Genomic DNA, 72,089 nt, shown 5'->3' with positions numbered 1-72,089 from the left:
GTTGAGTTTAATGAATGAGTTTCTTTCAATTGCATTAAACTTATGTCGCTTATTTTTGTCATGGCTCTTGTTAGTTTGGTGAAATTAGAATTAGGTTTTAATTAATTGGAATAATGAGTTTTACTTATTCTTTCAAATTAGTTTTTGAATTAGTTTCAAATTGTGAATTTCATATGTTGCCTTTTTTTTATTAAGATGGTGCTATTTTCTCTGAGATTAGTTAGAATCTGCTTTTTTGTTGTTTGTGCAGTAATATTTTATGTTGGTTTTCTATCTCTGAATATAATGAATTGTTTAAATTTTATGTTGGACTTACTTTTCTTAGGATAAAGTTTTAGGACAGAAGTGAGAGAAGGTCGCATAGTGGTGCCCTCTCGAAACCCTTGTTTGGTGAAAAATTATGGAGTTATAAGGGGTTACGCACTAGAACGGATAAGATTTGATGTTTTATTGAATGTGTGTATGTTATAATTTATGCATACAGTTGCTTCCTCTATGAAAATTGTTATATTTATTTGATGGATGTCTTTGAATTAAGGAGAAGTTATGCCGAATTATCATTTAAATTGTTTAAAACATGTTTGATTTGTCAGAAAATGATAATTGTATTTGGTAGGAGATTCTAATTATAGGGTACATTCTGTCGAATTTTCTAAAAGAATTAATAAGTTGTGTTGTTGGTTGAATTATAGGACATGTGTTGCAATATGATTCCAAGTCATCGTCTATGGATGTATGACAGGGACAACGGTGGACAGGAGGGGAGGATTAAAACCTGAATTCTTTGAGGGGTTGATGTGTTTGTTGTGCATGTCTTCAGCTTGGAATCATTTATGTCTGAAAGGGTATCTAGGTATCTGTGTCATAAGTGTCGACTGACTAAGTAGTTAGGACCTGCGGACATAACGCTTTACCTCTACCGTACTGGGTTTAAGGATGGGTATTGGATGTGAAAAGAACACGGAGATGTGGAAGAGTAAAGAATTAACCGGTCTGCCTCGAATTTAAATAGGTCCGGTGGTTGATCAACGAGGGTTCGGGTGATGAGATAACTAAACATGGAAGAATTGAATTGGGATGGTAACCAAGAGAGATACAACAAGATGGTGTTTGATGCAATAGGTGTTACCGAATTGGAAGAGGCTAAACAAGAGCTAACCCAGAGGTAAAGAGATTTTATCATCTGTTAGAATTTACTGCAAAACCTATGTTCGAGGGGTGTGTTCATTCGAAGTTGTCTGCATGTGTTAGAATGATGAGTATTAAGTCGAAGTCAAATCATACCCAAGAGTCTTTTGATAAGTGGGCCACCCTTTGCAACGAACTGGTATCTGTCGAGACCACTAACATCCTCCAAAATCATAACGAAGTAAAGAAGTTAGTTTCAAAATTGTATCTAAATTCAGTTAAAATGGATTGTTGTTTGAATGGTTTCATGCTATATTATAAGAGGGAAGTAGACCTAACTGAATACAGATTTTGTAGATCATCGAGGCTCCAAGTCAAGAGAAAATAGATTCGTAAACATAGGTTAAAGAGAGTTCCCATGAAACGGATGCACTACTTGTCCTTAATTCCTAGGCTGAAACGATTGTGTATATCGATGAGTTTAGCCTCTTACATGACCTGGCATAGTAATAAGAGAGATGATGGAAGCATTTTGATCAGATCTATCCTACATTTGCAAGCGAGTCTGGAAACGTTAGACTAGTTTGTGCTCTGATAGCTTCGCATCGAATTTCAATTTTGGTAACGCGTACTCTTGTTGGCATGTAGTGGTGACACCTTATAACTTGAGTCTCAAAATATGTATAAAGGACTCATACATGTTCCTAACTTGCATCATACCTAGTCCCAGCAATCCAAAGGCCAAATAGATTCTTCTTGTAGCCCTTAGTGGATGAATTAAAGAAGGTTTAGATCCATAGTGTATAAACTTATGATATTGCGACAAAGACAAACTTCCAACTGCATGTTGCGTTGATGTGGACCATTAACGACTTTTCTATACACAGGATGTTGTTAGCTTAGTCCACTCAGGGCAGAATAACATGTCCCATTTGTATAGAGGATACAAAGGCATTTTAGTTGACAAAGGGCAGTAAGAATTCGTAGTTTGATTGCCATCAAAGATTCCTTGACATGGATCATTCTTTTCGATGACTTGTTCAAAATAAATAAAACTAAACAAGAAGAAGCACCCCCGAGGTTGGATGGTAGGCAAGTTTGGCATCGTGTCAGTAGAATTCAAATGATCGTTGATAATGGGGCAGGTTTGAGACATCTGTGATATGGCAGGGAGCATAATTGGACTAAATAGAGTATATTTTGGGAGTTGTCTTATTGAAAAGACAACTTGGTTGGATATTGTTTTAATGTGATGCACATTGAAAAAATGTGTTTGATAATATCATTCATACAGTAATGGACGATGAGCAAATAAAGGATAATGATAAGGCTTGGTTAGACTTGGTGGATATTTGCAAGTGGTCAGATCTAAACTTAAAGAGACTTGAGAATGGGCAGTGGGTTAAACCAAAGGCAGCATTCGCTCTAACGAAGGACCAGAGATAAAATGTTTGTAAGTGGATTAGAGGATTGAGGTTTCTTGAAGGTTATACCTCTAACTTGAGCAGGTGTGCAAACGCCTCACAGGGTAGGCTTGCTGGGTTAAAGAGTCATGATTGTCACGTCTTCATGGAGTCTTTGCTTCCTATCGTATTTAGAGAACTTCTGACCAATATTTGAAAATCCCTCATAGAAATAAATGAGTTCTTTAAGGAGTTATGTAATACGAAACTTAACATTAATGATCTCACAGTCATGGACAAGAACATTCTCATCATACTTTGTAAGCTAGAGAGGATATTCCCTCCATCCTTTTTTGATGTTATGGAACACTTAGCAATCCACCTTTCATACGAAGCAATACTATGTGGGCCAGTCAATTTAGGTGGATGTACCTATTTGAGAGGATGATTGGTTCATTCAAGCGCCCTGTGAAGAACATATCTCAGATTAAAGACATCTGCGAAGCATTCCTAACTAAGAAAACATTTGCATTTTGCTCATTCTTTTCTCAACCTCATGTTGAGTGACGTAGAACAAGGGTTGGAAGGAATGATGAGAGGGAAAAATCCTTGTCAAGTGGAACAACATATCTAATCTTTGCTCCGGAAGGAGTTGCAATTGGTGCGGGCAGTGTCTACTAGTTAGAATAGAAGAAAATCGATGCCACACATCTGTATGTGTTGCTTAATTGTGATCAGATTTCACTCTATCTCATGTGAGTTTTTTGAGTCTTCGTAAATATTACAATCAGTAACATACTAACTTCTTAATCTAATTAAAACTTCTTTATACTATTATATCTTATAGGTTATTCCAAGAGGCAAATCCTAATGCCTCATTGAACAACTTTTTACATTAGTTCAGAGAATACGTCAGCGTGCATCTAACTGACACAACAGATTGGGAACTGGTTGCACTTAGTTGGGGCCCAATGAATAAGGACACTAGCTATCCAATATACAATGTTAATGGATATCGGTTCCATTCTTTATAGTGGTCGATTGAAAAGAAAACAGATAACACCGAAGTTTGGGTTCGTGGAGATTCAGGCGGTGGTCATTCTAATTGGTTTGATGTATTACACAACATAATTCAATTAGAGTATTTTTGTCGCACTACGTACATGGTGTGCGTGTTTAAATTCGAATGGTATGATCCATGTTCGCGACAAAGAATACGAAAGCACAAGGATTACGATATCACTGAAGTTAATGTACCTAGGAAATATAGACACTACGATCCTTTTATTCTACCTCAAAATGCACGACAGGTGTACTATTTGCCTTATCCAGGTTCATGCAAGTTTAGTTGGATGGTTGTGGTTAAGACTAAGCCAAGAGGTCGCATCGAGTTTGATGGGACAGAGTGTCAGGAACCTTACCAAATTGATGACCCAACTCCTTCGAAAATGGTGGTTGATACCGGTGATCTAATCATCCTTAGGTCAACTGTTATGGATGATGACATCATTGACCTTGGAATAGATGACAACACACTACTACTAGAGGACGATGATCTTCAAGAAGAAGATGGGGGGCGATGGCGACGAAGAGCAGGAAGACGAGTTTGATGATCAGGAAACTATCTCAGAAGAGGAGGATAGTGAACCAGAAGAAGAAGATGAAGAATCTGAATAGGGTTAATGTAAATATAGTTCTATCATATGTATTTCTTTACCAAAATTTAAGATTGTAATATAATTAGCATTATTTCAGATATTTCAATCACCATCATTCTGTATTCTTAATTTGTATATTTGATATTTCACATCAGGTTTAAAATATTGTTTTAATTATTAATTATCAGAGTATATTATAGATGAGCGGAAAAAGATTATTTAAAAAAAATCTACCGTCGGAATATATCAATATAACAGCCCAGTTAATTTTTCAAAAACAATAAAAAATTTATTTTCGTCGGATTAATCCATCGGTAAGATGACGCAAAGTTGCATGCTATGGCGCCAACGTTACCATTAGAAATTTTTCGACAATAAGTTGCAACAGATTTTGTTTTCTTGATAATCATATTTCATTGTTAAATTTGATGCAAATTACCGTTGAATGCATAAATCTGTACGTAATTTATTACCGGTGAAGTTTATTCCATCAGATAAATATCGACACAAAATCTGATGATAAATATTATACTGTCAAATTTTATTCGTTTTTTCGACGGTACTTTTCTTATACTGATTGTTATTGTTATTTTGTAATTGATTTAATTTTAGATATTGTTATTTAGGGTTTGAAACTATTTATTGGGGTTAAAAAAAAAAGAAAGAAGGCGGGCACACCCTCCAACCGTCACCCATTTTACCACTCTTATGTATACCCATTCGCTCTCAACTTTCTTTGGAGGAATTCAAGAAAATTCCATCAAAGACTTAAGTTTAGAGTTTAAAATTTATTATATAAAATTTAGAATGTTAGCTAAATATTATTAAAAAATAATAAATTTCATGAATCAAGGAGGATTGCTAGTTAAATTGTTAGCACCGTAAAATAAATCCCCACACTAGTCGTTGTAGTTGTAGAGGCAGCAAGTTAATCTGTGAATGGACTGAAGTGTCGGTTTGCTTTGATGACTGGTTTTACACTTTCACTTTTAAGGTATGTATTAGAGAAAGGGGAGTCGAAACAAGGGATTGGATTCTTGGAGTGTATGATTTGCGTAATTGGGTAACGAGAAAATGATCCAACTTGCGAGTGATGAAAATCATGCACTCATCAACGCATGCAAATCAGCATATATATGCATGCTATTGCTGTGTGTTGCTGCAGGCACACTGTTTTACAAAGACAGAGATCATCAGAATTCAGAAGAGACCCGGGACCATTTCATCAACCATATATCATTACTACTCATCGGACTTTGTTTTCCATCTCTCCTTCTTTTTTGTATCAATTCCCACCTTTTCTTTTTCACAACTACCCAACTCTTTCTAGAGCAAATTACACCCTTTTTTATTCTTAGTTTTTTCTTCTTTTTTTTTTTATAAATATCGTATAAAGGATATAGTGAATCATAGTTTGTTTGCAATGTCTTTCAACATTATTACTTACCCACAAAGTGTGCATGTTGATTTGCATAATTCTTGTCTTCTCTTCGCACGAGTTTTATAGACAGCTCAAATAATAGAATCTATTAATGTAATGTGTTTAAGAGAGTACTAATATTATTATTTTGATCAAGTTTGAGTCATGAAAAAAAAAACAAATGTTATGAGTCTGAAGATAAGATAAGGTGGTGACAGGAGATAATATAATAATGCATTCGAAAAACTAAAAAAGATAATAATGCTATTTATTTATTAATTTCATTTAGATGTTTACATTCAACTACCAAACGCATAATTTTTCTTTGCAACTTCTTTCTTATAACGATATGATAAAAATCATATCCCTCACAGCCTAGACTGATTAATTACACTAACTTGTCTCCTTATCAGTCTTCACATCTCACATTATTTTGTGCCGCGGTGGGTCCACTAATACTGGTCGGAGCACAAATAATGATCAATAAATATCCAAAATTAAATCACGCCAACACATCATCATTCATCGAGTTGGCTACTTGGCTTGGATTATTATAAAGATAAAACCATTAATTTATTTATTTTACCAAGATTTCATAAAAAAATAAATAAAATAGAACCACTTGAATCTAAGTTCCTTTTGTTTTCTAATTCCTCTTTTTTCTTTTTCCATCTATGCTTGCTTAATCATTTTGGTTATTACATCATTATATCCTATTAAGTATCGGTAAAGCCTAGTAACGAAAATTATTTTTGGAATGAACCTTAACCTCGTTTCTTGTTTCTATATCAAAAGAGAGAAATTGTTATTAGTACAAGTTACTATTTCTACAATATAATAATTATTGTAAAGAATTGTTGGTGTGAAATTGTTGACCCAATAGAGAGTTCAAGATTCTTTAAGTCGAAAGGACTGCAAGCCAATTTAAAAAAGTGAGAAGAGTTCTTTCTATTTTGTGAGTGAACGAAGACAAAGCCAAAAAAATTAAAAGAACAAACTTGCCTAAGAGGCAGGCAAGGTTTTAAAAATTGGTTCCCACGGTCTCTTGATGGATGCAAGGATGTAATTGATGAAGTCGAGGACGGTGACTAGATCCCACAAATGAAAAGAGAAATCTCAACGTAAAAAGTATGGATTAGTCGAAGAAAGCAGAGTCGGATATCTATCGAGCATAAGAGCAAATAAAATCTACTTAGCCAAATTCTTTAATCTGCATCATCTTTGGAACTGAGAAAGTAGAATCGAGAAAATGGATAGGAACTAGAAGAAAACGTGCTTAAATTTCATATACTTGAGCACAAAGCAAATATGAGAATGTACTGGGAAGGATAATTGTTTCTTAGAACGTGTGTTAAAAAGTTTGGCATCCAAAGAAGGCCTTTTTCTAGAACGTTAGTAAAATTACTTGGTTACTAAGTAAAACTGCTTTGAATTAGGATTTTCGTCTATAAATAGAGAATTAGAAGATGCAAAGAGGATTCTCATATACTCACGTATACATTCTGAAGAATTCTCCAGTTACACTGGTATAAGAAAGAATGCATAGAATGCATGTGTTTTCTGAGTATTTGGGAGCTATTTATTTTCCAGTTTCAACACTTTAATTTCTAGCTTTCACTTTTTTAGATCTTGTTTCTGCAAATTTATTTTGAATTTGTTGTTATTGTAATAGGGTGAGAAGAACTCGGATACATATTATCATTGCACAGAGAATACATACTGAATTTGCAACACTCTTTTATTTAAGTATTTTTATATCATGAGACCCATCACAAGTGTTATGTTAAGCTTTTTATTTCTTCTTTGCATGCTCTATATACATTTACACTATGTATCAGAGTAGTAGCTCCTTGCAATAGATATTGTTTGTAAAGTTCTCATATTATTATTAATAAAGAATTTGGTCACTTTTTTTTGAAGTTTCTATCGCATCAACAATGCAAAGTCTCTGAGCTATATCTTAAGACTTAAGAAGAGTATCTACCTTCTCAATTGAGATCTTTTGATTTCGAAATTGAAACAAACCAAACAAAATAAGTACTATTTACCATATCTATGCAGTATTATTTACTTGTACATATATGAATTATTAACGACTTAAACGTGTAGGATATTCGATATTATATTTATATACGTATGTAATAGTATTTAGGGATGTAAGTTACCAAACCGAACCGAAATTTACTGCAAAACCGAATTAAAATTTATAACAACCGAATAGAAAACTAAAAAAATTGGTTTTTGGTTAGTTCGACAAAAATAAAATCGAACCGAACAAAAAAAGTGGCTTAATAATGCAATATTTTATGTTTAGTTGTTGAAATTAGTTAAAATTGTGTTGAATTTGAATGCAATATAATATTATTTTAGTTTATTGATAGTTTTGAACTTTATTTTATTGAGATTAATTTTCTATTAGTTAAGATTTAAAAATTGAAAAAATTGACCGAATCAAATCATTTTTAATTCGATTTGGTTCGATTCAATTTGATTGTTACACAGACAACAAATCGATTCCTTGGTATTCTATAAAAATCGAATAAATCAATTCGGTAAAAAACCAACCCGATAACATTCCTGATAATATTTAGGATTACTTTTCTCGTCCAATTTATTCTTCGTCTATTGTTTTTATTTCCGTAATTTTCTTCCCGACATGACATTGTCACGCATATGGCATGTACACATTAATATAATTCTGTTGTTATATGTGAAATGTGAAGGCGTAAGATGACGAAGGTAAAGAAAGTTGGTAAATGGTGAAAAGTAAAGGGGGAAAACCGGGTGTCCGGCGAAGAGTTTCTACCTGGTCTTAAAACAAGACGAGGTAATAAGGTAGTTCAGAGTTGCTGCATGGTAAGTTCGTTAACAAATCCAGCACATGAAGCAACCTGATCCATCTTGAAAAGCGTTCCGTTTTCAATGAGAAGAAGCTAAGGGATAGGGTAGGCTATTCTCGGCTGTAGCTGCGGAACATCACAGATGATAGACTGCCCCCAATCACACCCACCTGATGGAAGCCACGTGTTCCACTCATTTTCATCGGACGGCCACCACCAAGTGTAAAGAAGCTATTCCTCCATTATTGAAAAGTCATTTGCATGGTGAGATTTCTGACATCTGGCACATGTGTGGGGCTTCAATCTCCTTAAAAAGCAAGTTAATAGGGCACAAACGCAATCTCATGCTTCCACTTACCCCATTTTAACCTAAAAATATTTGCTACAGGAACCATGATTCATGCACCAGAGAAAGTCATTTTCTCCCCTACTCTTTTGAATTATAATACTGTGAGTCATAGTAGCACTTTTAATATGAATGTTATATATATATATATTATTTCATTAACTTAAAATTTGTATTAAGAGCAAATGATGAAATTAATTTTTAAAAGATTATTCATTATTTAAATTAGTTATTGAAAAATTCTTTTAATTAAATTTATTTTTTAAAAATTTTAAATTAGTCGTGTTAGATTTTTAATTATTTTTTTATTGATGGTATCAAAATTTGCTAATATAACACGTGTGACACTACAACATACATTTAGGAGTTTTAATGGACTATTAACGTATAAATTTATGAAAATAAATTAAATCAAAATATAATTAAATAGGGAATTTGATGTATTAGAATCTCTTAATTTGAGATTGATTTGATCTAATTTTATAAACTAATTATGTTAATAGTCAATTAAAAGTTATAAATATATGTTATGGTGTTATTTAATGTTACATTAATAAATTTTGGCACTATCAATAAAAAAATAACAAAAAGACTAACATAATTAATTTAGAATTTTTAAAGAACAAATTTAATTAAAAAAATTAGAGACTAATTTAAAAAACTAATAATTTTTTAGAGACTAAATTAATCATTTAATGTTTGTAAACTTTGTATTAATATACTTGCCCAATAAGAATTATTAGCACGTGTACATAAAAGGTTCACTTACCATTGTTATAATCACTATCACTAAAGAGTAATTTTACACAAAATGATTGATTGGTTTGGTACGAGTACGACAATAAGAGAATTGGGGAAGAAGATCATTATAAATGAGATATAAAGAGAAAGAGAGTGATGAGAAGTCACACCACCCTATTAGGCTGTTCCCGATATCACTATTTTATTGGTTTATCACTGTCGTTCTTCCTTCACCGTTTCAGATAGAATTACCCCTATTCTTCCAATACTATTCAATTTTCTCTTTCTTTCTCTGTCCTCTAAATACTTCTCCAGCCTTTTAGCTTAACTCCATTAATGGACAACACCATTGACCAGTTGAAATCATCTTCCTCTTCGGAAGAGGATCAGATGGACTTGATGAACATGATGATGATGCAACTTCCTAACGAATTCTCTTCACCTAATTACGCTGATGAGACCAGCGTCCAAGGATTCCACCCATCACCACAGCTTCTTGGTGCACGCAGTAGCAGTACTATGCAACTATCAGATTCAATTGATAACAGAAATTCTATCATGCCCTGGTCTTCACCATCCACCACAATCTCTTTCTCTAACAACAACACTACCTCAATGCTTCAAACAGAATTGCCATCTTTGTTGGGAAATTCAGGTGCAACGGAGAATAAGCGGAACTCGATGGCGGCGATGAGGGAGATGATATTCAGAATAGCGGCCATGCAGCCAATACACATAGACCCTGAGTCAGTAAAGCCACCAAAGCGGAGGAACGTGAAGATCTCGAAGGATCCACAGAGTGTGGCGGCGCGGCACAGGAGAGAAAGGATAAGTGAGAGAATAAGGATACTGCAGAGACTGGTCCCCGGAGGAACCAAGATGGACACTGCTTCAATGCTTGATGAGGCCATTCACTATGTCAAATTTCTCAAGGCTCAGATTCACTCATTGGAACGTGCTTCTTCTTCTGCAAGCAATAATAATAATAATAATGCAACTGCCAATGCCCCTGGCGCCTCTTATCTTTCTCTACCTAAACCTTATCAAGGTCGAAATGCTCACCATTATGGAGATGCATGAGATAAGAGACTAATGTACTATTTTACCATAATCATTATTAATTAAATATACTTTGAAGGGATAGCCACTACTATTGAGTAAAATATTATTTTATGTAGGATATGTCCAGGTCCAACTTTCATATAATAGGGCTATCATTCATTATTTAATCCTTGTTCATTCTAATTTCGGACTTATTAATTAGTATGGAGTATGGACTATAATCTTCTTGTATGAATTTTGGTATCAACAAAAATTTTCTCTAGTCTTAAAGATTTTTTAAATTAAATGATCATAAATCAAGGAATATAAGAAAGGTGGAAACTCATACTTCACGTGAAGTTGATATCTAAGAGCCGTTAGATGATTTGACTGATTTGACTAAATTTTTATCTAGCGGATATCAACTTCACGTGAAGTCGACTTCACCTGAGTTTTCACCAACATTCCCCTTTACTGAGTAGTGTAATAACTGGATCTTATTGCCAATAAGTTATAACTCAAATAATATAGTTTTTCCATACTCAACCAAGAGATGTGAGTTCGAATCTTTCTATATATCTTCGGTAAAAAAAACTGACTGAATCTTATTATATTGATGATTAAATTTAACTGAACAGATAATCAGGTTGAAAATGATGCTCCTTATATTCGGGACATTTGTACGGCCTTGGGAGAAGGCAGAGACTCTCTGGTCTGGTTTTCCGAGACCCAGCAGATGAAGACGACCCACACACGGTGGATGTATCATATAGTTGTAAAAGAGACTTACGAGCTGTAAGGCTTATAAGATGAGCTATTAGTTTATACAAAAATAAAAGAAGGAAAAACTATATTAGGTTGCATAAACAAGTAACGTTTCTATCGTGTATACAAACGTCTCCATTATTTCAAGCAGGGACCAAATCTATTTTGTCAAAATCTACATTATAGTTGTCACTAACTATATTTTATTCGGAATGATATAGTGTTTAATTGAATTATTAGTTCCCGAGGAAGAAGGTGTGAATGTGATTGAGGGTAGCAACTAGCAACTAGCAACAATAAGAGAAGAGTAATGCATGAGAGTTGCACGTGATGATCTGACAGATTGCGGTGGTTGCGTTTACGATCGGGCACGGTGATGACGTTACCTTTCATCAACACCCTCACACGTGATTTTCATATGCTTCTCAACCACATACCCAACGTCCTTCTACACGTCGGAAATTCAACATCAATGTATGTATCTGTTATACCGAGATTTGAGTTCTTCTTTCTCATAATTCCAAACTAGTTATTCCATAGAGTTGGATTTTATTTCTGTAAGTTCTTAAGAATTCTTTAACCGTATATAGTAACACAGTTTGACAGAATGTTCGAGAAGCCGCTAGTAATTATAATTTTTCTTCTCTTAAAATGACAATTAAGCTAATGCATTGTTCACTTCTTTTATCTTCATTATCCATGGTTTATTCTATTTTTTTGCTGTGTGTTCTGTTTCATTTTCCACTATCTATCTATATATCTAGGCAGCAGTATAACCCGTTATATTTATCAGTTTCCTCCTTGACTTATTATTTTTTTTTATGTAGTAGTTTAGTTTAGCCCATGTTTCTATGCATTTGATTGACGACCTTTTCACAGAATATAGATAAATAAAAAGTAAAAATCGCATTTATTTTTACGTGAATTTGTTAATTAAAAATCGTTAAATAATTTAAATTTTTTATTAAATTATTATTTAAAATTTTTTAATTATTAATTTTACATAAAAATAATTGGATATGAATATTCACTTAAATAAAATATATTACATCACACCAAAATAGTAATAAGTTAATAACAGATATGTCAGCAAATGCATGTTGGAGTAGGAAGGACCAAGTTTCAAGAAATAAGCCCAGGGCAATAGTTAGTAGGTGTGCTGTATTTATTAGGAGCATATGACCGCTTTTTAATTTGATTATAGAAGGAAAGAAAGTGTTAGACTCGTATATAAAGAGGAGAAGTGCTTCACCTGGTTGTAGATCAGAGGAACTAAAATTCGAATCTTGCAAGTTGTGTTCCTAAAAATAGACAGTCCAAGTTGCGTTTTGCTCAACAAATTTAACCAAAACAAACAAAACGAAGAATTCGAATTGTGTGTTTCAGCTGCAAATCTGACCATACGATTTATGAAGCAAAATTTCATTTCCAAATAACTCGCACATGGTCCGAATTATTCTACCTTTGGCTCAGAAAAATCTGTCCCACACTTTTATCTTGTACCCCATAACTTCACATCTGAAAATAGCACACTCAAACTTTTCATATCCATAAAATTGACCGCATATGACCACAACCATTCTCGCCTCAAAAGAGTGACGAGTTGTTTTCTCACTCGATAAATTCCATGTGCACTTACCACAACCAAATTTCCATGCCCCTGTGCAAAGATCCTTATATAAATAATTAATAATCGATACAAGGAAGTTGCATATGATTATTGTTAATTGAGTGCGACCCTAAATCAATACTTTATGCACTTCGTTCAACTTTCCGTTGGATACTACTTATTAGTATTATACTTACCCTTGTAACCACCTCTTAAATTTTTTTAGCCAGTAAGAAAGATGAAAGAAAAAGAAAGAGTCGAAGAAAAAAAAAATGATAAAAGTAACTACATATTAATTGAGAGAAAGAAGTTAATTTCTAAGTCACCAAAAAAAGAAGTTAATTTCTAAATAGTTTACTTATAACAAGTAGTAAATTATCATATGCTAGATTTTTCAGATGCCACACAATATTTCCTGCGGTACAGTAGAAATGTTAGTTGCTTCTAGTCTCATAGGGCGGAATTTATGTGAAACTATATATTGTCCCAAACGTCAGTCTAGACATGTTTCCAACAAAGCTTTGACTTATTCAAATTTCTGAATTTTCTCTATCTGCCTCTTCTTTTTCATTCATGATTAATGCAATTTCAGGGTATGCGTGCATCAAATTAAACGTCCAAAATATGAATAAATCAAAATTGAAAGCAATCAGAATACCCATGTGTGGCCAGAGGTAACATCCCTCAGCCTGTATGTATGGATTGGTTCACTTGATGGAAGGCCAATTAAAGTTGTTTGTAATTTTTAGGTTAATTAGGGTATAAATTATTCATTTTTTTCTTAATCAGGCATGTTCTTTACTTTTTAATTATCCAAATTAATTAACGTGAAATAAACATATCAACCCTGCATCCGTTTGACTTCTTAGCTTGGACTAGGGGTGGCAAAATGAGTCGAGCCTGTCGGATCGATCCGCTAAACTACCTGTTCAAAAAGGCGGATCGGGTTAAGATTTGAAACCCGCCAAATTAAAAAAATCTGTCAAACCCGCACCGCCAAATTGGTGGGGCAGGGCGGGCCGGTCCGCCGGACCGAAGATTTTTATTATTTTTTTTTTTATTAAATAAAAGAGTAATTATTATTATAAAATTAATAATTATAAAATTTTTAAACATTTTTTTATTTTTTGTTTTTATTCTTCTTTTAGTTATTAACTTTATTTTTTTATTTTACAATTTCGTATATATGTTTAAATTATGTGACTTATTTTTTAAAATAAAGATGATTTTATTGACAAATATTATTTTAAACAATTTTAATTAAAAATAGTAAAAATATTATATTATAATTTGATTATTTTTTATTTGTATTTAATTTTTTAATTATTATTTTTTGATTAATTTTAATGAATTTTATTTTTTAAAAAAAAAATCAAATGGATTAATCCGCCAACCCGTTATAAAGCAGAAACGGACTAACATTTTGAACCCATTTTAATTGGTGGAGGCGGGTCAGTCCGCCCCGTTTATGAAACGGAACGGATTGAGCGGATCGGCCCGCTTTACCACCTCTAGCTTGGACGCGGTCTTATTGGAGCCTTCGTTATTTTTGCTACACATTTTGTTATTGTTTTTGCTTTATATTTGAATGAACATTAACAAATTCATCTTTTTTTTAACATTCAAAGTGTTAATTTCCTAACATTTCCCAAATTATTAATTTCCCATATATACCTAAGTAGTTTGCTTCTGCACTCAAAATCTTTGTAGTGGACTAATAACGGTGGTGAAAAGATGCATGTCAATCCTAATAATGATGGATGAAGAGGATATACTATGGCAAAAGCACAACTAAATTAAATGATACACGACCAAACAAGCACAATTTCTGAAACACTACTTATGTTGGTTGGTTGGTGGTAGGATTAGATAAGATAATGCACCCTGCCCTGGGTGCGACATAACTCATCGACACAGAAATAAAAAATTACAGAAAGAGACTATTAATAACTAGTGTTATTGGATTAACTAGTGTTTTTATTAGACTATATATTAATTTATTCTTTTATTTATTATAGATGTTTTGCTTGAATTTTGGTTTTTTGACCTCGATAGGAAATGTTAATCAAACTTATATTAAGATTTTAATTTAAGAAATAGATATGATTTTTGTCAAAAAATTCGATCTAAAGATTTATCGATCACACATGTTAAAATAAATAATTTGCAACGAATTAAAAAAAACAATGATAATTTTATTATTATTGGACACAATCTTACAAACAAAATTCTTAAAGTGTTTTAATGAAATGATAATCAAACATAAACTTAAAATTAATTTGAAACTATAAGTAAAGAAAATGCATGAATGCTAGAAAATAAATGAATAAATAAAGACCGAAGTTTAAATAATTGAAAAAAAAATGGAACTAGAAATGAAGTGAATGAATAAAAGAAATTAATCCCAAGAGAGATTGTATGATGTTTATCCCAAAAATTAACATATTATGTTGTTAATAGGTGGCATACTAAGAGGCTGTCACGGATGTGGGTTTAGAGTTGCGGTGTTTATTGATCGGGTGAAATCGGATTTGATATGACTCAAATCTAGTTCGAAATATATATCGGGCCTATTTGTTAAACTCGAACTCGGTCCTAAACCCGATGAAACCTATACACTTTCGAGTTACGATTATACTCGGTAAAAATCGGGCCGTTAACATTACCTTTTTATAAGATAGCATGTGAAAATATCCAAATTTTCAAAACTCTAATCATTATTTGACATGGTAAAATTCACTTAGAAAAATATAACAAGAACCAACCATTCTCTAAAATTAAAGCATAACCACAATCAATACTAATATTGTCTAATAATACAAAATATTTAAATCAATACAAATAACACAATATTATGCATTAGTCTAGTTAGTCTTATGCATTTTAAACATAAAACATTAACTTATAGTCTTATAATAACTAATAACATAAAATATTAAGATTTAAAATACTTAAATTCCACATAAGAATAGTCATCATCCATCACTAATAATACAAAATATTAATTATGTATGATGACTGAGCCACCGAGTCGAGTTCGAGTGACTCGAGCTATGACCCAAACCTGACCCAAAATAATGACCGAGTCTATTTTTGAGACCCTTATCCAACTCTAGATCCAGTAAAGTCATACCAAATTAGCACCTAAAATATTCGAGTCTGGCCGAGTCTTCGAACTAGGTCAGGCCATGCACACCCTTAATTTAGAGGTCTTTTGGAATATCGTTTATAGTTTTTTGATAGACCAAAGAATTGTTTTTTTCGTTAACCGTTAAATATAAATTAAAAACTAATATTTTACAAAAATAAAATAATAAATTATATAAATTATACCCTCTCAATTATGTGAATTTGAATTACATTACAAAAATAATACATAATTATGTATCATTTCTATAATGTAACCCAAACTCATATCATTAAGAAGGTATAATTTGTATAATATAATTTATTATTTTATTTTTTTAAAATATTAGTTTTTAATTTATATTTAACGGTTAACGAAAAATATAGCTCATTGGCATATCAAGAAACTATAAACGGCGTTCCAAAGGACCTCTAAACTCACATCTGTGACAGTCTCTTAGTATGCCATCTATTAATAGCCTAATAGGTTGATTTTTGGGGTAAACATCATAGAATTTTCCTAATTCTAATACTCATCTACACTTGCACTTCATTTTCTTCTTTTGCATTATTGTAATTAAAAACTTTTCTAGAATTTGTGTGTTTTGTGAGTTTTAGAATAAAAGTCCATTCTCAAGCTTTAGCTTCCTCTATTTATAGGCAGTTTTCGTTATCATAATTTTCAATACTTAATTGTCAAGTAGGTTTTTCTATATTTTGTTTCAACTTAATTTTCAAGGTATTGGATCCACATTATGTCCAATCTTAAAGATTAAGAAATTTATTCACGTCTTGGAGTGTTTATTTTTTTGGAAGTCAATCTTCTTCACCCCTAAATTCGCAATAGTTATTTATTAGTATCACATCACCTTTTTAAACATGTTTTAAATGTGATCATTTATCTTTATTTTTTGACTGCTTATCTTTGTTCCACTTACCTTTCTAAAATTTTTTTAAGTGTTTCATCCACAAATTTCAATCTCATACTACTTTTTCGATTATCACTTTTATCGAAACACCTTTCACGGTTACTATATTATTAGTTGGTTTGCCATTTTATGCTAACCCTCAATTTACATCTTATAAGCTTATTTGAAAGGTTTCAAAAATTTTTTTCGACTCTTGTCAATATATTAGGTTAAAATATAGATTTTTTAAGTCATAATAAACTCTTTATTTTGACTATTTCTTCTCGTATACTAGGTTAAAATATAAATTTTTTAAGTCATAATGAACTCTTTATTTTGACTCTTTCTCCTCTCAACCTTCACGACTTAACATAAATAGATGTATAATATTTATAAATATAAAATTAGTTAAGAGGATAAATATTTTATATTTTAACTAAAAAATTTAAAATTTAATAAAACAAAATATTATTCAAATTGTTACTAAAATAGAGATAACAATTAGATTATCAACTTTCATTCTATGATCAAATTAATCACTTTAAGGAGGGACCAAATTGATTAGAATGACCAAATTGACTGAAACACTTTTTGTGTCACATTTGTTTACCATTATATACCACATGACAGATATCGTCTACGTAACGAGGTTGGTGTTAGAATATATTAGAATCAATTAGTATTTATTAGAGTTATTTAATATATCTAAATATTTAGGGTTAAGTATGATTTTAGATCTTAAGGTATAGGTCGAAAAATTTTTTCGTCCCGAACCTTTTTTTGCATACAAAATTGTCTCTAAGGTTTAACTTGATTTTAAAATCGTTCTTATTTTAAGGACCAAAATCATACGGAAGTGACGGCGGAAGCAAAGGCAGAGGTGGATCGTGGACAACTTCTTCTTTTTCCTTCCTCTTTCTTCTTCTTCTCTTCTCCTTTGCAAGAGTAGAAACATTCTCTTTCTCTTATTTTTTTATTTTATATATTTTTTGTTATGGATAATTTAACACAAAATTTTAATATTCAAGTAAAAAGGACATTTTTAAAACTTGATTTTAAACCTGATGGACGATTTTATATACAAAAAAAGATTGGGGACGAAAAAAAATTTTCGACCTATATCTTAGGGACCAAAATCGTACTTAACCCGAATATTTATTATAGAATATTATGTCTTTATTATATTGATTCTCTTAACACTTATAAATATCCTTCTGTATTGTATCATTCTACATAACTTGAATACACACAAACCTTTTCTCTACTACTCTCTCTTACCCTTTCTAATATGGTATCAGAGTCATGATATCCTTTTTGAAGAGGATTGGTTATTTTTTTCTAGTGAAATTACCATATTTTTCACAATTTTCTTCTGTTCCATTTTTTCTTGTCTTTTGTCGCTTCTTTGATATTTTTTCACCGACTAACATATTCTCTCCGTCTTGTGTCTTTCCGAGTCGAATGAATCCAACACCATTGTTATCCGCTACTTACCGATTTTCATGGAGAAATAATATAGTTTTCGTCACCTTTCGGCAGTTTGTCATCCTCTAGTATTTTACCATCTCTTCACAGTTTGCCATCTTTTTTTGCAGTTTTTGGGCAGTTCATCATCTTTTTGATAATTTCGTCTACGCTTTTCTTGTGGTAGTTTCGTCTGTACTTTCGTTGCGGCAATTTCATCGGTGCTTCTTTTTCGGCAGTTTCGTCTGTATTTTTTTTGCGGTAGTTTCATCTGTACTTTTGTTACGGCAATTTCATCTACGCTTCCTTGCGGCAGTTTCGTCTGCGCTTCCCTTGTGGCAGTTCCATCTGAGCTTCTCTTGTGGCAATTTCATCTGCGCTTCCTTCTGCCAGTTCTATCTGCACCCATTTTATCAATTTATCCAGTTTTTTTCTTTATTTCATTGTTTTAAATAAGTTTCAAACTCAAGTTGTCACTTGAGTTTGAGGGAAATGTTAGAATATATTAGGATTAATTAGCATTCATTAGAATTATTTAGTATATCTGAATATTTATTATAAAATATTATGTCTTTATTATATCGATTCTCTTAGCACTTATAAATATCCTTTTATATTGTATCATTCTACACAACTTAAATACACACAAACTTTTTTTCTACTGCTTTCTCTTACCCTTTCTAATATGATATCAGAGTTATGGTATCTTCCTTGAAGATGATAGGTTATTTTTCTTTTGGTGAAATCACTATATTTTTCACACTTTTCCTCTATTCCATTTTCCCTTGCCTTTTGTCACTTCTTTGATGTTTTTTCAACTCACCGACTAGCCTATCCTCTCCGTCTTGTATCTTTCCGAGTCGAATGAATCAAACATCATTGTCATCTTTTTCTTACATATTCTTACGGCGAAATCATATAGTTTTCGTCACCTTTCGCCAGTTCGTCATCCTCTGGCATTTTACCATCTCTTCACAATTTGCCACCCTTTTTGGCCGTTTTCGGACAGTTTGTCATCTTTTCGGCAGTTTCATCTACGTTTTTCTTGCGGTAGTTTCGTCTCTACTTTAGTTGCGGCAATTTCATCTGCGCTTTTTTTTTGTAGTTTCATCTGTACTTTTCTTGCGGTAGTTTTGTCTGTACTTTCGTTGCTGCAATTTCATCTGTGCTTCCTTGCAGCAGTTTCGTTTGCGTTTTCCATGTGGCAATTCCGTCTACATGTCCTTGTGGCAGTTCCGTCTGCATTTTCTTGCGGCAATTCTATTTGTGTTTCTTCTGCGTTTCCTTGTGGCAATTCGGTATGTGCTTTCTTGTGGCAATTCTATCTGCACTTTCTTATGGCCGGCAATTCTATCTAGGCTTCCTTCCTCTAGTTCTATCTACATCCGTTTTATCCCTTTTTTTCTTTATTTCGTTGTATAAGTTGTCACTTGAGTTTGAGGGGGATGTTAGAATATATTAGAATCAATTAGGATTCATTAGAATTATTTAGTATATCTGAATATTTATTATAGTCTTTATTATATCGATTCTCTTAGCACCTATAAATATCTTTTTATATTGTATCATTCTACACAACTTGAATATATACAAATATTTTCTCTATTACTTTCTCTTATCCTTTCTAATAGTTGAATTGTCAACTGACAAATAGACTAATTTGATTGATAGTTTAAAATAGAAAGACGAATTTAATCAATTTAAAATATGAAAAATAATTTCTTCGTCGTATAAAAAATTGTAGGACTATAGCGTTATTTTTTAAATTGTATATGTAGAAGAGAAAAGAACATATATACACGAAGCTTATTCAAAGTGTGGCCTACTAACTTTACAATTCAGTCACATATGGTTAACCACTGAATCCCTACTCCGGGGCTGGTCTGAGCAATTGAGGCTTAGATTTTAAAGTAAATTGCTTAAAAATCGAGTGTGACTATGGACACCTTAAAGAGAAATACAAAACTTTTAACTCCATTTTTCACTAACAAATGAATATATTACATGAATTTTGTTGTTTCATAGATTGCAAACAGCAACGGTACTAAATTACAGAGGAACATACCCAATATATCACTCAAACACTTGAAGTATGCTTTAAGAGGCATGCCAGTTGAAACAACCACTCAATGAACCCATCTGACTGATTCTAAGAAATAATTTAGCCTTGCGAGACGTTCGTACAACTTGATCAGCATCAGCCTCTATGTTTATAACTGAACTTCTCATTTCCTCAGCCTTTTTCTGTGCCAATTTAAGCTTGTTCATAATCTTGTCTATAGAGTATGCTCTCTTCTTTTCTAGCTTCATCTGAAACAGAACCAACAAGTTATAACTTATAATCACTATCTTCAACGTTTTCACTTCAATATGAGTTTTCATAGATCTTTAGCTCTGTGTACAACAAAGTAATACTTACTATTACATTTACGAACTTATCTTTTCGTCAATAATGTAATCCACACAATCTATGATCATAATTATATAATAGGGCTTTCTAATAAGCAAAACGATAAGGGATAATTCCAAAATAGGAGCCCCTACGGAAAATATAAATAAACATTTTAAAATAGTTATTTTGCTAAATATTCCTAGCAATTCCTTTACGGAATTCTCCAAAAAGAGAAGTAGCTAGGAAATAACCTCTAGTTTCCGTATTGCTGTCTCAGCTTTTGCCTTTTGCAAGTTCTCCCATGCATTGATTTTGGCTTCCTCCCTTTCAGCCCTGAACAAATCAAAGTAAGTGGCAGTTAGAAACTGTTTGTACAAAGATTTCTTTGCTACCAAATTATAGGAGTCTAGGAGTTTCCTCCGATATAATTTTTAAACTTTGAAACTTCCTTCTTTGAATTATGTATGATGAGCAAAGAAGGAAAATTTCATTTTGTGTGTGGTTTTGCATAATCAGATAGGAAGAGAGCGTTTGGGAAACTTTAGAAGTAACTTTTTTTTTTTTTTTACTTTTGACTTATGAAAAGTAGTAGTATTAATGTTGGGTGTAATTTTTAAAATCAAATTGCAACTTTCTAAAAAGCTATTTAAGAGCTTATAGAGAAGTTAAAAAAAATGACTTCTCTCATCATACTTCTACTTTTCATCACATTTCTATAAAATAAGCACTTTTAGAGTTAAAAATCTAAATACAAAATAACTTATTTATAAATTACTTTTAATAGAGTCATTTATTGTTTAAATTATTTTATCAAAAGGAGCTTAATTAAGTTGGTTATCCAAACTTGGCCTAAAAAGTTAGACTTATGACTTCACTGTTTAATGTCAAATTCTTTGCAAAACTTAGTAGTTTCATATTTTACGGTGCAAAGTTGAGTTGAATCATTTTCTTCTTTGGTAATATTTTACGAGAATAACTGAAGTAAATTGATGCAATAATAACAATAACAATGGTAGACATACTTAGAGGCAGTTTTTGGCGTTTCAGCAATATCCCAAGCTGAAGCTAGATTTCTAATTTCTTTCTTTTGCTTGCTTTCAAAATTTTCTGAGCCTCTGCCAGAAAATAAGGCCCTGTGTTTCTTGGACCACTTTGTTGCGGTGACATGTTCATCTACCTGAACATCCCTTACATCCATTTTAGAGGAAGCAACATTCCGCCATTCTGTGAAGGTCGACGAAGACAGAGTGGAGGTAGAGAAAGAAGGCTGACTCAAATTGGGAGAGGAGCATTGGCTACCCTGTGGGCTCATCTGGGTTGCCATGTCCCTCCTTGAAACAGCACCAGATACATCGGTGCCCACATCTTTGAAGCTATGAAGCTTATCCTCTGTGAATTAGTTCCAACATCAATAATGCAACATCACATGCATTGAAGCATAGTTTAATAATCATACCATTCATTTAAAAACAAAAAATCATACTAGAAAATAATCATACATCATATCTACTTGTAATAAGACCAATTATTCCTGAAATTGTTTATGAACTCACATTGGATACCATCTGTTCCATCCATACAATATTATATCAAGGGTCTAATATACAAATATCATTGAATCAATCAGAAGCGGAGCAATTACAGTTCCTTTAGGATGAGTTATATAGAAATCAAACCTTGATCAGGCGCTGATGGTTCACTCTGCATTTCAGAACATCCATGGACACTAGCGGACCGGAGCAAAGTAGGCTCTGTGGTGGGCAGAACGACAACACCATGGCCACCACCGGAGCGGTTTGTGAATGAATCAGATGAAGCTACAGCTGGCGAAAACGGAGAAGGCCCGGCCAAATTAGCGGAATGCCTTCCTCCAAAGAGAGGCACTGCCGGAGAATACATTGAATAATAAGCAACACCTGGTGGACCAAGTGGACCACTCTTTGACTTTGGTCTCCTATGGTGTGGTGAAACCAAATTCCCAGTAACACCATCTCTACCAACAGGGCTTAGAATCCATCTTTCAGCGTCTTCCCACTTTGAAGGTAGTCCTCTCCCATTATTAAACGGCAGCATAGCTCCGCCGCCAATGTTCTTCCTTGGAGTTGGAGTAACTCTTCCAGAGCTCCAACCCTTTTGGCTTTGCATTGTAAAATCCCCAGATCCAATGCACCAGGCTGATCACGCTTCAAATCTTGATCTCCTATCTTGACATTCTTTATCCATAAAAGGAAAAGTAAAATCCTAGGGATTAAAAAATCAGGGGGCGCAAAAAGGGGCTTTTGGATTGGTATATGATACCTTTGAGTGCTAGTGAGAAAGAGTTTGCAGCTGAATCCACCAGGCTTTCGTCTTCAGCGTCGCAAGCATAAGCATAAACATCGCTGTCTTGGTTTTCAAATGAAATAATAATGATGTGAATATGTGCCACTGTTATGCCGAGTTCCTAAACTTTTTCTTTCTTCTTTTTTCCTTTTTTTAATTTCGAACAAAAAAAGGAAAACAGAATGAGGTGTACCTCGTGGGCTTTGTTATCCTTTTTCTGACGAAACTCGCTTAGGTTCCAATTGTTGCGCACTGTGTGCTTGTTTGGATTTGGATCTTCACCACTCCACATCATTGGATACGCATCATTATTCCTCCTCCTTAGTTTTACTACAGAGACTTGAGTACTTGCATGAACAGGAGATTCGAATTTGTCATTAACCACAACCCTTTGTTAATGATAATTAATAATGCTAATGGCCTTGGATTCAGAAAAAGAGACGACTATAAATATTTTTAAAAGGCAAGTGGAAGTTGTTTCCGTTAATTATCTGCGCCCTGTTGCTTGGCTCAGAGGCTGCTCTGGCCTTCTTTTCATGCTAACCCCAAAGGGTTTAATAATTTAATCCAGAAATTAAAAAGAAAAGAAAAGTTAATATATACACGTGATTCGTGCGAACGCGTTGGGTAGTTGAGTGACTGTGGCGGTGGTACCGCCTACTGGCGAGTGGAGACTAGACTTGAGGACGAGTACGGACTACATGCATGCGTCCCGCCAAAATTGCTGCATAGCCCCTCTCAACACTCAAATTCCTTTTCTCTCCAAATAAAAATCATAATTAATTATTTTAAGTCTCTCTCAACAACTTCAAAGTAGATGCGTGCACATGTGCTGCCATGCTTCATTCTGACTTTGTTCAGCAGAATTTGTATTTAAATTAGCTTTCTCATTTTTATAATCATTTTCAGGGAAATTTACATGGCACGATCCTGATAAAATGCTATCTAATCATTCTCCCTCTGTTTAGCACCCAACCTGTTGAAATTTAGCATTCATACTAATATTCTCGTGGCCTTTTTTATTTGTTTAAACTTTGAAAATGTAAGTTGATGCATGTGCACAAGAATAACTATAATGAAGAGAATGTTGATTATTCTTATCTTTTTTTTTTTCTTTATAGTTCTACTATAAAATGAAAAGAATAACTAAAGTTTATTTACATTAAGGATGTGCCGTGTGCAGATGTGCTTACGAGATGAAGTTTTCAAAGGAAACAATCTGTATATGTTTTAATCATTTTGCTAGAAAATAATTTATTTTTAATTAATAATCAGTAAATAAAATGGTGAATGAACAAATGTCAAGGACTGAAAATATTTTTTTTTTAAATGAATATTGATTTGTTGTTGGTTACAAATTTTTTTTGTTTAATTTGAGGCTTTCATCCTTCACGCTATGTGAAGGATCAAAAAGTAATTAGAGGAAATTAGTAGTTAGTTAGAGTTTGTTAGATGAATTATTAGTTACTTATTACTGGTTATTGGTATAGCAAGTTATAAGTCCAAGTGTATATATAAATTCTTATAAAGATGTAGAATGTAGAAGTTAAAATAATAATTTTTAATCCCAATTCTCTCATCTATTCTCAAACTCTCAATCTCTCTTACATATATCTGAGCCACCGACATTATTTTAATGGTATCAGAGCTTCAGAGATATCAATGGCGGAACCGATACAAGTTAGGTTGATGCCGCAAATCCAACACCAACAAGCGCAACTCCAAATCCAACTGCTAACCGAGCAGTGGTGGTGTACAGCTTCTAAATTCTGATTTCAATCAAGCTAGATGAAGGAAATTATTTTACTTGGAGAGATAAAGTTGAAGCCCGTTTTACCCGAGAGAGAGGGGAAAAAAGAAAAGAAAAAGAGAACATTGATAAGCGGATATTTTATATACTTTTTATATTATTTTCATATAATTTTTATTTAGTTTTTATTAAGTTTTTATAGGTTTTAGTGTTAAATTTACATTTTTGGATTTTACTATAAATTTTTGTGTTTTTGGGCAATTTTAGGTAATTTTTTTGCTGAAATTGAAGAGTTGGAACTGAAGTCTGATTCAGAGATAGAGAAAGCATTGTAGATGTTGTCTAGATCTGACCTGTCTGCATTCGGAAGAGCTTTTCTAGAGTTACAGAAGTCCAAATGGAGCGCTTTTTATGGCTATGAAAAGCTGATTTCCAGAGCTTTCCAGCAATATATAATAGTCTATACTTTGCTTCGAATTAGAAGGCCTAAAACTGGCGTCTTCCTGCCCCTTCTAGACGTCCAACGCTCAAAGAGCAGAGCCTATCGTCCAAAGGCCCAGAGAGGACCCCCTAGCCAGCGTTCCACACCCAAGGAGACTCATAGCACGTGGATCTCATCAAAACTCAGCCCAAACACTCACCAAGTGGGTCCCATAAGTGGATTTTAGCACTAAATAGACTATTTTACCCTTACTAGTTATCTGTTTAGTATTTAAGGGATTATATTTATGTAATTCGGAGATCTATCATCACTTTTTCTCATTATACACGTTTTACATTGTCTTCTACCTCAGTATGAGTTTCTAAACCTCCTAGGTTGAGGGAAGGAGCCCTATTGAGTCATATGAATTAATAAAAGTATTATTGTTTCTTCTTCGATCCGTTTCTGATCTTATCTCTAATATGTATATTCGATCTTCATCGTGATGAACAAGATGATCTAATCAATTAGCTCTGTTCATCACACTAAAATGAACGTGCCTGACAAACACCCGCGTCTACAAACACCCGCGTCTACTTGGGTTCGTGTGAGTACCTGGAAGAAAAGCACGAGCCAATAGCTATGTTTATACATCTCTCGGTTAATCCACGATTTCGTTGAGAACTTCTCGAGACACCAGTTCAGTCAATCTCCGGGGAGATTAAGGTCTCCGTGGTATAGACTAGATTCCAAAGAAGCAGCGTTCTCTGATCCGGAAGATTCGACCTTGTCCGTGGCGTTTTGAGTAGGATCGCCAAGAGAATAGCCTACAAGAGCTTCACCCTCCATTGGATTGAATGACCAGGGGCCCTGGCGTTCATTCTGTAGCAGAGGAGATCAATGACCACGGACAATGGCTTTGATCACTTACAGCCTAGCTACCATAGAAGAAGATCATTCACAAGCAAAGAAGATAATAGTACCAGAGTTGATTCAGAAAGACAAGGCAACTCTGACTCTTAACTCAATTCCCAGCATATAATTCTTATTAATTAATCCAATTATTTTATCCCTTTCAATTTCACAATCAAACTGCATCTAAACATAAACCTTCTGATTCCGCCTGACTAAGACATGCAAGACAACCATAAGCTTGCTTCAAGCCACAATCCTTGTAGGATCGACCCTGACTCGCTCAGGTATTACTTGGACGACCTCGTACACTTGCTGGTACTGCTGCTATACGGAAAGTGTGGGGATTGCATACGCACGCACCAAGTTTTTGGCGCCGTTACCAGGGATTGTTGAGGTTGGACAAATTGAAGGATTGTCTAGCTCCCTAGATCAGGTATTTTATTTTATTTTATTTTAATCCTTTAGTTTTTCATTTTCTTCTTCTTCTCAATTTTTCGAAAATCACTAAAACTTTTTTAAAAATATTTTTCTTTTATTTGTTCAGTTTGTGTTCGTGTTGAGTCCTTTATTTTTATTTTTCCTCTTATATTTTTTCAAAAATTCTAAAAGGATTTTTCAAAAATATTTTTATTTTCTTTGCTAAATTGGTTATAGCGTTGCCTTATGTTCTTGGACTTTGATGTTCTTTTGAGTCTTTCTTTCTAAAAATTTTTCAAAAATAATTTTTCTTATTAGTTTTCTTTAATTTTCGAACATTGTGTTTTAGTTTTCTAAAAATTTTAAGTTTGGTATTCTTTCTATGTTCTTGCGTTCTTGTTAACATTCAAAGTGTTCTTGTGTTTTGTTTGTGTTTTGATTTTAAAATTTTTAAGTTTGGTATCCTATTGTGTTTTCCCTCCAAATTTTTGAAAATTGTGTGCACTAGATCTAAAAATTTTAAGTTTGGTGTCTTTAACTTATTTTTCTCTCTCTTCATTAAATTTAAAAAAAATAAAAAATATATATTTTCTAACTAATTTTTACCTTAATTTTCGAAATTAATAATAAAAAGGATTAATCTCTACATATAAGTGATTTTTCTATACAAGTCTTACAAGTCCTCTAATTGATACTACGCTCAAACGCGTTTGTTATGCACATACGTTTCACGTGCCTCTAACAGATTTTTAATTTTTGAAACGATTCCGTTTCCTTTTTCGAATTTCTTGCCTTCTTTTTCTCCTTCTTCGTTTACGTGCTTTTCTCTCTCTGTTCTCCTTCTTCGTCATTCTCAATTTTTATTATATTTTGACATCAAGCTCTGAAATCATTTTTGAAGATAATGGATAATTCAACTTCAGATTGTCAAATGAACTATTGCGTGAACCTTGCCAGTGAAATTTGATGTTAATTCTTCCTTGTTTAAATTGAATCTAATGTACTAGTTCTGATTATAATTAATATAATCTTGTTCATTTTATATCAGACGTTCGGGTGTAGATCAGGAATATTTAGGTGTATTTTTATAATAGTTTGGGTGTATTTACAGTTTATGACTTTTCATATGACGGAAGGTGAATTGTCTTATTCTTTTAGTTGAATTGTTTTAGTTTCTGTTTAGTTATGATTCATAAATCTGATTTTTGTTATTTTTTATGATGGTTTTATAGTTGTATTTGCATTCTATAGTTTATGCTTGTTTTAATATAGTGTATTTTTTGTGTATTTTGCAGCCCTTCTGTGGTGTATTTTGGGTGTATTTTGCAGCCCTTGCTGACTTTGATGTCTGATTTTAGTGTACACGTAACATAACTCATTGTTGTATCTGTAGCAAATTTGGGTGTAAAATGAAGATATTTGGGTGCAATACGAAGATATTTGGGTGTATTTTTATTCTGATGAGTTCTGCATAATCCAAAACTCTTCCTCTTCCTCCTCCTCATCTTCTGCTGCTTCTTCGTCTTCATCTTTTTATTTCATATTCTCATAATTCTTTTTGGGAGGAAAAAATCAAACAAAGAAGAAAAAATACATAATGTTGCATTCAAAAGAAGAAGGAGGAGAAACACGATGATGAAGATGAAACACACGAAGAAAAAAGAGGAGAAACACAAAGAAGGAGGAGAAGAAGAAGGAAGAAGAGGAAGAGGAGGAGAAACGCGAAGAAAAATGATAGTTGTGGTTTTCATCGAGGAAGAAGGAGAAGAGTCGTTCATAATGGTGAGTAGCGCGTTTTGGAAACATGAAGTGGTTGAATAATGTGCGTGTATTTACTCTTGAATGTGAGAGTGTAATGTGCGTGTGTTTTGTTGGGCTTGTGCCAACTTGTAAGACTTGTAAGCCAAAAAGGCTTGTATGTGTAGCATACCTGTAATACAAATTCAGATTTCAATTTTAAAATTCTATCTTATCATATCTTAGTTGTCAAGTTTTCAAAAATCAAAATTTTTTTAAATAAAAATCATATCTTTTTCAAAATTTTATCATATCTTTTTCAAAATTTAAAAATCTTATCTTATCTTTTTTCAAATTTCAAACTTTAAAATTAAATCTTTTTCAAAATCAAATTTCAAAATCTTATCTTTTTAGTTTCTTATCTTATCTTTTCTAACTTCTAATTTTAAAATTCAATCTTTTTCAAATCTTTTGAATTTCTATCTTATCTTTTTCTAATTTCAAATTTTGATTTCAAATCTTTTTCTTATCTTATCTTTTATTTTTATTTTAAATCTTTTCTTAATTAATATCTTATCTTCTCTCTCTTATCTTTTTCAAAACTTCCTAACTAACTCCTTTCTCCTTAATTTTCGAAAATACTTCTCATATTTCTCTCTCATCTTTTTCAAAACCACCTAACTAACTCTTTCCTACATAATTTTTGAAAAAATATCTCTCCTTCTTCTTTCTCTTCTTTTTCAAAACCACCTAACTAACTATCTTCTCCTCTTAATTTTCGAAAATTCTTTTCTTCTTCTCTCTCTTCTATTTTCGAAATTTAATAATTAAATTTTAAATTCCTTTTAATTAATTAATTGTAATTTTGGTTTAATAAAATAAATAAAATAAAAACAAAAATATTTTAATTTTTATTTACCTCTTTTACTTCTATATCTTCTTCTACCCCTTCTATCTTCTTTCTTCTTCATCTTCTACCTTTCTTAATCATGAACCAAAGTGGGAATGAAAAGTTCAAGAGAACTCTGGGATCTTATACAACTCCCACTGCTGACTTCTATGGAAGACGTATCAGCATACCTCAAATCAGAGCTAGTAGTTTTGAATTAAACCCTCAACTTATTACTCTGTTGTAGCAGAATTGCTAGTATTCTGGGCTTCCTCAGAAAAAACCTACAGAATTCCTTGCAGATTTCTTAAGAATTGCTGACACACTACACAGTGAGGGAGTAGACCAAGAGGTCTACAGGTTATTGCTCTTCCCTTTTGCTTTAAAAGATCAAGCAAAAAGGTGGCTGGATAACCAACCTAAAGATAGTTTAAAAACTTGGAAACAGTTAGTGGACAAGTTTTTAAATCATCACTTTCCCCTTTGAAAGATGATCCAGCTGAGACTGGACATCCAAGGATTCAAAAAGGAGATAGTGAATCTCTTTATGATGCCTAGGGGGGGTATAAGAGGATGTTAAGAAAATGTCCCACTGAAATATTTTCAGAATGGGTACAGCTAGACATCTTCTACTATGGTCTTTCAGACATGGACAAAATGTCTTTGGATCACTCTCCTGGTGGTTCCATACACATGAGAAAGACCATAGGAGAGGCTCAAGAGCTTATTGAGACAGTTGCCACTAATCAGCATCTATATTCATCTCCTAAGACCTCTATAAAAGAAGAGGTTAAGACAGTAGCTGCTGAGCCTAACCCTCAAGAGCAGGATGGACCATTGACTCAGCAACTGCACGCCCTTACCCAGCAAATGCTGGAACTACAAGAGGCTCTGAGAGAAACTCAGGCTTCTAACTGAAATATAGAAGCCCAGTTGAGTCAAACCAGGCATCAGTTATCTAAGCAGATAACAGATGAATGTTAGGCTATCCAATTGAGGAGTGGGAAAACTTTAAAACCCAACCTCAATATAATAAAAACGAAAAGCCCATAGAAGAAAACCAGGTCTTTGCACAAGATAACTCTTGGCGTTTCAACGCCGAGAGAGGTATCCCTTCTGGCGTTGAACGCCAGGAAAGGGCAGAGAATGAGCGTTCAAACGCCCAGGAAGGTTACCTTGTTGGCGTTGAACACCAAGAAAAGGGAGAGATTGGGTGTCCAAATGCCCAAGGGGATAGCAGCAGGGGCGTTGAACGCCCATGCAAGGGAGGTCAGTCATTGATTGATAATAACCCTCCTAAACAAGCTAGTAACCCCCCTTCCAACTCAAATGGTATTCGGCCTTCATCAACAAAGGTTGATGAGTACAAGGCTAAGATGCCAATTTTTTAAAAACTCTGTCAAGAGAAAAGGGATAAACAGTTTACCCGCTTTGCAGAGTATCTTAGAACACTAGAGATAAAGATCCCTTTGGCAGAATCTCTTGAATAGATACCTTCTTATGCGAAGTTCATTATGGACATTCTAAGCCATAAGAAGGATTGGAGAGAGACACAAACAGTCCTCCTCACTGAGAAATGTAGTGCAATCATTCAGAACAGCTTACCAGAGAAGTTTAAAGACCCTGGGAGGTTTATGATACCATGCACTTTAGGTGATGCTTATACAAGGACAGCTCTATGTGACCTTGGAGCAAGCATCAACCTAATATCTGCTTCTCTAATAAAGAAGCTCTGTTTGAATGAGGAAGTCAAACTAACCTACATGTGCCTTCAACTTGCTGATGGGTCTATTAAGATACCATCATGAGTGATAGAGGACATGATTGTCAAGGTTGGACCCTTTGCCTTTTCCACTGACTTTGTGGTATTGGACATAGAGGGGCACAAGAGTGCATCTTTTATCCTAGGAAGACCCTTCCTAGTTACAAGACAAACCCTCATTGATGTTGAAAAAAGGGAAGTAACCCTAAGAGTCAATGAGGAGAAGTTCGTACTGAATGATGTGAAGGCTATGCAACATCTAGACATTCCTGAGGAATGCCTGAGCATTGACTTCATTGATTCCCTGGTGGAAGAAGTCAACATGGCCAAAAGCTTTAAGGACAGGCTTGATGATATCCTTGATGATACTCAGCCTAACTCAGAGGAACTTCTGGAAACCTCTGAGGAAAATGAGAAACCTCCTAAGCTTGAGCTTAAGCCATTACCCCCTCCTTGAAATACGCATTCTGGAAGAGGAAGAGACCTATCCTGTGATCATAAGCTCTACATTAAAGCCATAGGAAGAAGAAGCACTAATTCAAGTGCTTAAAACACATAGGACCGCCCTTAGGTAAACTATAAGTGACCTTAAGGACATTAGCCCTGCCCGATGCATGCATAAAACCCTGCTAGAGGATAATGCCAAACTAGTGGTACAACCACATAGGCGATTGAATCAAACTATGAAGGATGTAGTGCAAAAGGAGGTTACTAAACTCTATGAGGCTGGGATTATTTATCCTATTACTGACAGCCCATGGGTGAGCCCTGTCCAGGTTGTTTTGAAGAAGGGAGGAATGACAGTGGTTCACAATGAAAAGAACGAGCTAATCCTAAAAAGGACAGTTACAGGGTAGCGTATGTGCATTGATTATAGAAAACTCAATGACGCCACCAGGAAAAATCACTTTCCTTTACTCTTCATATACCAAATGCTAGAAAGACTAGCAGATCACACTTTTTATTGTTTCCTGGATGATTATTCCGGGTACAATCAAATAGCAGTAGATCCACAGGATCAAGAGAAGACGGCATTCACATGTCCTTCGGGTGTATTCGCCTATAGACGAATGTTATTTGGCCTGTGCAATGCACCTGCCACTTTTCAGAGATGTATGTTATCCATCTTTTCTGACATGGTAGAGAAGTTTATTGAAGCATTCATGGATGACTTCTCTGTTTATGGAGATTCATTTGACTCCTGTCTTGATCATCTGACTCTGGTCTTGAAAAGATGCCAAGAAACAAACCTAGTTCTAAACTGGGAGAAATGCTACTTCATGGTAACTGAAGGCATTGTTCTTGGTCATCAAATCTCAAACAAAGGGATAGAAGTAGATCAAGCTAAGGTGGAAGTGATTGAATGCTTACCTCCACCTACTAGTGTTAAGGCTATCAAAAGCTTCCTAGGACATGCAGGCTTCTACAGGCGGTTCATAAAATATTTTTCTAAAATCGACAAACCCCTGTACAATCTCTTGGCCACCGATGTTCCATTCGTCTTTGACCAAGAATGCCTGCATGCCTTTGAAACTCTGAAGGCCAAGCTTGTCAGCGCTCCTATTATCTCTGCACCCAACTGGGACTTGCCATTTGAGCTAATGTATGATGCAAGTGATCATGCCATTGGGGCAGTCCTGGGTCAGAGACATGACAAGCTTCTGCATGTCATTTATTATGCTAGTCACGTATTAAATGATGCATAGAAAAATTACATTACTACAAAAATGGAGCTACTTGCAGTGGTTTATGCCATTGACAAGTTTAGATCCTACCTAGTAGGATCTAAGGTCATTATTTATACTGGCCATATTGCTCTAAAGTGTCTACTCACTAAGCAGAATTCTAAACCCAGACTTATAAGATGGGTATTACTCCTGCAAGAGTTTAATATAAAAATTAAAGACAGAAAAGAGACAGAAAATCAGGTGACTGATCACTTGTCCCGGATTGAGCCACTAGTAGGGACTTCTTCTCCCTCTACTGACATATCCAAATCCTTTCCAGATGAGCAGCTCTATGCCATCCGGATAGTACATTGGTTTGTAGACATTGCAAACTACAAGGCTATACGGTTCATTCCCAAAGAGTTTTCCAGGTAGCAAGCCCAAAAACTCATGCATGATACAAAGTACTATCTATGGGATGAGCCATATCTCTTTAAGATGCTCGGATGGAATAATCCGACGATGTGTATCTGAAGAAGAGGCACAGAGAGTTCTATGGCATTGCCATAGCTCTGACTATGGAGGACACTTTGGAGGCGAGTGGACAGCCACTAAGGTGCTCCAAAGTGGCTTTTACTGGCCTACTCTCTTTAAGGATTCTAGAGAGTTTGTTCGTAACTATGATAGTTGCCAGAGGGCTGGCAATCTTCCTTATGGTCACAAAATACCTCAACAAAGAATCTTAGAGATTGAGTTGTTTGACGTGTGGGGGATAGATTTCATAGGACTATTCCTGCCTTCATACTCAAACACCTACATCCTTGTGGTAGTAGACTACATGTCTAAATGGGTTGAAGTAATAGCAACACCCACTAATGACACTAAAGTAGTAATGAAGTTCTTCCAAAAGAATATTTTCAACAGATTTGGTGTCCCAAGACACTAATCAGTGATGGAGGAACTCATTTTTGCAACAGACAGCTGGATTCTGTCTTAAGCAGATACGAAGTTTGCCATAAAGTAGCAACACTATATCATCCTCAAACTAATGAGAAAGTTGAAGTCTCAAATAGAGAACTGAAGCGAATCCTAGAGAGGACAGTAAGTGCCTCTAGAAAGGATTGGGCTAGAAAGCTTGATAATGCTCTGTGGGCATACAGAACAGCTTTCAAAACCCCCATTGGAACTTCACCATATTAGTTAGTATATGGGAAGTCCTGTCATTTGCTAGTGGAACTAGAACATAAAGCCTATTGGGCTACTAGGTTCCTCAACCTTAATGCTAAAGTAGCAGGGGAGAAATGGCTGCTCCAACTAAATGAGTTGGATGAATTCTGCTTAGAAGCATTTGAAAATGCAAAAATCTATAAGGAAAAGGCTAAGAGGTGGCATGACATGAAGCTAACTTCCAGAGTGTTTGAACCAGGATAGAAAGTCCTACTCTTCAATTCAAGACTCAAACTATTCCCTTGAATACTTAAATCCTGGTGGATAAGACCGTTTGTGATTCCCAAGGTATCACCCTACAGACATATAGAACTTCAAGGTAAAGAAACCAGGTTCACTGTCAATGGACAGAGGGTTAAGCATTACCTTGAAAGAGATATAAAGCCAGGAGGCTCAACACTGCTACTAAGTTAAGTATAGTGAAGTCTAGCTAAAGACATTAAAGAAGCGCTTGTTGGGAGGCAACCCAACCTTACTCAACAATGATATAGAGAGAAAAGAGAGTGAATTATATTTGATATTAATATAGAAAGTGTGATTATACATTGCAATTAATAAGAAGACGATGTAAGGTATTTATACACCATTATGAAAGAGAGTAAACAAGCTACACTAATGCAACTTAACCTTTATCGTTATAGCTATACCTCTCGATATGACTCATGTTGGGTCAACTATACAATTATTTTAAGGTGGACATTCAGGTGCAGTTAACACCACATGAAGTCGATAATTATTATTCGAAAATAATTTGTTTCGAAAAAGGGAGCATTCGAAGAGTCAGTAAGCGTATGTCTTCGAAGAAAAGTCAACATCGAAAGAGAGCCCTTTGGCAAGGAAGATCGAGCGAGACTTTGTCATGACCAGTCAACAAGCTGATCAACAGGCCAAATTGAAGGTCCCAAGGTTTGAGTGTTGCTTTTGAACGTTACCTTTTATCCAGCAAAAGAAGCGGAAACGGTTACCTTTGGATTAATGAACATGGGAGTTACACTTCAATGTGATTGGTTTAAGACTTTTATAAATAGAAGAAGACTCAAAGGCACAGAGGTTGGAACTTTACTTCAGAAATTACTCACGCACACTCACATCCCAGCGAATTACTGAGTCTGCTTCGAGTCAATTTTCTGTAGGGTTCCTTCCACTTGTTTTTACTTTTCTATTACATTTTCTGCACACTTTACTTTCCTTGCAAATTAATATTTCAAGGAACATTTATTTTCCTTGTTCAATTTTATGTTTCAGTACTTTAATTTCAGTTTCAAAACTCCTTTGATCTAATCGAAAACATTTTATTGCTTTATTTAATTTCAACGCAAATCATTTCAAATTTAGTCAATTCAAAGTCTTATTTACTGTTTTTATATTTTCTTAAATTTTTGTCCGATTGAAAGGTCTTTGATACACTTTGAAAAACTGGTACTCGCAAAGAGGAGTAGGTTTCACTCCCAGACCATTAGATATCGAACCACTTTTGATTTGCTAAAAATTGACAAAACAAATTGGCACGCTCGGTGGGACAGTTTTAAAATTAAGTGTGTCAAATGATTTTTGTGTGGTCATAGTGTATTCGATTGAGAAGTGGAAGGATTTTACACATGGCGGATGAGGTTTAGAATGATAATGGTGGTTCATCCACAAATGATAGTGCACCAGTAGTTGCACAATCTTCGGACGTTACTTCACGTTCGGAAGGTGTGGTAGTAAGTGAAAATGTGGTTGTTACCAATGTCTAGACAGGAAATAGTGGCCGTAATACTCGCCCAGGTGGTAATCCAATACCAACGCAACCCCAAGTAACCGCTGGCTAGCCTCCTTATGGCCTTCCTCCAGGTTATACGCCACCAATAAGTGGCTTTGCCCCTCCGGTTTGATTTGGAGGTGCGGGTGGAGTGAATAATGTTCAAATGCCACAACAACATCCCGAGTATTCTCTAGATTTCAATGTGGGTTCTACATCGAATGCTTCAAATTCAGTGGCATCATTTCGACAATATGTATAAGAAAGTTATCATGATTTGGTTAATTTGTTGACCCAACAAATGACCATATTCGTGAATCCCATGATGGTAGATCATGAAACAAAGTTTGATTGTCTTACAAGATAAGTAGAGCAAATCACCCAAATTGTTGATTATATATGATGAAGGTGAAAGGCAAAATGCAGGAGGAAATTATGAGGGTTTTCAAAATTTGTTTCAAAATGAAAATGATGCTCTCAGGGGCAGGGAAAATCCTCAGTTTATTCCTCGTAGCCAAAATGTTGATGATGTACTAGCTCGATTACGTGCTAATCAAGTCGGTGAACGTTATCAGGTTACGAGAATTGTGGAAAATGTCCTCAATAGTGTTGGGTTTAATTTAGGATACATGAATTAACCTCATTTTGTGTCAGCTTTTCCTCCTACTGTTCAAATGTCTGAAGTGCCAAGAGGAATAAAAAATCCTAAGATAGTCACAAAGTTTGCTGGAGAAGTTGGGAAATTAACTACTGAACATGTTTCTCTATATTTGGTCGAGATTGGAAACTTGGCAAATGAAGAAAATTTGAAAATGAAGTTGTTTCCTTCTTCGTTAATAAAGAATGTATTTACTCGGTTTTCAAATCTTAGACCAAATTTGATAACAACATGGGCACAGTTAGAAAATACTTTTCATGCCCAATTTTATCGGGGAGAACTGAACATGGCAATTACTGGCTTAGTGGCTTTGAAATGTGAAGATGGTGAAACTATTGATGATTATATGATCCGTTTCGAAAATGCTAGAAGTCGATGCTACGTGTCTCTTCCTGAAAGTGAAGTAATGAAAATAGCAATTGTGGCAGTAGGATTTTATATGCGTCAGAAGTTGCTTAATGTTCATATACCTGATTTGGCACATATGGATGAAAGAGTACGTCAGGTTGAAATTCTTAAGAAAGAAAAAGAGAAGTATAAGAGTGATGAGAGAAAGTTGATAAGTAAATCTTTTCCTCGAAAAGAAAAAAGTTTCTTATGTAGCAATGGATTCTACAGGTGAAGAATCCAGTTTAGAAACAGAAATCGATTTGGTTGAACTTAAAAAAGGACCACCTTATGTTTGTTCTTTACTCAAGAAAATCTCGAGTAGTGATAAATCGAGTGATTAAAAACATAAGAGTGGAAAGAAATACAATTTTGGAATTTCAAAATCGGATCAAATATTTGATATGTTGCTTAGAGATAAACAATTAGTTTTACCTGAAGGCAGAATGTTGCTTTCAGTAAAAGATTTAAAAGAGAAATCTTATTGTAAGTTTCATCAAACAACTAGCCATTCGACTAACAATTATGTCCATTTCAGGGACCTGATACAAGAGGCGATTATGGAGGGTCGGTTGAAATTCGATAATGCAAAGAAAGAAATGAAAGTTGATTCTGATCCCCTCAATAGTGGAGCCAGTTTTGCTGAACCATATTTTGGCGTAAATATGGTTGGGATGTGATATGGCTTTGGGAGACTTCGAAACTAATGTTCGATCAGTCACCCTGGTGAAGGAGTTAGATTGCCAGAATTTTTGATGCAGCAAAAATTAAAGGATCGGGACGTATCTTTGTGTCCTTGATGTAATGCTGTTTTCAATGCTGAAACTACAACAATCTTTGAGAATGAGAAAATGAAAAAGCAATTGGCTCATAAAGAGGAGCACGCTCGACAGAAGCATCCAATTCGAAGAGTAGAAGGACAAAGTTCTGGAGGCCCTCAAAGAAATGCTGCTACATCTTTGAGTTGTTCACAGCCTGGGAGTGCAGTAGATTCAAAATTGTCAGAAATTTCACAACAGGAATGCTCATTATAGGCGCAATCCACAGTGGGGTCCTCATGGACCCCCTTGAGGTCATCACCCTTATTTCCATGGCCGAGCCAGAGGGAATCAAAGGGGAAGAAGAAGAAATGGGCGCCAGTTACCAAAGGTGTCTCAAGGTGACAAATTCAAGGGGAAACCCCTTCTGTGAATTCGAGGGTAGTATTTTCTGCTGATGGAAAGACATATTCGAAGAAAATCCCATCCCTTGCTAAACTTGAAAAGGCAAGGCTATGGTAATCGCTCAAGAAGCTGCTAAGGAGAAAGAGGCTGATTTGGATGAAGAGTATTTCGAAGAGGGTAATGACAAAATGGTGAGTATTATTTCGATAATTTTGACTGAGTACTTGGGAGAGTACGAGGGGAACCCTAATGAGGATTATGATGTGGATGATGAGGAGGCTTTCTCATTCATTTGATATAGGGATGAGCCAGGTTACTTCCAGAGAGTTTCTGGAAAGCAAAAATCTCATCTCTGTCCTTTTTATGTCACCGCTGTGATGAATGGAATTAAAGTGAACAAGGTTTTGGTCGATGGAGGAGTGGCAATTAGTTTGTTGCCGGAGAGGATGCTGATGAAAGTGGGAAAGCATCCTGATAATTTAATTCTGACTAATATCTCTGTGACTGATTATAGTGGAGTTTCTACTCCTGCGAGAGGACTAGTAACCCTTGGAGTGAAAGTTGGGTCCTCGGATCGAAACACTGTCTTCGTGGTGGTGTCATCAAAGGCTAGCTATAATGCCTTGTTGGGGTGTAATTGGATCCATGCAGTTGAGGCTGTACCATCTACTGTGCATCAAAGTATCTTTTTATGGATAGACGAAGGAAAACCTGAAGTGGTCAAGGTTGATTCGAATCTTTATGTCAAACAATTGCATGTCGGTTTCAGGGTATATAGTCCTAAGTTGAAGCCTTTGAATATTGACAGTGTACTTAATTTCTTCAATTGTGAAGGCTGCGTTTTGACTTCAGAGGATTTGAACGTAAAGCTTCGACGTCCATAAATTGAGGATTTTAAATATTTTTATTTAATAAATATAAAATAAAAGAATTAAAAATTTAAATTTTTTATATTTTTAATAAAAATATTTTTATTTTGTAAGAATAAGATAAATAAATATTTTTAATAATTATTAAAAAACCGGAGCTGAAATGGTCGAATGGGAACTATAATTTTAAAAACCTGTCTTTTGACTGATTCAATTAATTTTAAAAACCATTTGGCAAAAAATAGGTGAAAGAATATGTTGATGGTTAACTAGTAAATCGGTTGAACCAGTCGGTTTTTTTAGAATGACCGGTTTTGGAGCTCAAGCATAAAATGTCGTCGTTTAATTGAAAAAAAAAAGTTCTCTCACTCGGTGACTAATCCTAAACCCATACATGATTCAACAGTTCACAGATTCAGTTCGCCCTCATAGCATCCCTAGTAGCGGCCACCTTCTCCATCGCTGAACTCCTCTCCTCCGCCAGAGGGTGTCGTCGCCGCCGGCAATGTGACAGACAGAGCGTGTCGCAGTCGTCGTCTTCTGCTCCAGCCTCTGTTGTCTCTCTGTTTTCCAATCGCAGCTACCTCCGCTGCTCCATCCGGCGGCGTCTCTCTCTTCTCTAGCCAACCCCGTCCCCCGCTGCTCTGCCATCGCCCTCCTGAAGCCTCGATTTCTCCCTCTGCCGTGCCACCTCCAGTCTCGCCTCCTGCCGCGATTTGTCCCTCCACCGAGCTTAGCCTTGGTCGCCTCCAGCCCTTATTTCTCCCTCCAGCTTTGCTCGCCTCTGTTAGGTACACGATTATCTCTTTTTCCGATTTTGAGTTTTGAGAATACATTTTGTTGATGATTGCTCAACTGCTGTGTTGTGGAACTGTGGAAGGTTGTTCATGCTTCTTTATTGTTTTTTTTGTTTAGTTTTATTTAATTGTTCAGTTTTGTTGTGTTCTTGTTTCTTACTGTGCTGTGGAATTGCTTCTTCCCGTTCCAATTGGAGACTACACTGATTTCTTTTCATCCTGTTCAAATTGAGGTGGGCCGCAGAATCTTGTCCTAGAAAATTGATATGTCCACTTGAAATGGAAGCTTTTTACATATCAGTTAAGAGAAAAAAATTGTAATTAAAAGAATGTGTAGCGGTTTCCTATCATGGATGATTATCTTCTGTTGTTATATCTGGAACTGATATTGTTTGATCAAGGTTAGAAGTCCTGTTGCTAATGTGTAATATACATGAAGATTGAGAAACTTAAATGAAAGAACCAAGCTTCGGCTAATTTTAATTCATACAATGCTTTAATTGCTCTGCACCCTATCTCACAGTGTATGCCACTTTGACAACACATTTTGTTAATGGTTCCTCAGGTGCTGTGTTGTAGAACTGTGGAAAGTTATTCTTGCTTCTTTAGTTTTATTCAATTGCTCAGTTTTGTTATGTTTTTGGCATATTGCTATGCTGTTTTTTCAGTTTAATTGTTATTGTGCTTTGTTTTGCATTCTTGCTCACTGTTTTTGTTACCTAATAATTACTACATAGCTGTTCTTATTGATTTGTTAATAATTGATGTCTTATTACTGCCTTGATTTTCTTTAGTCGTAAACTTTGAACTTGTTTGTGAACTTTTAATGATAAATTATAGACAAATTATTATGTGAAATTGTAAAATTTTGATTTTTATTAACCTAGAAATTATTAAATTTAAATATTTTAAATTTTATATTAAATTTTTAATAATTTTATTTTATATTTAATTAAATTGGTTCAACTATGGTTCGACTTTGGTTGAACCATTGAACCAGTCACTTCACCAATTCACTGACTGGTCCTGTTCCCGCAACCTTGATAGGAACTGGGAAGGGTTGAGGCCTTGAGGGGAATTGAGTGTAATAAGCAGAAGTGAAGTGAAGAAGTAAGATTTTGGTGTTTGATTCGTCAGTCACAGAAGAAGAGAAGAGAGGGAAGGGAGAAGCGTTGATTTGATTCGAAAATAATGGAAGATGGTGAGATAGAGGAAGTTTCAGCACATGCGGTGGAGGAAGACGACCAAGGATTTTCGCATTCCTCACAAAACCGCACGCCGGAGGAATCACCCTACGAAATGCTGCAGAACAGCAAGACCTCCGTCGAAAACATCGTCACCGAAATCCTCTCTATCAAGAAACACGCCAAACCCAAGCACCTCCTTCGCGAGCTCATTACTCAGATGTTCCTTCACTTCGTTACTCTCCGCCAGGTCCCCCTTCACTCCTCTAAGTGTTTTTTTTTTCTGGTGCAAATTCAAAATTGAAATTTGAATACGCCTGTTTGTTTCAGGCGAATAGGTCTATTCTGACGGAGGAAGACCGTGTCAAATCGGAAACGGAACGCGCCAAGGCACCAGTGGACTTAACGACGCTGCAGCTTCATAACCTGATGTACGAGAAGAGTCACTATGTTAAGGCGATTAAAGCTTGCAATGATTTCAAGTCTAAGTATCCTGACATTGAGCTTGTTCCTGAGGAAGAGTTCTTCCATGACGCTCCTAAAGATATCAAGGACTCTGTTTTGTCGAATGACGCTGCTCATAATCTCATGCTTCAGAGGCTCAATTTTGAGTTATTCCAGGTGCGTATCTTACCTGTTCTGTGTGTTTGGCAATATTTAAGTAGGTGGGTTCAATAATGAAGTAATTTAAGGGAATGGCCATCTGGATATTCGTTAGAAAGAATACTAGAGAGTAGAGAGACTGATAGTTGTTGTTTGATGTCTCATAGCAAGATTTTATTCGAGTTCATTCATATTGGGTGCCTCTGCTTTTATCAAAATTATTATATTGATAAGCTAGAGGTTGCTGATTTTGTAGTGTTGATTATTGAATGATTTTAGCAAGCTTCTAGTTGTACCACGTTAAAGTTGAAAAGAATCTTTCACTTTTTCATTCTTCTATCCTGACTGGTTGAGCAATCTTCCTATCTTTGGGTTTTAATCTTGTGAATAGCAATAGAGAAGCTTATAATTCATTTCATATATGCAATTTTTTATCAGCGCAAAGAGCTCTGCAAACTTCATGAGAAACTGGAACAGAAAAAGAAAAGCCTTCTGGAGAGTATAGCAAACCGAAAGAAGTTCCTGACAAGTCTCCCCTCGCATCTTAAGTCTCTTAAGAAAGCATCGTTACCTGTACAAAACCAACTAGGAGTGCTTCATACTAAGAAACTGAAGCAGCATCATTCAGCAGAGCTGCTTCCACCTTCTCTTTATGTGATTTATTCACAGCTGTTTGCTCAAAAGGAAGCCTTTGGTGAATCCATTGATCTGGAGATTATAGGAAGCCTGAAAGATGCTCAAGCTTTTGCTCGTCAACAAGCTCACAATGACACTGGTAATTTGGAGTTGATATTGTAACTTGCAGTTTTTTTTTTTGGCATGGAATTCATTATTGATTTTATCCACACAGGACTATAATCAATTATTGTAACATTATATATAGCTTTTTTCCCTGTTTTTTTAAATCTATTTTGGTTTTGTTTTGGTGATTTAACTTGAAATCATTCCATCACTTAAACGATATCATTCTGGACAGTATTGAATGCATGTTTATTAATGGTCTTCAGTTCATGTTTCCAGTGCTTAGTTAAATGGATAACATTTGCTTTTTATGAAATGCATGGACCTCAGATAGCTTGTAGTTTCTTGATCGTATGAATATTTTGGTCCTGAAGACCTTTTCGAATTTATATTTACTGTTAATTAGATTTGCTCTGGATGGTTAACTGTCATTAGATTCTACTGCGCAGGTATTTCCTCTGCTACGGAGAGTTCCAAATTGGAAGATGATGCACCGGATGAAGAAGAAGATGATCAAAGGCGAAGAAAAAGGCCAAGGAGGGTTCAAGGCAAGGAGAGTCTTGATCAAGCAGGAATATTTCAGGCTCACCCGCTTAAAGTAATTATCCATGTGTATGACGATGAGGCATCTGATACTAAGTCTACAAGACTCATTACTCTGAAGTTTGAGTATTTGGTGAAGTTGAATATTGTATGTGTTGGAATAGAAGGATCTAATGATGGTCCTGAAAATGACATCTTATGCAATTTATTCCCCAATGATACAGGGCTCGAGCTTCCTCACCAGGTCAGGCTGCCTTCTTTACATGTTTTTTAACCCCCCCCCCCCTGCCTCTCTCTCTCTCTCTCTCTCTCTCTCTCTCTCTCTCTCTCTCACATTTATCTATCTCCATCTTTCATTTGTTTTTTACTCATGCCATTTATTTTTATATTTTGATGGTGATGTAGTCAGCCAAACTCTTTGTTGGGGATGATGCTACATTCAATAATCAAAGGACTTCACGTCCTTACAAATGGGCTCAGCACCTAGCAGGACTCGACTTCCTGTCTGAGGTGTCTCCGTTGCTTCATACTGGTCATGGAACTTCTGACAATAGTGGAGCAGCCAAGAGTGATGATGTTGTATCTGGTCTTTCATTATATCGCCAGCAGAACAGGGTACAGACAGTTCTGCAAAGAATTCGCTCAAGGAGAAAAGCTCACTTGGCTCTATTGTGAGTTGCTGGTCTAATATGTTTACAGTTCTAGAATATGAAGGACCCTTGTGAAGATAATTACAATAGTCTTGATCAACTGGAATTTTGCTTTTGTGCTTTTGCTTAGATTGTTTGCTGTGACTATCATCATAGTATTCCCCTTTTGTGAATTACAGTAGTGGGTTTCCTTTGTCTAATATCATTGCTTTTGGTTCATTTAGTGAAATTACATTCTTTTGTTGAGATCTCTGGTTATCTTCTTATCGCGGAGATTCAAATTTATAATGGTGGAATTTTTTTTACAATTGCCTTACAGGGAACAACTAGAATCTCTGACAAAGCTTGAATGGCCTTTTTTGTCCTGTAAGAGTGTTCCGTGGGCTTTGCACGCTCCTTTGTGCAATTTGAATGTTTGGTCACCTATACGAGCCATAGATGTACCTCGCGTGGCTTCAACTCCAGCTCTCATGGATAAAGATGAGCATGCTCCAGAAGCAATGGATATTGATAGAGCTGAACATTCTGTTGCCACAAAGGAAGAACTGGAGAGTATAACAGAAGATGGGGAGCTCCCAACATTGATTCCCAACATGTCTAAGTTAGATCACTCCAAGCAAATTACCTTAATTTCAAAAAGTGTCACACCTTCACTGATTAATGTTAGGTCACAAAGCTTCAAAAAATTCGAAGAAATTGAAAGTGATATTGATGAGCCAGCACAAATTGAACAGGAAGATGAAGATATAGAATCGTATCATTATGGCAGAAAGTCTGTGTCATGGATGGACTGTGGGGTCAAGGAATTTTCCCTTGTTCTCAGCAGAAAATTCAGTGCAGATGAGTCAAATGTGAATTTAGAGGCAAAGGTAAACAAAACCCTTCCTTTTATCTGCTGAATTTCATTCCCAAGACCAGTTTAGCATTTTCCAGCTTCCTCCTTTCTTTGGCAGATCAATATCAGTATGGAGTATCCTCTAAGGCCTCCACTTTTTGCACTAAGTCTACGCTGCCTATCCACTGGGGGAGACCATTATCAGAATGATGGATTGGAGTGGTACAATGAACTACGTGCTATGGAAGCAGAGGTGAGTAACTTAGGGCTCAACAAAAGTTAGTGTTACTACAATAAATTTCTATGCATAGCCATAATTTGCTTTGTATGTTTTATAGAAAAATCCTTGACCCAACAGAACAAGAGTTAGAATATAAATAGAAGAAATATGGAGGAAACCATCTGATATATCAATCCTAGTAACGCTTATCTTGATTTATTTTCTTACTCTAGGTCAATCTTCACATTCTAAAGATGCTACCAGTCGACCAGCAAAATTATGTATTGGCTCATCAAGTGCGCTGTCTTGCTATGTTGTTCGACCATTATTTGGATGATGCATCACCAACATCTGAAAGGACAAGTAGTACTACCTTGGTTGATGTTGGCTTGTGTAAGCCTGTCACCGGCAGCTTTCTGGCAAGATCATTTAGAGGAAGGGATCGCAGGAAGATGATCTCCTGGAAGGGCACGAAGTTCACTTCCAGCTGTTCCTAGTGGATGTAGATTCTTGGCTAGATTATTAGAGCGAGAGATTTAGGAACATCATCTATAAGATCAAATCCAATCCCAGTTGTGTTGTAGAAATGCTAATATTCTAGGTTTAATTACTATGTGACTCTCTATAGTTTTACCAAATTTGTAATTAAGTTTCTCTACTTTAAAAGCTTTCAATTGAGTCCTTACATTATTTTTAGTTTTGCAATTAGAACTTTTTCAGTGTAAAATACGTTAAGTTAATAGAATGTTTTTTCGCAAATTGAAAGAATCCACAATTAAGGATCTAATTAGATTTTTGGTCATATATTTTTTAAGAGAAATATTCTATTAATTTTAATGTTTTTTAGATGTGAAATACGTAATTATAAAGTTAAAAATAATGTCAAAATTCAGATAAAAGTTTTTAAAAATATAAAAACTTAATTACACATTTAATAAAATTATAGGAATTGATAGGATAATTAAGCCAATATTTTACTCATGTAATGTCATTCAGGCTACCATATTACCATGAGACATCATTGTAACTGTAAGAGAAAAAAGTTTCTGGTCCTCCCTCCATATTTCCGCTGTTCATCATTATTCTGATTGAGTGGCAAATGGCGAGCAACTACAACTTCACGGATTTCAATTCTACCACCAGGACTAATATTCGATTGTATTCTCCTGAGCTCTATTGGACAGGGGATGCTGTATTTTTTATTGGTTTTACCTTGCCATATCCAATCATAATTTGAGATTCCCTGAAAAAGGTGAGATTTCTCTGTTGAGATTTGAGAAACTTTGCATCGTCAACTGTACTGATAGTTATACTGAAAGTGATGTGATGATATTCTTCAATATGAAGACATCTGGTTATTTAATGTCGGATTAGACGGATGATAAATAAAAATGAGCCTTTCACTTTAGGGGATAAACTATAAAGTTTAGAATGGGCGCTCTTACAACTATATTGAACACCAAAACCCAGACCCTTATAATAGTCCGAAAACGAGAAAGGCATATATTGAATACAAACGCTTCAATCTCTCACCGAATCAAATTCGGATTCTACTGAACAATGGCGCGTAAAAAGAAAAGAAAATAAAAATGATGTAACCAACGATGGCATGAAATTGGACGCATGCTGAAACATATTCTGATGGTATTGTGCTCAACCTCCCTAACTGGGCATGATGTTTTAATAAGAGAAACAATAGATCATGCTTTTCAAGTGCTAATCTAAATCTACAAGAGACTCAATCTACAACACAATTTTTATATTTTATATACATAGATTTCAACTGTGAGATCATAATCCAATCTTTCACTCTACCATGGACCAGTTTGTGTTCGTCTTAAGCATCTTCTCTTGCCGTTTTGTTGCAAATTCATCATTTCCATAACCTGTGAAATTGCCAGATGTAGCAGTTAATTACGGTGATGGCGTCAATTTAACCAACATAAATCACCTGGGATGAGACTTAAAAATTCTATCTTTGACAAATAAAATGCTATGGCTACTCACATAATGATGTATTCATGTAAAAATAATAGACAAGATGTGAACACGTATATCCTAAGGCAGTTTAGTCATTTAATATTTTTTATTTATCATGTAAGTCTTCACCTCCAAAAATTGCAACGATAATGTCTCTCTTCCTTTTCCACCGTTTCATGTGATATTAAGATAGGAATAAGATAAATAATTAGATAATTATCCCTGCTACCTTTACCTAAAAGGATAATCAAATAAATTCAACTACTATCCAGGAAATAATTATAAGAGTGCACAAACATGTCATGACAGAAAGCTCAGAGAGGCATAAGCCATCCTTTCAGAAAATATATAAAATTATATTATATATTGATCAAATAACAAATGAATCAAAACACTTAAACGATGGGATGACATAATTAATAGAAGAATCAAAATCAGGTGTTAGTTTAAAGCAGTTATTTCATCATATTTTGTTTGCACCAAATCCACTTTCTTATTCAGCATACTTTGTTAATGACAATAAACAAGTACACCAGATAGCATATATGCTGATTGACATAGCTTGGCCAGTCTATCTAGAAAGTTAAATCCACAATGCATGATATCTTGACTCACTAGCCCTTATTTAGTGTTTTTTTTTTTTTTTTGTAAGCCCCTTATTATGTCATTACAATTACATGAAATGAAAAAAAAAATTCAGAAACTTGGGAAAAGGAGAGAGAATAATCCAATATAAGACAGACAAAAAACCAGAGCTTAACTTACTTGATTTTTCTGAATTTCCATGATTTCTTCCTGCAGTATCCAAATAATAATCGATCAGGTGATATTTCAACATAACAAACATAATCCCTAAATTTATGTGCATATGCATCTAAATCTAATAACTGACAAATTTTAATAGCGAAAATTACCTGCTTTTTCTGAAGTTCTTGGTTCTCCTCTTTCAACTTTTGAACTTCTGCTTCTAATTCCATGGTATAAGCCTAAAATAAGTGAAAATAAAAATGAGAATATGAACTTACAGCAGCTATCTCTAAGATTTTCGGCCATGCTGGCTCCCTTACCACATTATATGGTCCCACTCAAATCTACTTACAAGTGAAACCACATTTACTTAAGATATATACATGTGCTCTCATGGATTTCATTATAATGCAACTGTTACTTTATTCACTGAATCGACTATTCCATACTACCTTGTAAATAACCTGGAATTCTTACACCTTCTCATGACTTCTCAAAATCTTTCACCTTTCTTCATGTCTATCACATTACCATTCTTCTGCTTATCTTTCATGGTACATATATACAGCATGTTCATAGAGAATGAAAGCAGAATGTCAAATTCTTGGCAGTATTACTATTGGGTCATGCTACTAAGCTAGAAATTATCCCTGGTCAGCCACTCGTATAAAAATTACGTAGTAGTTTCATAGTTACATTATTTTTGACAAACTATATTTCTATCTTTATAATCAAATTTCATAAATAATATAGTCAAACTAGATTCACATTTATAATAGAATAAGAATAAAAGTAAAAAAGCTTTTTTTTTTTGTATTTCTGAAAGCTTTGATTTAATAATTAATTACTCTATTAAAAAATATGTATAAAACATATATAATATATGCATACATATACATGATAACTGATTTGGTGGCTCATTTCAGACGTTAATAGATAGTTTTTGTTTACAATTACTATTATACTATAAGAAAAGCAATTAACACGGTGCAAAACTTCATCACATGTATATTAAAGAAGATGATTCCATATATCACTAAACCCTAGCATATCAAATTATCTATATGTTATTGATTGAGGTTTCTGCAACTCTTATTTTGTTATGGTTACTAGCAGGTAGTCAGTTCTTGTAGCAACAGTAGGTGAAGCCCAGGAGGTTGGGGGCTAAAAAGTGAACTTGAATGAGGAAAGGCAAATAGTTGTAAATGACTATACCCAGGATAAGAATGATAATCACACGGCACCGAAGAGGTATGAAAACAATAGCTTACCTGCTTTCGAGCGCGGGACCTAGCTGCCGACTCTCTGTTCTTGATCATTCTCCTCTGCCTCCTCTCAATCACCTTTTCAACTGCTCCACCGCTCTTCCGTCCCCTGAGGCCACCGTTAAATACATACGGCACCGGAGAAACCGAAGAAGTATCTCCATTGCTCTTTGCCATCTTATCATTGGAAATCTGGCTAGCCGGCGAGCCAGTAGCAACATGAACAGGCCCAGGTGACAAACCAACCATCCCCATCCCTCCTCCTCCACCTTGCACAAGAGGCATAGCATAGCTCATAGGAGCTTGTTTGGGGAATATCTGAGACTGATGCTGATGAGGGGACTGTGAATTCTGGATCTGCATCTGCTGATTGGAAGACCTAACCCCATTAACATTCACAGGCAAATTTGTTCTTGGCTGAAGACCAACCAGAGGATCATTGTTGTTCACACCAACACTATCACCCATCAACCCTGGTACCTTGTTCAATTGCTGAAACCCTACTCCTAAACCGCCACTATTCCCTCCACCACGAGACAAATCAACAAAAACGCTGTCGTTTGCTTTCCCAGCAGCTGCCAATTGCGCGTCTTCTCTAACAACACCTGCTCTCACCAAGAACTCCTCCAGCGTGATCTCTTTCAACGTCGGCTGCCGCTGCGTCGTCTGCGCGGGATTCGGCCCGCCGCCGCCGCCACCGGTCGACCCTCCGCCGTACTCCTTCGAAATGTCTTTCCAGACCTCGTCCACTGTCTTCTGACTCAGGGTTCGTGGGAGCGTCAAGGATCCCTGCCTCTGCAAATTGTTGATGCCGGCACCGCCGAAGCCTGCGGAGCCCGGTTCTCCACCGACACCCGTGGCAGACGCCATAGTTTGAACCTCTTCGGCGGTCCATATGTTTTTAAGAAGTTCATCCATGTTCATGGAGCCGAAGTCCTTTCCTGAACCTCCCATGGTGTTCATGAACTCATCGAACGTCAGATTGTACACGGAAGGTTGCCGTGTCAGGGGGAAATTCCCCGGCGGTCTCCCACCAGCATCTCCGCTTCCTCCGGCAGCAGGGCCAGGATCGTTGCCGAAATTCTTGAAGTTCATGTTTGCCTATTGTTTGGTGGTGATTCAATGAAAGCTGAAGAAAACAAGAATCGGAAAATTGATTCAATACCAAAGAGCTCAAATCTGTCAACCCTCAGTCTTTAATAATCTGGAATAAACTGACAAAAACTGGTTTGTAATTATCTACAAAAAAACAATTATTCACCGGAGACCAGAACCAAGTTATTTACGCTGAGGCTAAAGGAATCAGATAGAATTAATTAAAAAAAAAGAAAAAAAAAAAGACAAGACCCTAAAACAGGGGAAGACAGAGAAATAAAATTAAAAGCAAAAAGTTGAATGTAATGAGTGTATCAAAAACTTTGACATTTTTGTTGTCCTAATCCTAGTTAACACTAATTAGCTAATGTGCAGCGGAAAACTCTGATTAGGGTAGTGTATGCAACAATATGCTACTACTGATAAACACGGTTCAACTAAGTAGTTCCGATTAGAGCTCGCGTTCAGACTGAGACAAGACTGATAAATTTACATTTCTAGTTATTTATGGTAAGAAAGTGGAAGAACAATGAATAAAAAGAAAGGGAAGAGTAGAGTGCATTTTACCTGTAGTATTTAATTTTTGTATTAATTTTAGGGGGTATTCCTGATCTGGTAATGTTTTTGGGGGAAGAAAAGGAGGGGTTGGTTGGCTGCGTAAGAGAGGCGTGGTGGATGTGCCAAGTGTCCAATGTCGTCTGTTCACACTCCTTTTTCGTTTTCGCTTTTCAGTTTTCAGGACACCACTCGCCTCAAAACACACACTCTCACACCTTCCATCGCATCAAAATTTGTGTGCTCCTTTCACAAACCACTACTACTACAAATCTAATTCTACTATTTCTTTCGTTATTTATTTATTTGCTTTATTTTATTTTTCTCTTGTTTTAAAAAGTTTTGGGAACACACTCATTAATTTCTAAAGGGTAGTGCTAGGGAGCCAATGGCTTAAGTGTACAATGTGTACAATGGGCTAAATTTTTGGTCCATGAATAAAATGAACATCACCATACTAGCTAGAATAACCATCCGATACCAAGGATAACCATCCGGATACCAAGGATAATAAACATCTCAATAAAAAATTAAACTAATTTTGGGGTTCACCAAGGATCGAACTCTTGACCTTTCGAATCTAGAACTCTAATACCATATCTGAAACCACTCATCCCAAAAACATAACCTGACAGGACAATGTAACACTAATGGTCATATCTCTAATACTTCTTAAACCTCCATTGTACACATTGTACGCTTAGGCCATTGGCTCCCTAGACTTTTTCATTTCTAAATAGTAAATATTATTGTAAAGTTGGCATCAAATCTTAAACTTATTATTTTTACAAACAATGAAAACGACTAATTGTTGTTTTTCAGCTTTGGTTCCGTAAACCAATGCTATGGAAGTCAAATCAAGCACGCCTGTCTCTTTGCAGTTTTTACTTTTTATTAACATAAAATACAAAAAAAAATTTTACTCCCTTCTCTTAAAAAATTGCTGAAATAATATATATTTTTTTATTTATAAAATATATTTTTTTTATAATTTTTAAAAAAATTATTTTAATTTATTTTAATTTTTTTGTATTAATTATCGTTAAATTTATTTATTTTAAAAAAAATAAATTATTTTTTACAAAAAATATTCTTTAGCAAAAATTTAAATTTTTCAATTAAACTTTGTTTATCAAAATATCTTTTAACAAATTATTTTTCTAGCGACTAGATTGTATTTTTACCAAAATATCTTTTAAAATGTTTTTCAATGATACCTTTCAATAATTTTTTAGTTACTAAATTATAATTTTAGCGAAATTTTCTTCAACAACAATTTTTTTTTATATATTTTACTATTAATCTCATGATATAAATACATATTATAAAACATGATTTCACAAGTTTGGTTTAATATTTTTTATATTTTTCTATTAGTTTTACAGAGAAGAATTGTTTAATTTAATATTAAAATAATATACATTAATATCACAATTTAATCACTAGAAAAATAATATTAAAAGGTATCTTAATAAAAAAATAATTTAATCATTACAAAAAAATTTAAAAGATATTTTGATAAAAATATAATTTAATCACTAAAAAAATAATTTATTAAAAGATATTTTGGTATACAAAATTTAATTACAAAAAATAAAATTTTTATTAAAGGATATTTTTATAAGAAAAAATAGATAAAATTGACATTAGTTAATACAAAAATTTTAAAATGAGTTAAAGAAAAATTTTTTAAAAAATTATAAAAAAAATGTATATTTCACAAATAAAAGAAAAGAAAATGTTATTTTAATATTTAAAATTTTTTCTAAAATAAATCATAAAAATTACCACAAACAATACAGTCCTCTGTCTCTCTCTATGGGTTTATTTATTCTTATTTTGACACAATTTTACAGGAAAACAAAAAGTACTATTAAACATAAAAATTAGCTAGGCAAATGTCTCTTTAAGTCTTAATTGCACGGTTTACTTTTATTTTTCGTTCTTTGAAATATTTTAAGTTTTTAATCCTTATAAATATTATCACCTTATAGTGTTGCTAACATTGAGATAAATAATGTTAAAAATAATTGACTATATTAAATGTATATTAAAATTAATTATTAATATAAAATATATTAAAATAAAAAAATATATATTAAAAAGTTAAAATATATATTTATACAGAAATATATAATAATTAATTTTAATGTGTAAATAATATTTTTATAAAAAAATATATTAAAATAATCGCATACAGGAAAAATAACAGAGATTCATCAAATGTTTTTGTTTCAATCATGATTAAAATATGATTTGGAAGTAATGAAAAATATAATATTAGGAGAAGGAGACGATAATGGAAAGTAGGAGACTGCCGACTTGGAGACGTGTACCAATAATAAAAGATGATATGGTTTGATGTGACAGCAGCCAATGATATTCTGCTTTCTGGAAGAATCAGAGCCGTACACGTTTTCTGTTAAAGGTATGGTCAGCGGTTCCTCCTTCATGAATTAAATAGTGTCTTCCCCACTCAAAATATAAAAAGAAAAAAGAATAACAGAAAAGTTGGGTAACTATAGGCAAAGGGCCGTAAGGGTGAGGTTATGCACATGTCGGTCCAAAAGCCCATGTCTACCCGTTTGCTGCACGTGACACCTTCTTTTTTCATTTTATTTTATTTTTTAAATAACAACATATAAAAGCCTAACGTATGAGTAGGGAGTAGCTAGTAATATCATTGGAAGAATTTTACATATACCAGTATACTTAGTGGTACACTGCTGTTCCAATATTTTTTGAGCGTTAAAATTTATAACAAATTATTTGGAAGGTTGGGATCTTGGAGAGATTTTACAGGTGGACATTTCTTTTTAGTAAAGTATAGTGAAGAAGGAATTCATTGTTCCGTTAACCTACTGAGAAGAGAATAAAAAATATGGTGATGGGTCTTGTGTGGCTAGACTTTAGCTGGCCTGTGGGAGTTGCAAGTTGCAATGCAACTATGAACTGGCTTTTCGCGAGCTAGTCAGTTAATTTTTTTTTACTTGTTTACTACATATTATAGTCCAAAAAAGACACTTTTAAAAAATTATTAAAATATATATATATATATATATAGAGTTAAACTACGTGCAAAATTTAATAAAATTGACCATGATCATCTAGACATTTATAGAGAAAACATAATGTTTAAATTATACTTATTGTGATATCGCATGTATAACAATACTATTAGTTATAATATTTTTAACAAGAGTGCTAATATTAACTACAAGTCTTTTTAGATAATTCGTATTCAGCCCCTCAAAGAATATAACATATTAAGAGTGCACCCACACGTTAAAAAAATTAGAATAAATGACCATTTGTACCCATGAAAGATGAAAACGCTGACATTTGTACCCATGAAAGCTCGAAACTAATCTTGTACCCATGATAGATGCTGTCCGTGTGACAAAAGTGCCCTGGCTTGGATCTGAGCTTGGTTCGTGGGTTTCCGAACCTACGTGGCACTCCTAACCTCCTCCCCCCCAATCTGAGCCAACCATTCACCATCATCATCTTCATCTTCATCTTCTTCACCATCACCATCACCATAACCTCCATAACCTCCATCACCATCACCTCAGCACCGTCACAGCCACCTCCCTTCACCACAACCTCCGGCGACAACGACTTTAAATCGAATCAGCAGCAGTAGCGGCATTAGCCGCACCAACAGCTTCCCGCAACAACAATGCCATCGAACAACTTACAAAGGTATTGACATAACCCTAATGCAATAATGTCTCAAAATTCTCAATCAACCATGAAAATAGAACGGTAACAATGAGAGTTTTGGAATAAGGATAACTTACTAAAACTTGAAAAGAACAGAGGAATGAAGCGGCAGCAGTATTAGCTTCGTTTAAGCACAAACAACCCCACGGCCACCACCACAGCAGCAGCGATTTCAGCACACAAGAGAGGAATCAGAAACAGAGACAAGGCTGAGCAACAAACGGAGACAGTGGTTTCGGCAACAGCGGCGGCGACTCCCGCTAGTGACGACAACGAGCTCCCGTGATGATGACGGCGACTGGGTGTGGCAGTGGTGACAGGATCGGCTTTCCCTCTCTCTCTCATCTTCGCGCACTTTCTCTCCCTTTTCGAAGCTCGACAGTGACGCATAGTGAGGCGCGATGACGGCCCTAGCTCGATGGTGGCTGGACAGTGGCGGAGCACGACGGCTCCTCTTCCCCCTTGCGGCGTCTCTGGCTCGCGACGGTGGTGGTGCGCGACGGTGGCTGGTGACGGCGCGATACCCCCTCTCTCGGATCTCTTCTCGTGCTCTCTCCTCACTCTCTGAATCTCTCGTTTCTCTGCTCTCTTCCTCCTTGCTCTCTTATTTCCTCTGTTAGTGTTAGTGTGTATGTCATGTGTTTTTGTCGCCGGAGGTTGTGGTGAAGGGAGGTGGCTGTGGCGGTGCTGAGTGATGGTGATGGAGGTTATGGTGATGGTGATGGTGATGGTGAAGAAGATGAAGATGAAGATGGTAAATGGTTGGCTCAGATTGGGAGGGAGGAGGTTGGGAGTGCCACGTAGGTTCGGAAACCCACGAACCAAGCTCAGATCCAAGCCAGGGCACTTTTGTCACACGGACAGCATCTATCATGGGTACAAGATTAGTTTCGAGCTTTTATGGGTACAAATGTCAGCGTTTTCATCTCTCATGGGTACAAATGGTCATTTATTCAAAAAATTAAATGGTATTCGAGGTTTTTTTATCGTTTAAAAAAAAGAATCTTAAAAGATACGAATAGTAAATAATTTTTTTGAATAATTTAAAAATATAATAAAAAAATTATCATAATATTTTTATAAGTGACAAATAATTTTTATATTTAGTAAATGATTTGCATGTTTGATTTGAATTTTTATAAAATGATTTGGATAATTATTTAAAAAATATATACAAAAGATCATAGTAATATTTGATCTCTAGGATTTTAAATTTTTTAAAAAATGTTTCAGTCATTCACAAAAAATAATATTAAAAATATTTACGCTATATAAAATTATCAAATTTTAAAAATAAAAATATCTTAATTTTTTAATAATATTTAAAAAGATCATATCAAAATCTAATTCTTAAAGTTTTTTGAGAATTATATTTAATATCTGATTATTTTTTTACTTTTTAAATATTTCGTGAATTTATTTGTATTCATAACTTATTATTTTTGTTAGCTATTTAAACTTTCGAATACTAGTTGAGTAGTTTATCCGAAAAACAAAAGAAAATTGTTAAGAAATCAATACTTTTTATTAATATTAGTTAATATTTTATGCTAATATTTTATTTTTATACTATTAAAATTTAAATTTAAAATTAAAAAATTTAGTATAAAAATATCTGTATTGACCAATATTAGTAAATAATGATAAATTCTATTAGTAATGTAGTATTGTTTAAAACAAAATTTGTTGCCACAAATGAAAACAAATTGGACTATTAACTATTAAGTATAGGTATCAGAATCAAATTACTTTCTTATTTTCATAATAAATATTTTTTAATTTTATTTTGTATTAAATTAACTATTATTTTTAGATATTAATAATTCATTAATTAGTTTATATTTATTATACTCTTCAATTATTTATAAAAAAATAAAAATTATAATTATAGACATAGAAAATATATTATAATTAATATTTTTTATTTGTAAATATAATTTAATTTTATTTATATAATATATTTAATAAAAAAGCATCATGTATAACAAATAATAATTTAAAAATTAATTTGATCGAATGTTACTATATTTGATCGAGTTGATTTATCTGATTTTAACCGTTTTTACCAAATTTAATTAAATTTGACTAAATTAATTGCTTAATTGATTTAAATAATGATCCAACTTAATTTGATGGCCCAATTTTTTTATTCTACTGACTGAGAGGTCTAATTTAGGTAATTAACTTAATTAAGTTTTTTTTATAAAATAATTTAAATAATAAATGACTCTGTTACAAATATTTTATGTTTAGATTTTTAACTCTAAAAGTACTTATTTTATAAAAATGTGATGAAAAATAAAAATATTATAAAAAAAGTTATTTCTTTTCTCTATAAATTCTTAAATAGTTTCTTAAAAAATTATAATTTAATTTTAAAAATTATACCAAAATATTAATATTATTATTTTTTATAAATTAAAAATTAAAAACAATTATTTCTAAAATTTTTCAAACGAGAGCCCTCAGTAAGGCAGTGTTTGATAAATATGGTCTATGGTATTAAACCATATTTAGAACGACACCTTGCAAAATTTCCAAATCCCTTAGAATAATTAACCTCACGAGATTAATCCATTCTCATGCGCGTGTATCTTTTTAAGTGGATATACTTCTAGTTTTTAATATCTTGTTATATATTGCATAATTTCTTAAATTATTCGATTTTAATTTTTTTAATATACTTTTTAGTTTTCAATATATATATATATATATAGTGACGAATCCAAAAAATTTTAATAGTGGGGACAAAATTTATATACCATCATAATAATTTTTATAATAAAAATAATATGTATATATAAAAAATTAAATATTAAATTATCTACTAACCATTATATATATGTGTATAAATATATATTATTTAACTTATTTTTAATATGTATTTTATATTTTAATATATATTTTATACAAATAATTATTTTTTATGTACATATAACATGATTATTAATATGATTATATTTTATTATTGTAAAATATGATTAGCCTTCAAAATATCTAATATATAAATTACAATACTAAAATAGTAATTTAAATAATAATATATAATTTAAAATTTTATTGGTTTAAGTTTTATATTTTAAAAAATTAAATAATTTTTCTCTTAACACTACCATCAAAATTTCTCTCTTTTTATATATATTACTAAATAATTATTTAGAAATTCACTTCCCAACGCAATTAGAAGTCGACTCTTATTGATATTTATAGTTAAAAAAGTTATTCCAATTAATACAGTTGTTATGCAAAAAATTAAAACTAATTTAAAAAGAAGATAAATAATATTCTTTTGAGTTGATTTTTAAAAAAGAATACTAATTTCGTTTAAATTTGAGAATTAATCATTTTAACGAATTTTTAATATAAAATTTTTAAATTGACGATTAAGTATCAAAAGTTGAGTAAAAAATTATTGTGGGGTCAAATTTAATAATCTAATAGGGGCAAATAAATATTATTATCATATAGTACTCAAAAAAATTTTAAATCGTAGTGGGGGCACTTGCCCCACACCACTGTACCTAGAACCGTCCCATATATATATATATATATATATATATATATAAAAGTAGTCACATCACTCTTTTTTTTTGTTTACTTCAATATTTTATACTAAAATTAAATTTTATTTTATTTATATATAGAATAAAATATTATTTTAGTTTCTTATATTTCAAGTGAATCTTATATTGATCATAATTATAAAAATTGAACTGAATCGGCCGATTCGATTTGAAAATTAGTGAATTAGACTTTATCCAGTTTGATTTAATTTTCTGACTGTTTAAGGTTAAAAATCGATCAAACTCACTTGAAATAAAAATATAAACTTTACTAAAAATTTATGTCTATTTTTGTATTTGATTTTTTCTAGAATTTGAGATTTGATTATTCTTAAATATTAAAAAAGATATATATGTATTTCAAATTTTAATTTTAAGTTTTTAGCTTTTTTATTTTTTATTTTATGCAGGATCAAATCAACTGGTTTAACCAATAATTTATCGATTGAACCAATAGATTAATGAACTACTAGTCTAATCGGTTCGTTCACCAGTTGAGTTCTGATAACCATGATTTTGATATTTAACATTTAAATCGTCTTATTTTTATCTCAAAACGTTTAAAATGACATCAATGTGATCTCACCGTCAAGTCTCTCGGTTACACTTAACGGAAGTGATGGTGTGTACTGTTAATTATGTGATAGTTAATGCCATGATTGATCATTTCTGCCTATAAAATGCACACTAAGTCACCAACACTTCAAATATGAAACGTGAAACACCCTTACTACTAGAATATCACGCTTTCGATTATGCCACTCTGATAGTGAGGATATTACGACAACTTTGATATATACCTTTACATAGTAGGAGCCTTTAGCTGAAAAACGCAAAGAGTTTCTTTGAAAAATCGAAAATACTTTTCTTTCCTTTTGACAAACATACATACATACAAATCGATCACAGCACTTCACATGTACATATATAAATACAAAGATTCTTCGTACAAGGAACTTACAAATATTAAATACATATACATCATTATAATCACGATTCCTATCCCTCTTTACAAAAATATAATAATAATGATGAGGAAAAAATAATAACTAAGATATCTAAAACATATACAGCACAACTAAAAACTTAGCAAAATCTTCATAGACTTTCTCGTTCGTTCTTGAAAAACATAGGGATGCAGGGGGTGAGAACCTAACTGCACGGTCTTATTAGAGTAGCTATAAAATTGTCATAAGAGGATATATAAAAAGAAAGTTGTTTTCAACCGCAGTGATCATCGCTCGTTTTATGAACTTTTTGAACGACAATAATTAATTATCTAAAAATCCAAATTCATATTGAACTATAAGAATTTCAAATCTCAATAATATCCCATACCATTTCACTACATACCAAAAAAATTTATCTAATTGAACTTACTAATAATTCATCCAATCTCATCCTCCGGCCCAAAAACATAATCAACCACGGCCTCCGACCCAAAATATAATCAACTATGGTCTCCAGTCCAAAATATAATCAACCAACATTCAACTCACTATAATCTGAACCAACAAATCACAATCACAAGTAATCAAACAATCACACACATAGAGAGCAATTACGATAAGTAGTACAATTAGCTGTTACACAAATTATCAAGGCAAACTAAATCAACTATGCACACCTAAACAATAGCAAAGAGATGTACATGATGCATGCCTGTCCTATTGGTCATGAGCTTACGTGTTGGTGATTATGTCGAACCCGACACAAAATTCGCTTGGCATCTCACAGATCGGTCTCTCATTGCGCATTCCCAAGAAGAAAAATCAACAAATCATGGTACCATTATCTCAATGGAGAGTGTCGTCTCACCTTCTTTTGGAGGTACTGATGCGTGAGATTCTTGTACCCTTTTTTCATGTATTTTATAGTTTTTTTAGTTAAAATTTATTAAGTCTTATATTATTTTAGCGCAAAAATCATCTTTGGATGCTACTTTGAGTTGTTTTAGTATTTTTATGATTTCAGGTGAAATTAAAAAAAAATTGGCAGAATTTTGAGTAGAAATAGAGAAGTTGGCAGCACCCCCTTGGGCGCTAAACGCCAAGCTGGCGTTTAGCGCCACACGCCACAAACAGAATGCCTCTGCCCCTTTATGGGCGTTAAAGCCCAACTGGCGTTTAGCACCAGCAAGCCTGATTCGAATTGAAGGCCCACTCTTGAATCATCTCTAGTTGGACTTAGCTTTTATCAGTTGTCCTCTATTTTATATTTGTAATTTTTATTTACAAACAATATCTTTTAGTTTTAGGATTTAATATTTTAATTTATTTTCAAGTCAAATTAGGTTAGATAAAAAAGGGAAAAGATTCTCCATTATGGAGAGTCGGAACCCCTTTAGTTTTTGGCATACTTTTCAAAACCCTAGTTTTCTCTGTAAGTCATGAGCCACTAAACCTCTTTGGTTAAGGTTAGGAGCTCTATTTATCTTCTATGGATTAAGACTATTGCTTTTTTATTTTAATTAATGTATTGATTCAGTTTCAAGGATTACTTTTGTTCTTAATTTTATGAATTTGGGTGGAACAAAAGTATGACCCTTATTTTATATGCGCTCTTGTGATCCTTAGAAGAGGTCTCTCACCTGAACAACAGCTTGAAAGTAAATTTCTCCTACATTGTTAATTATATGAACTAATTGGGATATGTGACATATAATCCTGTTAGCTTTGGTAATCAGGGTTTTTGTGGCCATAAACTAGTTTTGAACTTAAACCCTCTAATCGGAATTAGTAACCACGACGGTGGCGGTTGATGAAGGTTAGAGAAGACTAAATTACTAAGACATTAGAGTTTAATCATTTACAGTTTTCGATGAAATGAATCTTGCATTATTAAAATAGATGGAAATAAAACTTAATCCGGAAAAGTAAATATCTCTGACACCTTAACTGTTTTCTCTCACTGTTTTCACACCAAACTCATTATTTGCTTACTTTACTCTCTGATTTATTGTTAATGCTTTTTGAAAACCACAACATCAATTCTTCCATTTGCCTAACTAAGCCAATCAGTTGACTATTGTTGCTCAGTTCCTCGGTTCTCGTGGAATTGACCCTCACTTACCTGATTTATTACTTGAACGACTCGGTGCTCTTGCCGATTTAGTTGTGGATATCTTAAATTCTGCACTATATTTTTGGCGCCGTTGTCGGAGACTGATGGTGATTGACAACTACCTGTTGTCTGATTACTTAGATTAGGTATTTTTTTAGTTTTAATTGTTTATTTTTCTTTTAAATTTCGAATTAGGTCTTTTTTTCGATTTTAAGTTTGGTGTCCTGTTTGTGATTTTTCCTTTCCAAGTTTTTCGAAAATTTTTCTTTTTATTACTTTTCTTTGTTTAGTTTTCAAAAATTTTAGGTTATTGTTCTTTCTTATTTTTTGAAAATTTTGGTCCAATTTTTTTCTTTTTTTAATCTTATTTTTGAAAATTTTTAGTTCATAGCTTGCTTTGTTTTGTTTTATTTCTTTTTACATAGGATATCTCACTGGAAATTCTTTACACTCTGACATATAGATTTTCCTTTTTTCTTTTCTTTTATGTTTTTGTGTGCAGAAACAGGGAAGAATCCACCATGAATTCGAATGGAAATTAACAACCTAGAAGAACCCTGGACTCATACACCACCCCCACTCCTGATTTCTATAAAGGGATATTAATGTGTCTCTCATCGGAGCAAATGATTTTGAGCTCAACCCACAACTGATCATTCTAGTGCAAAACATTTGCTAGTTTCATGGACTCCCGCAATAAGATCCTAATTAGTTCATCTCTAACTTCCTACAGATCTGTGATACTGTAAAGATTCAGGGAGTGGATCTTGAGATTTATAAGCTAATGCTCTTCCCGTTTGCTATAAGGAATAGAGCAAAGTAGTGGCTTGATTCTCAGCTTAAAGAGAGCTTGAACACCTGGGATAAAGTGGTCAACAAGTTTTTGAGCATGTTCTTTCCTCCTCAGAGACTGACTAAGCTGAGGACAGATGTTCAGACCTTTAGGCAGGGAGAATGTGAGTCCCTTTATGATGCCTGGGAGAGATACAAGCTAATGCTCAGGAAATGTCCTCCTGACATGTTCTGAGAATGGATCGGGGTACATATTTTCTATGAAGGACTTTCTAATATGGCCAAAATGTCTCTGGATAATTTTGCAGGTGGTTCCTTGCACTTAAAGAAGACACCTGAAGAGGCTAATGAGCTCATCGAGATGGTCGCCAACAACCAGTACTTATACTCATCTGAGAGGACTTAGTGAGGAAAGAAGTTATGGAAGTGGATGTTGTAGATGTAATTCTTGTCCAGAATAATCTCTTATATCAACAAATAAGTCTTATCACTCAACAATTGAGTAGCCTACAAAGTCCAGTTGCTAAAGTTCATAGTGCTCCCCCAGATGTTCCATATGATATGAGTGGTAGCGCCCTTCAAAGTGAAACTTACAACTATGACCAATATATACCTGAGCAGGTCAACTACATGAAAATTCTCCCAAAAATCCCGATGATGCTTCCTATTCTTAGAATTTTAACCAGGGATGGAGGAATCACCTAAACTTTGGGTGGACAGAACAACCTCAAAGACAGTAACCGAATTATGCCAACAACTCTCAGGGAGATTTTAATCAAAATCAAGTCAACAACCTTCCTTCTCAGCCTACTCAACCTCAGAGTACCCCTGACTTGGCATCCATTATTGCTGAGCTCTCAAAAAGCCAACAAAGCTTTATACAGGAAGCCCAAGCCTCCGTTAGGAACCTGGAGATGCGAATAGACCAGTTAGACCAGCAAATACCTCAGCAAATCTCACCCAGTAGTATGGTACCCAATTGTAGATAGGAGTGCCACGATTGAGGAGTGGCAAGACAGTTGTCACTCAACCTAAGAGTAATGAGGAACTGTGTGAAAAAAGACACCAGGGCAGGAAATTGCAAAGACAGAGAGTGCCAGGAAGGGTGCTGAATGCCCAGCAAGGGAGCCAGGGAGGGGCGCTGAATGCCCATGAAGACTTAAAGAACGCCCCCTCAAGGCACCCTAACAACCCCTTTCCGGTCACTCTTGATACACATCCTGTACTACCTAAGGTCCCAGAGTACAAGGCCAAATTACCAAACCCTCAGAAACTTCAAAAAGTAGAAAAAGACAAGCAATTCTCCAAGTTTATGAAAGTCTTTCGAAAACTTGAAATCAACACCCTCTTTGAGCCTCTTTATGCCAAGTTCATGAAGGAGTTGTTGAGTAACAAGAGGGATTAGAAAGAAATTGAGGCAGTGGTACTTACTAAGGAGTCTAGTGTAATCATTTAGAAAAACCTCCTAGAAAAACTGCAAGATCCTAGGAGCTTTCTAATTCCTTGTACCATTAGAGACACTATGATTCAGAAGGCTCTCTGTGACCTTGGAGCTAGTATCAATCTTATGCCTCTATCAGTGATAAGAAAGCTCCAGATTGATGAGGTAAATCCCACCCAAATTTGTCTTCAACTTGCTGGCTACTCTATCAAGTATCCCCTTATAGTGGTTGAGAATCTACTTGTGAAAGTAGGGCCTTTTATCTTTCCTATTGACTTTGTGATTTTTGACATGGAAGAGGACAAGAATGCATCTATCATCCTTGGAAGATCTTTCTTAGCCATAAGAAGAGTCCTTATAGATGTTCAAAAGGGTGAATTAACTCTGAGAGTCAATAAAGAGGAGACTGTTCTCAATGTCTTAGAAGCCTTGCAACACCCTAATGATTCTGAAGGGTGTATGAGAATTGATGCGATTGAACCATTGATTGAAGAGGTTTTTGAAGCTGAAAAGCTTGAAGATGTTCTAGAATCCTCCCCCGAAGACAGTTTGCTTGAGACCGAAGAGCCACCACCTCAGAGGGAAAAGCTTCACACACCTAACAAAGAGGAAGGGCCTCCGAAGCTTGAGTTGAAGCTCTTACCTCCATCCTTGAAGTATGCATTCCTGGAGGAATACTATACTTATCCAATGATCATTAGCTCTTCTCTGAGAAATGAGGAGGAAGAGGTGCTGATTCAAGTGCTCATGAGTCATAAGACCGCTATTGGATGGACCATCAGTGACTTAAAGGGGATTATTCTAACCAAGTGTATGCACATGATCTTACTAGAAGGCGATGCTAAACCAGTTGTGTAACTACAAAAGCGACTGAATCCAACCATAAAAGAGGTGGTCTAAAAAGAAGTGACAAAGCTTTAGAAAGCTGGGATCATTTAACCTATCTCTGATAGAGCATGGGTAAGTCTTGTACAGGTAGTCCCTAAGAAAGAAGGGATGACAGTGATCCAAAACGAATGAAATGAACTTATTCCTATGAGAACTGTCACGGGATGACGCATGTGTATTGACTATAGGAGGCTCAACACTGCTACACGGAAGGATCACATTACCCTACCGTTCATTGATCAGATGCTTGAGAGGCTAGCCAACCATGCTTTCTACTATTTCTTGGATGGATACTCCAGCTACAATCAGATTGCAGTAGACCCTCAAGACCAGGAGACGGCATTCATATGTCCTTTTGGAGTATTTGCTTACTGGAGGATGCCGTTTAGACTCTGTAATGCCCCAACAACTTTTTAGAGGTGTATGCTCTCTATTTTCTTAGACATGGTGAAAAAGTTTATTGAGATATTTATGGATGACTTCTCTGTTTTTGGTGATTCTTTTAATTCTTGCCTTAAACATCTAGCCTTAGTTTTGAAATGGTGCCAAGAAATAAACCTTGTTTTAAACTGGGAAAAATGCCACTTTTTGATAATAGAGGATATTGTTCTAGGTCACCGAATTTCAAACAAAGGAATAGAGATTGATAAAGCTAAAGTGGATGTAATTGAAAAATTATCACCCCCAATAATATTAAGAAAATAAGGAGTTTCTTAGGACATGCAGATTTTTACAGGAGGTTTACAAAGAATTTTTCTAAGATTGCTAAATCTCTAAGCAACCTTTTAGTTACTGACACTCCTTTTGTTTTTGACAATGACTGCCTGCATGCCTTTGAAACTCTAAAAGCAAAGCTTGTCTCTACACCCATCATAGTCCCTCCCAATTGGGAATTACCATTTGAACTAATGTGTGATGACAATGATTATGCTATAGGGGCTGTCTTGGGGGGGGGGGGGCAGAGGCAAGACAAGCTTATGCACGTCATTTACTATGCTAGTCGTGTTTTGAATGACGCGCAAAAGAATTACACCACTACAGAGAAGGAATTACTGGCTGTTATTTATGCAATTGATCAATTTAGATCCTATTTCATTAGTTCCAAGGTTATTGTTTACATTGACCATGCTGCTCTTAAGTACCTTCTAACCAAGCAGGATTCTAAACAAAGATTAATTAGGTGGGTGCTGCTTCTTCAAGAATTTGAAATTGAAATTAAAGATAGGAAGGGGTCAGAAAATCAAGTGGCTGATCACCTATCCAGGATTGAACCTAAAGAAGGAACATCACCCCTTACTGTTGTGACTGAGACATTCTCAGATGAGCAGCTATTCATGATTCAGAGGGTCCCATGGTTTGCAGACACTACAAATTACAAGGCCATGAGGTTCATCTTCAAGGAGTATACTAAGCCACAAGTTAGAAAGCTTCTTCATGATGCCAAACATTACTTGTGGGACGAACCATACCTCTTTAAAAGATGCTCAGATGTGATGATTCGGCGTTGTGTCTCAGATGAGGAAGTGCAGCAGATCCTCTGGCATTGTCACAGTTCTGAGTATGGAGGCCACTTCGGGGGGAAGAAGACAGCCACCAAGATTCTTCAGAGCGGTTTTTGCTGGCCGACTCTCTTCCGAGAGAGAATTTGTAAGAAACTGTGACAGGTGTCAGAGAGCTGGAAATCTCCCTTACAATCATGAGATGCCACAGCAGGGGATTTTAGAGATTGAGTTGTTTGATGTATAGAAAATTGATTTCATGGGACTCTTCCCCCTCCCCCCAATACTTAAACACTTACATCTTGGTGGCAGTAGATTATATGTCCAATTGGGTAGAAGCAGTGACATTGTCCATAAATGATGCCAGAATTGTGCTGAACTTTTTGCAGAAATACATTTTTATCCATTTTGGGGTCCCTAGGACACTGATTAGTGATAGAGGAAGCCACTTCTGCAATAAATAGTTGGACTCACTCCTGCAAAGGTATGGAGTTCGTCATAAGGTGGCAATCCCTTATCACCCTCAGATAAGTGGACAGGCTGAGATTTCCAATAGGGAACTCAAGAGGATCCTAGAGAGGATAGTGAGTACTTCAAGGAAGGACTAGGTAAGGAAACTTGATTATACACTCTGGGAATACCGAACATCTTTCAAAACCCCTTATTGGAATGTCCCCATACCAGTTAGTACAAGGTAACACGTGCCACTTGTCACTGGAGCTGGAGCACATAGCATATTGGGTAACAAAGCTCCTAAACTTTGATGTCAAGGCTGCACGAGAAAAAAAGCTGCTATAGTTGAATGAGCTTGATGAATTCCTGCTTATGAGAATGCCAAGCTCTACAAGGAAAAGACCAAAAAATAGCATGATAAAAGAATAGCTTCAAGAGTATTTGAGCCAAGCCAGAAGATTTTACTGTTTAACTCCTGGCTCAAGCTCTTTACTAGAAAAGCTCAAGTCTAGGTGGTCAGGACCTTTTGTAGTCACTGGAGTATCACCCTATGGTCATGTGGAACTTCAAGAGGAAAACTTAGATAATAGATTCACTGTCAATGGCCAAAGGGTGAAGCATTATCTTGGAGGCGAGGTTGATCGCCAGAGGTTCACCCATCTGCTGACATTGCAAAAATGACTGTCAAGCTAATGACAGTAAAGAAGCACTTGTTGGGAGACAACCCAACTATTCATACCCTGGATCGAGCTGTCCGACCCGGGATGATTAGCAACGAGGCGACCGACCTCTTCAGACCAAATTATCTGACCTCTTCTCAAAGAGCTCGGGCAAACTGCCAGGAAAGCCCAATAAAGGGCCCAAACAGAGGAACACGATCCAAATCCAAGGGCAGCCCAAAGCCTATAGAGATAAGGGCGGTTCCCTTTAAGATAAGACAACCTCGCTCAAAGATAAGATAAAGATAAGATAAGATAACTAACTTATCTTATCTGAGAAAGTCGCTCTACACCATTATAAATATGCTAGAGCACCCAGGTATAACTCATACTCTGATTCTACAAAAAACCTACTTAATACCCTTGCTAACTTAAGTATCAGAGTCCCTTGCAAGTACCACCACCCTCCGGTGACGAAGGATCAGTACCATCACCAAGTCCAACAAGTCAGGCACAACAACTCCGACCAGTACAGAAGATCTCGTCCGAGATCGACCTACAGTTTCAGGTAACCCTCGGAATATTGGCGCCGTTGCCGGGGACCTGGAAGTCATCCCATCACCATGGCGGACGACCATGACAACGACCACAATTTAGATCTGAAGGATAGAACGCCGCACAAAAATGCGGACACTACACCAAAGGATACCCCTCAACTTAACAACAAAAAGAATTCTCCAAGCGCGGGAGCATGGAGGCGCTTCAAGACCGTTTAAAACAACTTGAAGAAGAAGCCCTACGTCAACGAGAGGCTGAAAAAGACCTACAAAAGGAAATAAGGCGACGTCGAGAATTGGAGGACAAACTCCTAAAGCTCAAAGCTGATCTCAAGACCAAAGCTAACCGATCCCCTCGGGAGGATAGCTCCCGCAAGGACCAAGATCCATTCACCAAGGAGATCATGAAGACTAAAATCCCAAAAGACTTTAAGCTCCCATATATGACTTTGTATGATGGCACTACAGATCTCGACCATCATCTCAACAATTTCAGAAGTAGAATGTACCTCACCGACGCCTCAGATGCAGTTCGCTGCAAAGCCTTTCCAACTACTTTAACAAAGACAGCAATTAGATGGTTTGACAACCTACCTCCTAAGTTCATCACGAATTTTGATGACTTAGCCAAGAAGTTTTTGGCTAGATTCTCCATCCAAAAAGATAAGGCTAAGCAAGCCCCAAGTCTATTAGGAATCAAGCAAGGAGAACGGGAAAGTCTTCGCAATTACATGGAAAGATTCAACAAAACGTGCCTGGACATACAAAGCCTACCAACAGAGGCTGCCATTATGGGCCTCATCAATGGCTAGCGAGAGGGACCCTTTAGCCAATCTATATAAAAAAAAACACCCTACATCTTTGAACGAAGTGCAAGAACGAGAAGAGAAGTATATCAACATGGAGAAAAATTCTCGACTAGGAGATACCTCAAAATCCAGACTCACCTATCCCTCCCGGGATAAGGACAAAGAGGCCAAGAAGAAGGAAGATCGACATGGGAAAAAAATAAAAAACACCACAATTACACCCCTCTTCGGGTGTCCCTTGTGGATGTCTACAGAGAGGTTTGCCACACTGAAAAAATACCTCCAGCTCGACCACTCAAAGGAGGAGGAAATTGGACTGAATATTGTGAATATCATCGAATCCGCGGACATTCCACCAACGAATATTTTAACTTAAAGAATGTCATAGAAAAGCTAGTAAGAGAAGGGAAATTAGATCGGTATCTGGCCACCCGGGACGATGAGCAAAGAAAAAGAAGAAGGAGGAAGATGTCGGACGAACCGAGCGATCACCCCGTACACCAGAAATACACATCTACATGATACACGGCGAATTTGCGTGAGGAGGAGTCTCCAAATCATCTCGCAAAAGATATCTTAAGGAAGTATATCATGTCGAGGGGAAGGAGGAAGCACCCGACATCCCCGCAATCACTTCCACTAAAGAAGACGCATCCGGTATCATCTCAGGACACGACAATCCCATGGTCATCATTGTTATACTGGCAAACACAAATCTCCACAGCACACTGATAGACCAAGGAAACTCCGCTGACATCTTGTTCAAAACTGCCTTCGACAAGCTTGGCCTGGAAGAAAAAGAACTTAGAGCATATCCAAACAGCCTGTTCAGATTGGGAGACACCCGGTTCAACCGCTCGGGTACATCTCACTACACACAACCTTCAGAAAAGGAAACCAGTCAAGAACACTTAAGATAGATTACATCGTGGTCAATGTAAGTTCAGCCTACAACGCCTTAATAGGTCGGACAACATTGAATCAGCTCGGCGCAATAGTCTCGACTCCACATCTATGCATGAAATTCCCAACTGCAGAAGGAATAGCTACCATAAAAGCAGACCAGAAGACGGCGCGCCGCTGTTACCATGAAAGCCTAAACCTTAGAGGCAGAGGAGAAGAATTCCACACAATCGAACTCGGTGGAGTGCATAGGCGGGAAGAACTCCGCCCACAACCCGAATGAGAGGTAGAGATAGTCCAGATCGGGAACACCCCAAACTAAACAACCAATATCGGTAAAATCCTAAAAGGAGACATAAAAGAGTCACTTATACAGTTCTTGCGAGATAACGTCGACCTCTTTGCATGGAAGGCTGCAGACATGCCAGGCATAGACCCCAAGTTAATGTGCCACAAGCTATCAGTTTACCCAGGATCTCGGCCAATACAACAGAGGTGTAGAAATCTCGGAGCAGAATGATCCCAAGCTGTGGAAGAACAGGTACAAGCTCTACTCGAGGCAGGATTCATAAGAGAAGTCAAGTACCCATTATGGCTAGCTAACGTCGTCTTGGTGAAAAAATCAAACGGAAAGTGGCGAATGTGCACCGATTACACTGATCTCAACAAAGCCTGCCCAAAAGATCCTTATCCACTCCCAAGTATCGATGCTCTAGTAGATGCCTCCTCCGGATATAAATACCTTTCGTTTATGGACGCATACTCGGGATACAATCAAATCCCAATGTATCCACCCGGCCAAGAAAAAACTTCCTTTTTAACCCCAAAAGCAAACTACTGCTACATCGTCATGCCTTTCGGTCTTAAAAATGCGGGAGCTACTTATCAGAGATTAATGAATAAGGTCTTTACAGATCACATCGGAAAAATCATGGAAGTCTATGTGGACGACATGTTAATAAAGGCACAAAATAAAGAGACGCTATTGTCCAACCTGACCCAAGTATTCGACACTATAAGACGCATGGCATGCGACTCAATCCTGCAAAATGCACCTTCGCAGTAGAAGCTAGAAAATTCTTGGATTTTATGCTCACACAAAGAGGAATCGAGGCAAACCCGGATAAATGCCGTGCCATACTCGACATGAAGAGTCCGACTTGTGTCAAAGAGGTACAACAACTCAACGGGAGGTTGGCGGCCTTGTCCAGATTTCTAGCGGATTGGCAATAATTAGGATATGTGACATATAATCCTGTTAGCTTTGGGTAATTAGGGTTTTTGTGGCCATAAACTAGTTTTGAACTTAACCCTTTAATCGGAATTAAGTGACCACGACGGTGACGGTCGATGAAGGTTAGAGGAGACTAAATTACTAAGACATTAGGGTTTAGTCATTTATAGTTTTTCATGAAATGAATTTTTCATTGTTAAAATAGATGGTAAGAAAACTTAATTCGAAGAAATAAATATCTCCGATACCTTAACTGTTTTCTCTCACTGTTTTCACACAAAACTCATTTTTTGCTTTCTTTACTCTCTGATTTATTGTTAAGGCTTTTTGAAAACCACAACACCAATTCTTCCATTTGCTTAACTAAGCCAATCAGTTGACCATTGTTGCTCGGTTGCCCAGTCCTCGTGGGATCAATCCTCACTTACCTGAGATATTACTTGAACGATCTTGTGCACTTGCCGGTTTAGTTGTGGGTATCTTAAATCCCGCACCTAGTACAAAGCATTCCAAGTCAACAGAGAACAATGTCATCTCATTCCATTGAAGAGTACGCCTCACCTTGCAACTGAGAGAATCACGAACAAACGGGATTAATCACCGTCCTTATCTGGGACAAAACTCAAATCAGTACGCAAGCAGGATAAACCATCGTCCTTGCCAATTCCCAATCACATTTCAATAATAATCACAATCAATCACACTCATAAGCATAGTCAAATTTAATAATAATCATAATCAAAATTGACACCATAAGTCTTTATATTCACATTTATTATAAGGATAATCGTCCTTAAACTGTGAGCGGGATAACACCACCGTCATCACGAGGTTGGGACAAAATCACCATCTCCCAAATCCACAACGCACTAAGCAAACGGGACTATGCCACCATCTTTGTTAGGCAATCAATAAATATCACAATTTAAAATCATACTTGGCTCATTTACTTTCAATAACAATATATATTTAGTTCACATCATGCCAAGAATCACCTTCATTTCTCATTTAATCTAAAATTCAAAGTCGGATTCATATACCATTAAGAAACTCAATTCATTGGATCTATCCACACTCATTTCAAAGCTTCAAAATTAGTTATCAAACATCGTATGGGGTATATAGGGGGTTACAAGCTTGTCGAGAAGGCTAAACAATAAAAACATAATTCTACTAAGAAAACAGGACGTGTGCGCACACACAGATCAAAGCCAATTTTTCGATGGGTGTATACGCACAGCTTGTAATTTTTTCTTAGCGGTGTATGCACCACCTTGTGCATACGCATAGTCTTTACCAACACCCTTGTCTAGTGCACCTGTGCGTGCGCACAACAACAAAACTCTAATGTGCTGTAAAATTCTGAAATTTCAGTTTTAATGTCCAGTATTCAAACCTTCATAACTTGTGCTATAAAAATCATTTTTCCATCCGTTCTTCGAACTTCATAAACTAGACAAACCCAGTTTTCATTCAAATCAAGTGTATCAAATTTTTTAGATCTGAGGGCCAAGTCATGCCCGTCGAATTTAATCAAAATCTTCTAAATTGTAACATTTTCCGGAACCTCCAAAGCAACTTCACTTAAAACCAGTTCTCTTTCATTAAAACTCATTTTCACTTAACCAAAATTCCCAAAATAACTTCAAAACTATTTTAAATTTAAACATCTTTTAAAAGACTCAAAAATCATCCTATTTACAAATTATAATCTTAATCAAAATATCATAATTATTTATTCTTAAATTACTTTAAATAAGGATTTATTGAATTAAACTTCACGACAAAGTCCCTAGACTTTAAGGGGGTAATAACTAATCTCATTTTTTTATTATTCGATTTAGTCCACACTTATAAAATTTTGCAGTATCTCTCCTAAAACTCGAACTTTACCACCCTTCAAGGGTTCCATCAATCACCATAATTCACTGATCTTTTTCTCAACAACGATCAAAAGTTCAATCCATTCAATTTAGTAACCAAGGTAATATTATCAATATAACCAAATTACAACAAGCACTCAGTCTCATTAATCAGAAAACAACCACAATCTAACCATCATCATAATAACCCCAAACCAAACACAAAACCCAACTCCATTCATCAATTACTCATCGTATTCCAGTTCCACGAGTAATAAAATGTTATCAAGCAACCACTTTAACAACTAACTAAACATAATCAATTAAAACTAAAAAATTTTAGCCTTCTCAATCAACCAATAAATCAATCAGGTAAATAATCACATTTATCTAAAATAGCTTAGTTCAATTTCATAAGACTCACATAATCACAAAATGTATATTTTTCATATCAATATCAATTTATAACAATTCTTGAAAATAAAAATAGGTTCAAGAAAAATCCCGTACCTCAAAGAGTCGAAACCCATCAAATTAAACGCGTCCAAAAACCCTTTTTCTCTTAGCCCACAACAGCAGTAGCCGCAACCACAGCTCCATTATATTCGCAACCGCAGTAGCAACTTTAATTACAAACCTGAAATTACTGGAACTCAACC

The 72,089-nt window shown here is 35.0% G+C and overlaps 5 protein-coding genes across 10 annotated transcripts; 3 read left to right on the top strand and 2 right to left on the bottom strand.

The window, feature by feature from the left end:
* Positions 1-9,869: 9,869 nt before the first annotated feature.
* LOC130945325 (transcription factor HEC2-like) lies at positions 9,870-10,616 on the top strand. Its single transcript, XM_057874058.1, has one exon. It carries the CDS (start codon positions 9,873-9,875, stop codon positions 10,614-10,616), a length of 744 nt encoding a protein of 247 aa, XP_057730041.1. The 5' UTR covers positions 9,870-9,872.
* Positions 10,617-20,411: 9,795 nt separating this feature from the next.
* On the bottom strand, positions 20,412-23,680 carry LOC130945190 (uncharacterized). Of its 4 annotated transcripts, XM_057873904.1 has the most exons (6): positions 23,357-23,680; positions 23,140-23,222; positions 22,518-23,054; positions 21,864-22,230; positions 21,093-21,174; positions 20,412-20,759 (listed from the first exon to the last, which is right to left on the bottom strand). In XM_057873904.1, exons 3-6 carry the CDS (start codon positions 22,984-22,986, stop codon positions 20,547-20,549), a joined length of 1,131 nt encoding a protein of 376 aa, XP_057729887.1. In that variant the 5' UTR covers positions 22,987-23,054; positions 23,140-23,222; positions 23,357-23,680; the 3' UTR covers positions 20,412-20,546. The 4 variants fall into 4 exon arrangements, with proteins under 4 accessions (XP_057729887.1, XP_057729884.1, XP_057729885.1 ...); XM_057873901.1 differs by having other exon boundaries at positions 23,140-23,680; XM_057873902.1 differs by having other exon boundaries at positions 22,518-23,226.
* A 7,126-nt stretch (positions 23,681-30,806) lies between these two features.
* Positions 30,807-31,511, top strand: LOC130945324 (uncharacterized). Its single transcript, XM_057874057.1, has 2 exons — positions 30,807-31,078; positions 31,250-31,511. The coding sequence occupies exons 1-2, from the start codon at positions 30,807-30,809 to the stop codon at positions 31,509-31,511; spliced, it is 534 nt and encodes a 177-aa protein (XP_057730040.1).
* Positions 31,512-39,143: 7,632 nt separating this feature from the next.
* LOC130945221 (THO complex subunit 5A) lies at positions 39,144-45,065 on the top strand. The gene is made up of 9 exons (XM_057873948.1): positions 39,144-39,557; positions 40,611-40,997; positions 41,078-41,368; positions 41,789-42,125; positions 42,541-42,878; positions 43,040-43,305; positions 43,604-44,153; positions 44,238-44,372; positions 44,573-45,065. Exons 2-9 carry the CDS (start codon positions 40,755-40,757, stop codon positions 44,834-44,836), a joined length of 2,424 nt encoding a protein of 807 aa, XP_057729931.1. The 5' UTR covers positions 39,144-39,557; positions 40,611-40,754; the 3' UTR covers positions 44,837-45,065.
* A 756-nt stretch (positions 45,066-45,821) lies between these two features.
* On the bottom strand, positions 45,822-50,258 carry LOC130944099 (bZIP transcription factor 23). 3 transcript variants are annotated; one of them, XR_009071965.1, is made up of 6 exons: positions 49,994-50,258; positions 48,338-49,460; positions 47,519-47,604; positions 47,234-47,305; positions 47,085-47,114; positions 45,822-46,225 (listed from the first exon to the last, which is right to left on the bottom strand). XR_009071965.1 is itself a non-coding variant. In XM_057872253.1 (5 exons), the coding sequence occupies exons 2-5, from the start codon at positions 49,424-49,426 to the stop codon at positions 46,151-46,153; spliced, it is 1,266 nt and encodes a 421-aa protein (XP_057728236.1). In that variant the 5' UTR covers positions 49,427-49,460; positions 49,994-50,253; the 3' UTR covers positions 45,822-46,150. The 3 variants fall into 3 exon arrangements, 1 of the variants encoding a protein (XP_057728236.1); XR_009071966.1 differs by having other exon boundaries at positions 47,519-47,612; positions 49,994-50,257; XM_057872253.1 differs by lacking the exon at positions 47,519-47,604 and having other exon boundaries at positions 49,994-50,253.
* Between the last annotated feature and the right edge of the window lie 21,831 nt (positions 50,259-72,089).

Source organism: Arachis stenosperma, chromosome 8, assembly GCF_014773155.1.
Source record: "Arachis stenosperma cultivar V10309 chromosome 8, arast.V10309.gnm1.PFL2, whole genome shotgun sequence".
Classification (NCBI taxonomy): Eukaryota; Viridiplantae; Streptophyta; class Magnoliopsida; order Fabales; family Fabaceae; genus Arachis; species Arachis stenosperma.
The sequence above is the reverse complement of the archived record's forward strand: the minus strand, read 5'-3'. Positions and strand labels throughout refer to the sequence as shown.

Bases quoted from the DNA above. Each gene is read 5' to 3' on its own strand.
- LOC130945324 (XM_057874057.1), top strand. From the start codon at position 30,807: ATGGACATTCTAAGCCATAAGAAGGATTGGAGAGAGACACAAACAGTC. The intron at 31,079-31,249 runs GTCTATTAAGAT...TGTTGAAAAAAG, and splicing joins TGCCTTCAACTTGCTGATGG to GGAAGTAACCCTAAGAGTCA.
- LOC130945325 (XM_057874058.1), top strand. From the start codon at position 9,873: ATGGACAACACCATTGACCAGTTGAAATCATCTTCCTCTTCGGAAGAG.
- LOC130944099 (XM_057872253.1), bottom strand. From the start codon at position 49,426: ATGAACTTCAAGAATTTCGGCAACGATCCTGGCCCTGCTGCCGGAGGA. The intron at 47,306-48,337 runs GTAAGCTATTGT...CACTTATTTTAG, and splicing joins GGTCCCGCGCTCGAAAGCAG to GCTTATACCATGGAATTAGA. The intron at 47,115-47,233 runs GTAATTTTCGCT...TGGATACTGCAG, and splicing joins AAGAACTTCAGAAAAAGCAG to GAAGAAATCATGGAAATTCA.
- LOC130945190 (XM_057873900.1), bottom strand. From the start codon at position 22,986: ATGCAAAGCCAAAAGGGTTGGAGCTCTGGAAGAGTTACTCCAACTCCA. The intron at 22,231-22,517 runs GTTTGATTTCTA...ACTAATTCACAG, and splicing joins ACCATCAGCGCCTGATCAAG to AGGATAAGCTTCATAGCTTC. The intron at 21,175-21,863 runs GTATGTCTACCA...TGATTTGTTCAG, and splicing joins ACGCCAAAAACTGCCTCTAA to GGCTGAAAGGGAGGAAGCCA.
- LOC130945221 (XM_057873948.1), top strand. From the start codon at position 40,755: ATGGAAGATGGTGAGATAGAGGAAGTTTCAGCACATGCGGTGGAGGAA. The intron at 41,369-41,788 runs GTGCGTATCTTA...ATTTTTTATCAG, and splicing joins TCAATTTTGAGTTATTCCAG to CGCAAAGAGCTCTGCAAACT. The intron at 44,154-44,237 runs GTAAACAAAACC...TTTCTTTGGCAG, and splicing joins ATGTGAATTTAGAGGCAAAG to ATCAATATCAGTATGGAGTA.